The sequence below is a fragment of the Catharus ustulatus genome, chromosome 18 (genome assembly GCF_009819885.2).
Source record: "Catharus ustulatus isolate bCatUst1 chromosome 18, bCatUst1.pri.v2, whole genome shotgun sequence".
Classification (NCBI taxonomy): Eukaryota; Metazoa; Chordata; class Aves; order Passeriformes; family Turdidae; genus Catharus; species Catharus ustulatus.
Window position 1 is genome coordinate 11,513,699 of NC_046238.1, and position 60,948 is coordinate 11,574,646.

At 47.6% G+C, this 60,948-nt stretch overlaps 2 protein-coding genes across 5 annotated transcripts; one reads left to right on the forward strand and one right to left on the reverse strand.

The window, feature by feature from the left end:
• Window positions 1–5,972: 5,972 nt before the first annotated feature.
• GGT1 (gamma-glutamyltransferase 1) lies at window positions 5,973–36,774 on the forward strand. 4 transcript variants are annotated; one of them, XM_033076093.2, is made up of 13 exons: window positions 5,973–6,145; window positions 25,212–25,373; window positions 26,009–26,136; window positions 26,349–26,438; window positions 27,350–27,542; window positions 28,685–28,842; window positions 29,702–29,851; window positions 30,336–30,472; window positions 31,265–31,452; window positions 32,247–32,374; window positions 32,649–32,761; window positions 34,678–34,791; window positions 35,939–36,774. In XM_033076093.2, exons 2-13 carry the CDS (start codon window positions 25,216–25,218, stop codon window positions 36,080–36,082), a joined length of 1,701 nt encoding a protein of 566 aa, XP_032931984.1. In that variant the 5' UTR covers window positions 5,973–6,145; window positions 25,212–25,215; the 3' UTR covers window positions 36,083–36,774. The 4 variants fall into 4 exon arrangements, with proteins under 4 accessions (XP_032931984.1, XP_032931982.1, XP_032931981.1 ...); XM_033076091.2 differs by lacking the exon at window positions 5,973–6,145 and adding an exon at window positions 6,271–6,488; XM_033076090.2 differs by lacking the exon at window positions 5,973–6,145 and adding an exon at window positions 24,250–24,434.
• Window positions 36,775–39,016: 2,242 nt separating this feature from the next.
• GGT5 (gamma-glutamyltransferase 5) lies at window positions 39,017–55,786 on the reverse strand. The gene is made up of 12 exons (XM_033076174.2): window positions 55,478–55,786; window positions 49,130–49,260; window positions 47,511–47,600; window positions 46,301–46,490; window positions 45,845–46,002; window positions 45,274–45,423; window positions 44,746–44,879; window positions 44,145–44,347; window positions 43,594–43,685; window positions 42,723–42,832; window positions 42,276–42,383; window positions 39,017–42,073 (listed from the first exon to the last, which is right to left on the reverse strand). Exons 1-12 carry the CDS (start codon window positions 55,636–55,638, stop codon window positions 41,927–41,929), a joined length of 1,674 nt encoding a protein of 557 aa, XP_032932065.1. The 5' UTR covers window positions 55,639–55,786; the 3' UTR covers window positions 39,017–41,926.
• Window positions 55,787–60,948: the final 5,162 nt, after the last annotated feature.

Here is a 60,948-nt window from a genome sequence, read left to right on the forward strand (position 1 = left end):
TTTTCTTCTGTCTTCACTCAGGGTCAGGATTAAAAGCACAGAGGAGATGAATTTCTCTTGTTTGGGCTTGGTTGCTTATTAAATCTTATCTAAGGAACAGAGAGTTCTGCAGCACTTCTAGCTACCATCTAAAAGAGAGCAAAATTAAGGCGAATGGAGCTAGTTACAAAGTCTTTAAAGCTAAACAGACCAATAGAGAATTAACACCTATATTATTTACACTTTAGACCCAATAATCAAACTCCTGTGACCCGCAGTGCAGCACTGACTGTCCAACCAGAAACTACTGCCTGAAATCATGAAGAAGGAAGAAAACAGAAAGGAGACAACACCCAAAATCCTCCATCTTGTCCTATACCTATTAGTATATTATAAAAACCTCAAATTTAAAAACCCTTCACCATGTGAAATCACACACTTCTGCTTAGCTACACACCTGTGATTTTAACTCCATCACTCAAATTTGGAGCCTTCTCAAAGGTCTCAGGCCTAAAGCAGTGTTCTCCAGGGGGTCAGTGCCAGAAAGCACAGAAAGTTCAAAAATCCCAGGTTTCTGGGATCCAACAACCCCGTTTATGAATGCACACTGGCGGTCATGGTCAGGGATTCCCATGTTGTCATCCCTGCAGGGTCTGTGACCTGTGCAGCACCGGGAGTTTGGGCTCCCATCTGTGGATGGGGAGGTTGTGATTCCTCCCTAACACAGCCAAAGGGGCTTCCTGGAGTGTGCCCTGCCTGATGTGCCCCTGGCCTGTTTGAGCAGAGCCCAGCAGTGCCAGCAGAGCTGGATGGCCGGGCTGGAGGCGCTGCCCTTTCCCCGGCACGGCCGCGCTGTGACCGCAATGCCAATGGCCCTGCCCGCTCACGGCGCTGCTCTCATTTGTATGCTGGTCAAGCTGGCCTCCAATGACAATCCTAATTATGTTTGCCTTGTGTATGATGAAGGTTACATTTCTGACTGATTTTGCTGGGCTGGAAGTGTAATTGATTAATTTAGTGCTTAAGAAGGGAAAGAGGATTAAGGCGGAGGTGAGGCTGTGCTGCCAGACACTTCATTGACTGCCTCACACTTCCACGGCTTCAGCTTTTGTTTGCCTGCAAACCAGCATGTCTGAGCTCCCACACTGTTATTTCTCGTGGCTCTGAGCTCGTTGGCAGATCCCTCCAAGCCAAGCCTCCTGCTGGGAAGGGAGCTGCAGCTCTGGAGAGATACATGCAAAGAGCCAGTGCAGGCTCCAGATTTAACTCCATTGTATCTGGGGGCAAATGCACTTTGGCCATGAGCTATTCATGTGGGAGCTCCATATCCCAAACACCTGGAAGCTCTTGACTGAACAAAGCAGCAGACCTGAGAAGGTCCATCTGTCCGTGACAGTGCAGTTTTGGGGAAGAAATCCTCTTAATGACAACCATTAGGGGGATTTCCTCCTTGAGACTGCCGAGTCCATGGAGATGGGGAGATGCAGGATGAGCACAGCATCAGCTGGGCTGTAGACTTAGGGACTCCCTGCAGCATCAGTGCTGGTGGAAGCAGCTGCATGCAGGCAGGCACTGCTGAGGCTCTGCATTTGATGGAGCAATGGTAGCAATAGCCATGCAACATCCATTAAGTCTTAAACCTTCTGCTTCTTGTAGCTGAGGCTCTCTTTGCAGCCCTGAGGCAGTGATGGGTTTTCAAAAGGGCAAAGTTCTCTTAGGTAATTATGGACACGGGCCTGGTCATTATTGGACAAATTAATCAAGTTCTCACAGAGTCCATAAAAGCAGATTTGGTGGGCTGTTATTAACTACCTGTGGTCTTGTGGTCACAGTGAGATTGGACAGCACTGCTGTGAGCACAGGGAAGGGTAGCAGTCTGCTCCAGCAACACGTGGCATCACCTTGACTTCTCAGCACAGGGGAATTCTGAGCTTCTGCTGCTTTCATGGCCAGTCAATTAGGGAACTGAGATGCATGGGGGATTTCTGTTACCTCCATTCTGGGAGCACACTGCACCCATTTCATTCAGGTTAATTTTATCTTGATTAAATTAAGGTGGGCTGTGAAGATACTGTGAGGTTTGGACTCACAAACTTGCCCTGAGCTGCTGCAGTGGCTGTGGTCCCTGGGAGAAAGGCAGGGCAGGCAGCTCTGAAAGCAGCACCAGAAGTGTTCCTCCCTGCTCTGGGAGAGGTGGGGCTGGCCAGACTCTCCTGTCCTGGTCAGGAAGGGAATCACACACCTGCATTGTGGGGTGGGAGGTGCTGGGAAGCTCTGGCTCTTCTACATTCTGTCCCAGGCTCACACTTCCCCTCTCTTTCCTTCCACCTTTTTCACCTCTCCACTGCCACCTGGACCTGTGTGTGCTTTCCAGACACCTTTTCTGTCCTTCCCAGCCCTCTGCTTTTCCTGGCAGACACACAAGACCCTTGGGAAGCCCTCCAGAGGAAGGAAGGGAGAGTCACTGGGAGCAGCAGGGGGTCTCTCAGGCAGTGCACAAGGTCCCCTTTGTAACACCTTGTGCTTTTGATCAGCTGTAAAGGGGAGCAGTAGAGTTAAAAAAAAATAGCAGAGCAATGCAGTTAATGAAGCAAATGCTGGCAAATGACACTTGCAGGGGCAGCCTGTGGTCCCAAGGGGCTGCTTTTCTGTTCACCTGCCTTTGTTTGGTGCTGTTATGAATGGATTCTTCAATTCGTCCAATTTATGAAACAAAATTTGATTTGGCACCAATGTTAAATTTAGCAGCAATTTTTAATAGCAGCAATTGTTTATAAATTAATACAATCAAAGTATATTAGTTGCATATATTTGAGTATATACAAAATTTGGCAGTGAGTAATTTAGTATAATTCAGGTTTGGTTCAAATCAAGCATAAGCAAAATCGATGGGTACGGAGAGGGCCCTTCCCTCCACATCGAATCATTCAAGGTAAAAATCTCACTTATATACTGTATGTTAATACATATTAATATAGAATCTTCTGGAAAGTTCCTCCTAGTTTCTGTTCCTAAAATCTTCATCAATCTGTTGTGTTGTGCATGCTTCACCAGTAGTTGGGGGGTCTCTCATCCTTTCAGGGGTCTCATTTCTGATGAAGGCTCTGGGTCTTCCTCAGGGTCCCCTGTGCAACCTTGCAGGCAGTGCAAGTGCACTAAGCTTTAGGTTATATTATTAAGTCTATGTTCCCACATCAGGCCTTACTCCAATGCCTGGAATCACCCCAATTTGGCACAATTCAAGGCCAAAACTTTATTTCTAGCTGCTGTTATCAGACCTACATCCTTACTATCCCTACTCCCACCGAACATCTGGAGGATTCTACTTTGTCCCTTTTTTTTTTCCCTTTTTGCTTTGTAAAAATTGAGTAAAATTTTTCTACTGATATAAAGCAACAACATTGCTAATATAATTACAAATTTAGTTAGCACGAATCATATTTATAACAGAGCACAGAGGTGGCTCTTGCCTGTGGATGCTTTCACAAGGCTGATGGGAAAAGGCAGGGGAAGGCCCTGGGACCTCTCCAGGGATTACCATACATTAGACCATTTAAGAAGCCCATCTAAGGCAGGAGAAACATTGGAGGAAAGCTTTGCAAGGACTTAAAATGTACCTTGCCATGGGGATTTCACATTTCCAGCTTTTAAGAAGAAGAAATGTTTGATCTTATGTCCTTCTGGAATCCCTTTTTCTGTATGTGTGTCTCATAAAAAATATTTCTGAAGAGCTGTTAAAAAACCTGGCTTAGAAGCTCCCCAGTTGAAAGCTGTGGGCTGGAATTATGTTTTCATAAAAGAATTAAACCATCCTAAGCCCATGCAGGAGAGGCTGAAGGCAGCACCTGGTGCTGCTAAGCTTCTTTTGGAATTTGAAACCACTAAGTGCACAGATTATACTGGCTCTAAGCATCTTAGCAAGCAGTTCTAAACTGCTGAGAACAACCACAGGCCCTCGGGGGAGCCCATGGAGCAGGCACTGGAGACCTGTGCAGTGTGACCTGAGCAGACAGTGCAGGGAAGTGCTGCTGGCTGGCTGGAGGGGTGCAGGGGAAGCTCAGGGCTCTCCACCCCTGGCTCTGGCAGAGGGAAGCCAGTCCAGCCAGCACATGACACATGAGGAGTCCTGCTGGGGAGGATGGCCTCCCTGACTAAGGCTCTCATGTTCTCCAAAGACCTCTCCCATGGGGAGGCCTGGAAAAGGGACCAACTGTTTTTATTTCTTTTGACTATTTTTTCTACATTTATATTCAAAGATAAAAACACATCTCTTGCCTAAAAAACCTCAAATGTTTGAAGAGTACAAGAAGCAGAACTTGGAGTGGGAATTGAAGCATAAAAGCCTTTTTTGAGCATTTGCTTCTCTGCCCAGGAACCTTTCAGAGCCAAGTTGTTACACACCAGTGACCCAGCATTTAGATTTAGATGGCTGATCAGAAGCAGGTCTCCAAGTCTGTCAGTGTGGAAGGGGCTTCTCTGGCTGTTCTGTACTTCTCAGTCTCTGGACATGGGACTGGAGCAGTCCCCAGGGTCTAGTGTGAGTCCCTCTCTGGATTTTGCCCAGGTCACCAGTGCCACCCACTCCAGCCTTTAAAAGATAAGAGCCAAACTGACTTACAGCCCTGTTTACAGCATGGATAATTTGGATTTTACGGTGCAGGCATCTGAATTATATTTTGCCCCTCACCTACAACACCCTGAGGGATTCCCCGTGTGGGGTTTGACCTAGGTGATCCCTAGCCCCACTGCAGTCTGCAGGGCAGTGCCATGAGCAGACAGACAGGAAAGGGTAGTGCTGCTGGAAAAGCAAACAGGCTTTTCCTTGGACACTTGTCTTTGTCATTAATACCTGGCATCACTGAGCTGCTCAGCACAAAAGCTCTTTTGGGCTCTGCCAGGCTCAGGTTTGGTTTGGATAACATCCATCTGTGTGCCACTTGTGCCCTGTGCACAGAGCTTGCTGCTCACCTCAGTGCCACCCTGCACATGCTGTCCCTCGTGCCCTGCCAGGGATGGAGCTGTTCCAGGCAGGCTGTCAGAGCCTGTGATCTTCAGCAGAGCCATTAACTGTGTTAACCTTTGAAGTAAATTGAATTTCTAATGTCAGAACAGCAGAGGCCAACATACAGACTTCCACCTTCCCATGCTTTTTTTTTTTTTTTGTCACCACAGAGAGCGCTTTGGCTTTTTCTGTGCTTACCACAGCAGCTTGTGTGGCTTAGCCCATGTTTGCCTCATCGCGTCGGGCCACACAGTTCATTGGTAAGGAATTCCATCCACACCTTAAAGAAATTGAGGAAGATGAGGCTGGGAAGGCTCTGGGGTGCAGGTCCTGCCTCAGTGATTGCAGGCAGCAGTGCTGAAAAGGAAGAAAACCAGGAGGAAGAGTGAGCTGCTTTAGGGAAGGTAACTTGTGACAAATGCTTGAAGAGCAGTGAGTAAGAGCTTCCCTCCTCTGCACCATGATCCCACAGGGCAAAGGAAAGGTGCTGGGGTGCCACTCCCCAAAACTGGCCTTAACCCAGAGGGACACTGATGGGGTACCTGGCATTGCTGTCTCTCCACACTCCAGGGATCAGCTACTATTTATTGTCCTGGAGGCTGATGGCCAAGGTGCAGCCTCACAGAGAAACAGGAGAGGATTGCTGCCCTCCTTTTGACGCAGTTTGAGCCACACGTAGGGCTGCTCTGTGAACCAGGAATATTCAGTGAGCCTGGGCTTGGTGAGGAGTGGCAGAGGGCACGGAGGCACGGATGCCACAGCCTTGCAGGCTCCCTGCAGCACGGGCGGTGCCTTGGCTGCACAGGACGGGATGCGAGGGGGTGCAGCAGGGCAGTGGCAGCGGAGACACCCCGTGGAGGGGACACCCCGTGGAGGGGACACCCCGTGGAGGGGACACCCCGTGGAGGGGACACCCCGAGGGAGCGGCATTCCCCACGGCAGCCCCCGGTGCTGCCCGCCCAGCCCGGGCTCCCCCGGAGCCGCCTCCCGTCTGTGCCATCTAGTGCCCAGCACAAGAACTGGGACTGACCCAGCCTCTCACCCACAGGGGAACAGCCCGGCTGCTCTGCAGAAGAGGCTCTCCTCTCCCGGGCCGGGCAGGGATGCGCTGCCAGGACCCCTGAGATGCCGCAGCGCCCGCACGGAAAGCCCCACTTAGCTCAGGTAGGATCGAGCGCGCAGGTGTCCGAGGGCGGATGGAGGGGCTGCCCCTGCCCTGGGGCTGGGCCATTCCTCGCTGCCACAGGCTCCAGGTAGGGACAGGAAGGCTTGGAGCTCTTGGGAATCTTGCCTCTGCTTTTCAGGCATTGTGTTCCTAATGCTCTAATGCTGCACACGTGTTTGAAGGGATGAAAAGCATGACCTCTGCCTGGAATTCTCCTATTTGGACAGATTTCAATGCTATTCCAAGGGAGCGGCGGTTAGCTGTACTTGAGTGAACACCCTAGACTGAAAACACTTCATTTTTCAGTGTGTTGGGCATAATCTTTGTTATGTCATTTCTTAGGTAAGTTCCTTGTACTAAGTTATTAATTTTTTCAAAAGTTTCCATAGCTGTAGCTTGATTTGCCAGCTTTGATTCTTAACTCTGCCTCTGTCCTCTTTATCCTTTTCAAAGGAATACTTTTCCTCTTTACAGACCCAGTTTCATTTATAAGCTTTAAATAAGAGCCAGTGAATCAGGAGCTAACAAATTCTTGCTTTCTTCTTGCTGATTTTTTTTTCACCAGATCTTTGCAGGAGATTTAATGGTGGTGCAGGGAACTTCTAACTTAAGCCCATCAATATGTATCTATTCTTCATATTGGTTTATCACAGCAAGGCATTACATATTTCTGTATATTGAATTTAATTAGATATTTGCCCTGCTTCACAGGGCAAATTTTCCACAACTGAAATATTCCTGATATCTTTTGCTAGCTCCATATGTTAACTTTATGATTTCATTACTGAGCCACAAGAAAATATAATGAACACGCTGCCTCTGGCTTCCATAGGACACCCCTTTCAGCTTTTTTCACAAGAAGTTTTAATCATTCATTCTTCTCTTATAACTTGGATTAAAAATGATCACCTGATAGCTGCTTCCCAGGACATCCTGTTAGTTGGTGACTTTAGGGAGTTAGCAGTAAAACTATTCAAGGAGCAGATGAGCATATCCTTGTTCTTGGGATCACATCCAGTACCTGTGAGCTCTGCTCCTCTTCTCTTGTGAACTTTCTGTGGGTTTGCCTCTCCAGGATGTATTGCATAGGCACATCGTGCTGTTTCTGAAATGTAAAATTTCCTACTGATTTTTTTGCCCTTGGTACTTAAGTAAGGCTGATTGCTTAGGAAGTCCTGGTAGCCTTTTCAAATGTGAAAAGCTAGCAGTGCCCCACAGCATCTGATGGGTAACTGGCTGTAGTGAAAGCCTGGTGGTTTTGGAGCTGGCATGCTTAGAGCTCTCCTGGGTCTGCTATTGATCTTGGCATGTTCCTGCTTTTGAAGGGACTGATCTTTGAAACTAGGCTCCAGGAAATCATTTAAGGATGTGTTTGCATCCTGCTGAGCACTGAAACTGTGAGGATTTCAGTGGGAAGGAAACTCATCTTGAAAGAGACACAGTCTTTATCTGCTTTCCCTAATTAGCGCTGCATCTTCCTGGAGGTGATATTCTCCCCACCATCCCCTTGGCAGCAGGAAAACAGTGCTGGGGTTAAGTTCCCCACTTGCCCAAAGCTTGCCCTGGGAGCTGTTTCTGAGGTGCCTGAGCTCAGGGCAGGTGCTTGCTGTGCTGTCCACACAGCTGTTTGCACACCTGTGGTGGCCCTTCTGCCAAGGCCAAATGTTGCAGAGGCACAGTTGGTTCTCCAGCAGGCTCCCAGCTCCTCACAGGTCTGTGAGCTCTTTTATCTCGGTTCTTTGTCTCTCAGTCTTTGGAACTCAGTTTCTAGGGCTTCACACCTTCCCCTGTGTAAGCCACTCCCAGGTCTGTTGTGTGCCACAGTCAGGCTTTAAAGTGTTTGGGTGCCAGCAAGAGTCCGTTCTGTGGTTTGTTCCCAGAGTTGCTTAATTAACAGGGAAACCCAAAATCTCTGTTTTGCATGAAAGCAAATAGAGGCTTGGACTGGCAGTGTGATTTATTGCAGTCCTTCAGCACCAGAAACAGCAGAAAGCCCCTTCCAGTCCCCACACCTCAGTGCTGTAACCCCAAGACCACAGGTATCCCTTCCCCCAGCCCCTGCAGCAGAGCCAGGGAGGGTGCCCAGCTGTAACTGGGGAGGTTTGGTGCAGGGGCCCCTCCCTGTGCTGAGGAGGTGCTTGGCCTTACCTGCATCATCTTCTCTCGTGGCATGGCAGGGCTGTGTGGGGTGTCAAGGGGGGCAGTGCCTGGGCAGGGCTCAGCTGAGCCTGGCATAGGCAGGGGGTGTGTGACAGCTCTATCCCCAAACGTCCATCCCAGCTTTAATTACACTGACACTGCTGCCTGCGTGTAATTAGCAGCTGAAAAAATCTGAGTGTGATTTTAATAAGCTGAGAGTAATGCAATTTGTCTTTTCTGTAAGAGATGCTTTGCAAATCAAAGCTGTAATTAAAAAGCACATGCAGAGGGCAAACAGCGACTGTGCCATCCATGGGTGTGTGGCTGCTCGGTGTGCAGTGTGTCTGGCACACGGCCTGGCCTGGCACAGGGGTCACCCTTTGGGCCAGTCTTTATCATGGGCTTCCCAAGAGAATGTAAAAACTGCAGCATGTAAAAATGGCAGGATTTCACTCAATTGCAGCTTTTACAAAAGGCTCTTCCCTCTCTTCACAGATCCCCTTTGATATACTGTTGGGTTTTGATAAGAATAAGTCTCCTGGGTGTCCTCCTCCCTATTGCTTTTCATTCCTGTCACTATTGTGTTTTTGTGTTCTCACCCATGAGCCCAAATTAGCTCGAGGCCGGTGGGATCTCGGTGGCAGAGGCCAGCAAGGCAGCCAGGGTGGCATGGGGGGGAGTCAGGAAGCCTTTTCAAGACCAGCCAGCATTTCTGGTAGCCTCAGATCTGAACAGTCAGACCAGGCTCTGGACTCTGCCTCCCTTTCCTGCTCCTTCCTGCTGTCTTTAAAAAAAATCCATATCTATAAAAGGATAATCTCTTTTATCTAGTCTTCTGTCTCTGCACAATTCTGCCCTGCCCTGCTAGAGTTCAAGGTTCATTTCTGGCTGTGGGAGCTCTCACAGGGGAGCTGCCCTGTTAAACCCCAAGGTCTGTTTCCCACAAACCCCCATGACACATCAGACTCACTGCAAATTTTTCCTCTTCTTCAATACTATGGGGCAACTGTGATGGGACAAGATGGGAGACAGAGGCACAAAAGCTGTCAGAAAATGGTTAAACCCACAGCACCCAGGAACAGAGTTGTTGACTGGTGTGGGGAGAATGGGAACATTGCTCCATCCTGTGGGAAGATCTTTTGCCTCTCTCTGCAAGGGAAGGTGAGAGCCTTTCCCACTCTACCTCCCTGCAAAACTCCATTTGTGCTTGATGGCACTGGTTGCTGTGGTTCTCAAAATTTAGGAGGTGTCTGTGTTTGTAGTACCCCTCCTCTCGACCTGTGGGAGCCACCCCAATCTCTGAGAGGGCATTGCCTGTGGTATCCCATGCATTGCATTTCCCCCTGGGAAGGTCAGGGGGTCGAGGGGCTCAGGTCAATAGAGGGGGCTTTAAGCAGCTTTGTGCTGTTCCATGCAGGTGTGACTGGCCCACTCTGCCAGCTGATTGCAGCCCTGGCACATTGGGCAAACAAACCAAGCCTTCCTCAGGGATCAGAAACATGGCAAAAGCATCTGTGGTTCCCACTGGCAGGGGAAACTGGAGCAGGTGTGGGGTCAGCAGATGGGAAGGCACCAGCCTCTGCCCCATCCCAGCCCAGAGAGCCTGTGTGGAAAGGCTGAGCAGCGCCTGTGTGTGGGAGGGAGGGGGAGAGCTGCTGGGGATGAGCTCCTGTGCAGGGCTGTGTATCCCCTGCAGCTTGTGTGCTCCTCCCAAAGCCAAGTGTGGGTTCCCTGAGCTGTGCTGGTACAGTCTCTGCCTCCAGCCCAGCAGCCCCCTCACACTTTCCAGCAAAGGTTCCAAGTGCTTTGGGGCAGAGGTTTGTGATTCTGATCTCTCATAAGCAAATGGTCACTTCTGGTGCCCTCTGCAGCCCCTGAACAAACAAGCCCTGAAGGAGACTGGGACAGGCAGGAGATGAACCAGACAGGGACCCTTTCTCTGATCTGTACTTGAGGTGTGAGTCCTGTTCTCCTGGTAGCATGAGGCATCTCTCAGGGCAGAAGTCTTGGTGTTTGAGCACCCATCCTGTCCTCAGTCCTGGGTTGTGCTCTCCCCAGAGCAGGAGATGCTGCAAGCACCAGACCTGCCAGAGTTCTGCATTCAGATGCAGAGGCCAGTCAAGACAGGCTCCTGTCTCTAGAGCCTTCTTTTGTAGGAATTTGTGACTGCCCTTGAGGACAGGACAGTCACCCAGTGGTTTCATGTGCATGGGCTGGTGGCCCCTGAGCACACTCAGCTGCTTTGCCCTGGAGGGCTGTGAGAGGAGCCTGTCCCATTGCCCATCCCATATGTGGACTATGGCTCGTGGTGTGCAACAAGACTGAACCTGTGCTGTGTGTTTCTCTCCTAAGGACAAAACTGATGGGTTGCAAATGTTCACACAGACATGAACTGTGTTGCCCAAGCCCAGTTGGACTAAATGTAAGCCTGAAGCACTAGGGCAGTAGTGGATCTGCAGTGAGTGACTTCTTTAGAAAGAAAAATTCATTTATTTCCTGAGGCTGTTGTTCTGGGGAGCAAACCCAGAAAGTTGAAATGCTGAGAACCACTGGAATAGAAGAGCTGTAGATCCAGGTTCTCATTTAGGGCGTGAGCTGTCTTGCATGCTGTGCACCTCTCCTGTGTAGTGCAATATGAACTATTTGTATGGCTGCTGAGTACCCTCCTCACCCACCCACAGCACAGAAAGGGGTCCCAGTGTAAAAGTCCATGAAACTTTTGCTTCTGGGTGTTCATCCCCAAGACAGATTTGCTCTCTAAAGCCTGGCAGTGGTGTAGTCAGAATGTACATAGCTTCTGCCCACTCAGTGCAAATTGGAGCTTTAGCCACAGCCTTTTCAGGGACCCAGTGGGATTTTTTCCCTCACAGCCATCAGTGTCTCTTTGCTGGGTTGATTCCCACCACTCTGGGAGCTGAGTGGCTCTGCAGTGCAGGCAGAAGGCACCCCCAGGGCAGGGTAAGCAGGCTGACAAGTGGGGATAACAGATTTGGGGGTGGCTGCACTGCTGCTGTGCCCTGTCCCTCCCTGGGAGGGACAACCTGACCCTGCCATGTCCCATTGAAATCTTGCCTAAGGTAACCCAGGACAGGTTCTGGCTTACCAGGACGTGCTGAATTTTATGCTGAGAGGTTTCATTTGTTGGTCCAAGAGCAGTAGAGCTGATCCTTCAGCAGAAACTGCTGAGAAAGGAACGAGAAGCTGTGGGGCTTCCTGAGAAGCACAGCTCTCACGTGGCTGGGCTGCACACACAGATCTCTGTGGGTCAGTGTTCATCCATGTCCAGAACAGCTTCTGAGCCATCTCCAAGTCCCACTGATTCTTAAGCAGATGGAAAGCGGACCTTGGGTCTTGCTGGGAAAGTCTGTGTTCTTTTGGTTTTAGGGCCCTCTTGCTTAGGTTAGACTTTAACAGTGATTAGTTACACAACAACTTTCTGTAATTATCTGCAAGTTTTCCATTAAGTGGTAAACACTTCGAACTTCCCCCAGCTCCTCTGCTGCTATCTAATCTGCTGTCTTTTTTCACAAGGAAATGCAGGGTGCTACCTTCACGTTTTATTAATTTCCTGTTTACAGTGGAGGAGTGAGGAGCACTGAACACAACATCCCATGGAGCTGTAGGCACAGGGCAGTAGATCAGTGCCAGCCTCTGTCACTTCCAGCTCCTTCTGGATTTACTGCATATATCAGGCATGAGACAGGGAAGAAAGGTGATGTCTAGGAACATGGATAAGGAATCTGGGGGGAAGATTCCTTATTCCAGCCCAGGCACTGACCTGTCTGAAGCCCTGGGCAAGATTGCCTCTGTTATCCTGTCTCTGTAGTGGGGATATGAATGCTTTTATCATGTAAGGCTCCTTGGCCCTGATAGTAGCTTTAAAATGAGGTTTAGTAGTGAATTTTTTTGTAGTGGTGATGATAAGAGTTTGGCAGTGTGAACAGTTTATGCAGTTTGGAGATCTTCCTGTAGGTGCAGCAAGTACTGGAGGTTCATGTTTGGTTGGCAGCTTCACACAGCACCCCTGTGTCTCAGTCTCTTATTTTGAGTATCAGTGGAGAAATGGAGGAAAGGACCTATTGTGACTGTTCTTCCTCTTTGTGCTTACAGTTTGGTTGGAGTTTGTCACCCATCCAGGGTGTTTAGGTTGTCTCCAAACAATCCTGTAAAAATATCCTGTACCTTGAGCAAGTAGGGAGCTTTCCTTGGGATGGACAGGTCTGCTGCAGTTGGGTTTGTACTGAAAAATACCTGTTGGGTGCAGGTTCTTGTTTGAAGAGAATAACAGAACAACTCAATGTTAATTGTTTCTGTTTCATTTCCAATAACTCCAAAGCCAGGTCCCCCCACAAAACAACAGAACAAGAGCGAGCAGTTTATTGAGATTCTGTAATTTGCAGGAGAGTGCAAATACAGTAGAGCAAGTCTTACATCAGTAAGAGAGACCTAGTTTGTCCTGGATCTGAAAAAATCTGTCAGACAGCATTCCTGGCAGTTAAAAGGGATTCTCGGTTGTGTATCTGCTTTCAAGTCACTTGACACTATCAAAGCAGACCCATTCCTCAGGGTAAGAGAGACTCACTGTGATGTGCTCAGGAATGCTCCTTACAGTGCACAGGAATAGCTCCTTTACTTGAGATGGCAGTGTTGTGTGGACAGGGGACATCTCTGACTAGAAAAATAACCTGTGAATGTGTAAAGGCACTGTTGTTCTCCAGTTCAGTTCACTATGCATTGCACAAGCCCTTCTTGCAAGAGTCCTTCCCATATCTCCCTTCCCCACCCAAATCTGAGAATTCCCCTTGGAGGTCTCTGTCAGTATGAGGTTTTGGTTCTTGGAGCTGGTGTGTGAGTTTGGCTGTTGTTGCACGATCCTGTGGATCTTGGTGCAGTTCCTGGTAGAGGACGGTAACTCTGTGAATTCCACTTTGTGAAAGCCTGGACTGGCTCCTTCCTTTTCCAATTGCCTCATCTGAGAGCACACAGAAACCTTTTGATAGACCTGGACTCTGCCTTTATACAGCACTCACAGCTCATTATTTATAACCTTTGAATTAGGCAAACCTTGTCCTAATGCCTGATGTGGCTTTTCATGGTCAAATAAATCCTTCAGTGAGTGATCAACAAAACTGAAATGAAGGAAGTCAAAAATGAATTATTTTCCCTTTGGACATCAGTGGTACATCCTTGAGAGATTTCCTCTCCATTCATGGGGTTCAAGATTTCCTCTGATGGAGAAGGGCAGGATGTGCCTCTCAAGAGCTTCCCAAGTCAGTGTCCAAGACACCACCATTTACGGGAGGCACATTTCTTCTCCTCCACAGAGCTCTCAGCCCCTATGGCCATGGGGCTGGGCAGTGCTCCAGCATCTGCCAGCTTGGAAGAGTGCAGGAATGGGATTTTCTCTGTCAGGATGGGTATGGGGTCACCAGCGCTCTAATGCAGAGGGTGTCCTCCCTGTCAGGACTTGTGCCAGGGGAAACCAGCAACTTGGCAGAGAATTGTCTGATGCATGAAGAAAAGAAACAACCCTGCCAGTACAGAGTCACTCCTGGGACTACCTAACATCAAAGTATTGTCTCCATTCAAGTCTGATCTTTGCTTGCTCCCCACCCTCTGCGCTGTTCCCTTTACCGTGAGAAAGTACGGCGCGGAAAGTGCTGGACCACTCTGTTCTCATCTTGCCCTGTGAGCCAGCAATTCTTCAGGGACAGGGAGGGGGAAGGGTGGCATGCCTTTACTGCTCAAAGATAGGGCTCCATTACATCACCCTCCCCTTCTGACCACTCCCTTATATGAAGCCTTGCTCCTACTGAGCTCTGTGTGACCAGTCTTGTTTTTGGAGTCCGTGCTTCTGGGAACTCTTGAGGAATAAGGGGCAAGAGAACCAGGCAGAAGAGCCTTCTTTTGGTGTCACTGGCTGAAGGTGAACTGCAGCCAGGGAGAGCAGAGCTTTTAAAGTAGTAAGTAAACAGCGTGATTTTATCTTATCATCTCCATATTTGGTTGGATTGGGGTGTGAAATAGGGGAGTTGTTTCTTTCCCTTTATTGCGTACCTTTCCAGCTCATTAATCCTATTTTATTAAAGGGTACCTTCGTTTCACAAGCCTACAGGATCAGGTTTGAAGAGCAAGTGTTTCTCTCTTGCAAGGATTGACAGGACTTGATCTACTGTGTTGCCTTTGGATTGCCTCAGTTGGCAAAAGCAGCAGGGTCTCAGGCCAGGCAAGCTGAGCAGCTGCTGAGAAACCCTTCAGGGCAGTGCTGTGGCTTGACAGGGTCAGCAGCACATGCACTGATGGCTTCAAGAAGGATTGGGGTTTCTGACAGGCTGAGATCAGAGCAAGGAGCTGGAAGTCTAGTGAGTTGGGATCTCAATCCATCACTGGGGAAGACATTTCCCCTCTGCACAGCCCATCCAACCCTTTGAAGGTACTGTCTACCACCCAAGCTGATGCTGCTCTCCACTCCTTTTTGGGTAATAAAAGTCTATGGAAAGGTTGGTGAAGGGTCATTGGCCTGAGGGTCAGTTTGACCCTGGTTTTGCAAGTAGCATAAGTGATGAGAATTGCTGTTAAGAGAAGTGCTGTTTTGGCAAGCTGAGACAGGAAAGGCTCCCAAAATGACCAGAGAGGTCAGAGCTACACAAATATAGGAAGGCATGGGGTGCTAAAGATGAGAAATTCTTACTTCAGTCAATGTCCCTCTGGCAGGTGGTGCTCATCAGAGGAATCAAGGTCTAAGAAGTAGGCTGAAATCCATAGATCTTGGATCCCTCTTTTTTCCATGTCATTCTGTGCTTGCTGAAAAATGTAAGTCCTGTTGGTGTGGCAGGTTTTTTTCCTGGTGTGTAGGGGAAAGGCCAGGAGGCAGGTGCAGAACCAGAAAAGCTGCAGGGGCAATGGGAAGATGCTGATGAGTGATCCAGAAGCAGGGTTGAAGGTCAATGCTGTGGGAGAGAACAGAGTTCCTGATGCAGAGCAGGCAGAGCAGTGAGTAGAGCACAGGTCAGGGGATCATTCATGTATGTGGAAACTGGCCTGTGAAGGAGAAAGAAAAATTCTGGAATAAATTAAGCAGTCCACATTTAAGTCTTTGTAAAAAAAAAAAATCTGTTGCAAAGAACTATCAAGGGCATCTATATTTGTGTGAAAATGAGCAGATTCTACCCAGGAAAATTACTATTTAGACACATGAAGGACCAGAACAGCGCCTGGGAGACCCTCTGCTCATTACAGAACAAAAAGAATGGCCCTCTCCTGTGTTTGTTTAGAAAACAAAGACCTGCTCCTGCTCGTGGTTGGATCCCCTCTAACCTGTCAGAGGTGGGCTGTGCAGGACCAGGGCTTTTCCTCTGGAGGTGCCAGTCCTGGGCTGCATTTCCTGATCCAGGCATCCACAGCACACAGGAGTGAGATAGGAGAGGCAAAGCCATTCAAAGCAGCTCTACAGTCATGAAGGCATTGACCTACCTGTAGAGTCTTGGTTTAGCTAAACCAGGTGAATTTGAGCAGGTATCTACAAATAATTTTCAGGTGGAAAAATCTCTTTTCCAGCCTCAGCTTAGGTCTGTGAAACCTCTTCAGTGAATGCAGTCTTGAGTTCATTTATCAGACCTGGAATCCAGGGTTTTTGGTGGCCTCACCCACCCATCCAGATGCTCTATAACTATAAAATACACAGTTATCTGTTGTGGCAGGTATAGCATTATGTAAAACTTACATTAAAATTACATAAACCCTTCTGCAGAGCACCAAGAAAGTCCAAACTTCATCTGTGATCTGAGAGCTTCAATGTGCATGTGCAGGACAGATCCAAGTGCAGCAGTCAGATGAGATTGGGGAAAACCTGTGGCCTTGAGAGACAGAGCATAGTTCATTTTTTGCCCTTCAGCTTCCCCTTTTCCTGTTCTTTCACCTTTTTTTTGTCCTCCTATCTTAATTAATTAATTTTGTCCCACTTCATTTCCACTCCTCTGTTTTTCTCTTCACCATTTTAGGTTTTTTCCTTTCCCTGTGTCATTCTCTGTTCTTTCCCCTATCTCCTTTTATTTGGGGATGGTGAGGTTGAGAGGAAGCTGTGTGGGACTGTGTTGCTGAGCTCATTGCTGGCTGCTGGGGGAAAGGCAGCTCTGTCAGCTGCAAGAACACAATCCCTTTGGTGGCCTGGCAGAAAGGCTTTGCAAAGATTAAAGGGCTTTATAAAGCTGCTAGATAAATGGTACAGATTGATGTAGGTTTTGGAAACTGCAGAGCTTGACATAAAATTAATGAGTAAGATTGAGTTGAGATAGCAGAGAGATAAAATTGAGGAAAAAGGATAAAAGAAGGCAGAACTTTGGACAGAGGACAGGCACCCTTTTCTGGAAGGGAGGAGCAGAAGGGCTGCTTCTGCAACAGCAACCAACAACCTCCAAGCACTGAGGAGACCCAGCAGTTCACACAGCACTGTCCCAGCAATGCAGCTGCCTCTGGGCTTAGAAGGATATAACCAGAGCTGCTTAACCAGTGTGGCTGGCAAGAAAGGGTTAATAAACCTCCCTGTTTATCAGTTATCTTTCACTTTCTTACCTTTGTCCCAGGGAAAATTGTGCACCTGTGGGTGATTATGGGAAAACAGATCCATAAAATGAAAGCATCTGGGATTAGTGGGTGGCTTCATTTCAGCAGGTGAGTTACAGTGAAAGCAGCTCTCACTGGAGGGGAAGGAGGTGCTTTGGCTGTGGACAAACATCTACTTGTTTAATTTCAGCTCTGTAAGACAACTTCTGTGTCTCTGCTCTCAGTCAACTGGACCTCTTGCATACTAGGCATCTTTTCCATTCCTAAAGTGCCTTTTCTCTAAGAGTCTCCCCTGGTGACTTTTCCAGGGCTTTTTCAGCAGTGCTCTCTTTTTTGAATCATTGTTTCTTAGGTCCTGTTTAGCCTAAATTGGAATTGTCTGCCACCCATATAGCTGGTACTTAGCTTCCACTGGTTTTGCTCATTGTGAAAGAGTAAAGAAAGAAGTCAAAAAGGGAACTATTATTTAGTAGGAAGAAGCCTCACAAGCTTATTAACAGCTCTGTGTTAGTGGACACTCGAGATGCTCTTTTTGGTGCTTGTGTTCAGGTAGTATTGGATTGCAACACTGGTTTGTTAGAGGAGAAAGACTTCCTCATGGGAAAAATAGCTAACCTGCAACAAGAGGTAAACCTTAGCTACAAAGTCTTGTAATAGCATCTATTCCAATAATGCATTGGGAAATGGAGGCCATGGGTTGCTTGTTCTGCCATAAAAAGTAGGAGTCTAAACAGTAGCTGTGGTCTGTGCTCTGTGAGTCATTGCTGGGGTTGCTTCATGAAATTTCTATAGAAAAAATCAACAAGGGTGGGGGGAAGAAACAAAAAGAAAAACTCCCCAGAAGTGCCTCAGGTTGCCTGATGCTTTTCAGTGTCTGCAAGTTTCATGACAAGAGGTATGAAGGCATTGCTTCATATTCTGAAAGATGCACTCCTGGGTTGCTCAAGTTTCAATGTAATAGCACTTACTAATTTTTGGGGAATGCTAAAGGTGGCCATGCCATGAATATTACAGATGAAAGGAGGTAGCAAGTCCTTCAGATTTTTTTTCTTTATTTATAATGGGTTGAGAAGAGCAAGTCAGCAATGTACCTGCATAAAACATGGCATTACTGCTTGAGCTGTGGCTTTGCAGTTTGAAACATGTAAGGCTGAATTCTAACAGGGCTGTCTATTATATTAGTGCCTAGACAGAGATACTTGATAGTTGCCAAATATTACGTGCAGCTGAAATAAGGTAGCTGTGCCTAGCACTACCTGTTCACAGCAGTGTTCACCCTTTGGAACTGCAAGCACTGACTTCAGGTTTCATAACTTTCTCTGACCCCATCTTCAACTCTACTTATGCATAAGTGAAAGAGTAACTTGCTGAGGAGCATCCAACCTGTTCCAGCTCTGGGCTGGTGAGAACATGGCACTGCATTGTCCTTGAAGAAGGACAGAATTTCCTTTGCTTTGTTGGGTCACTGATGTAAACCCAGCCTTTTAGCAGTGGGGGTGAAATACTACAGTGGGATAAATAGGATTTAGAACTGGGGCTTTCTTACAGCCTTTCCATTTCACCTTGCATCCTCTGAGACAAATATGACAGAGAGACTCTCTTCTGACCTAGACCCACTTCAGGGACATAGCAACTCTAGAATGATGAAAATATTAAGACTAAAACCTGGTACCATCATGCCTACAGGGTCAGTAAATTAAGAAAAGGGTTCTGCTCAGTAGACTGCATCTTAAATTCCCCTCTCAATATTAAAGGTGTGACAGACTGAAAGTGCAGGTTGATTTGTTTGGGGCAGAGACCAGATACCTTTCCACACTTTCTGGTTTTTCAAGAGGATAGCTGTGTGCTCCTGTCATGATCTTTTCCGTGGAACATCATGGGTCTCACATCAATAGATCAGACACAGTGAGAGGGGTGTGTGTTAACAGCTGAATGTGGCCTGGGCTCTGAATGTGCAGTTCAGACTGGCTGGTAGGAATAGCAGATACATCAAATCCTTCTGAGCCTACAGAGTATTTTCTGTGCCAGTACCTACTTTTCAGAAAGCTTCTGTTTTTTGCTGAAGACCTTTTGGACAATAGCAATATAACTGAAGGGGCCTGTGCTCTTCATACAGTGTCTTGAGTATTTGAAAGTCATCTTTGGAAGATGGGCACAGGCTATGTTCCTTCCAAATACCTCAGGGCTGAAATGCTCATGTTTTAATAGTTCTGATTTTTCCACATGGAAATGTTAAACAGAACTCCATGTTGTGGCTATTATAGAAAAGAAGATGTATTTTTAGGCAGAGAAAATGTCACCCTAAAGCTTTTTATCTTGGAACTAGGCCAAACTTTGTTAATGAGTCAGTGTAATACAGCTACTGTCCTTCTGCAGCAAGTGGAGATCTGGTGTACCAAAGGTTGGAGTGGGGCAGAGGGGCTGGGCTGGTTTGGAGCATTAAGGCATTAACTGAGGCATTAACCTTTGACTGATCCCTGCAAACAGAGTTAGCATCTAGGGTGCTGCCTGGCATCCAGGCAGACTTTGCTTCATCCTGTGTTTGCAGAGTGCCTTCTGGCTGAAAGTCAGGCTGAAGACATGTGGGCTCAGATCCTCACTGTGCCCAAGTTTGAGGCAAGCTGTGATTTGTTACGTTCTGGATGGCATTCAGCATTTCTGGATGGGCATTCAGCTTGTGTTCAAAGAAGGGGCTGGGATTTTTCTGGCAAGCCATGGATGGAAACAGTGGCTTGAGCTTTAATAGCTGAGTCCAAGGAGAGTTTGTGCAGCTGCTTACTTAGTCTGGGTTCTGCTGGGTCCTGTGCTACACTTAACAGCAGGTGAGCTGCAACCTTGGAGCTGCAACTGTGCTTCCAGACTTGGCACAAGCAGACATGGAGGACTACTGCTTAAAATCCTCAGTGAGGTTTAGTGATGGAGGGCAGGCTTCTTCATCCCTGCCTTCCTGCTCTGCCATCCTGCCTGCCAGAGGGTGCTGCTGTGGGAGCAGGCCAGGCAGAACAGGCATTGCATCTTGTCATTGCACTGGAGCATTAACCTGAGGTGAGCCTGGTGGCAGTTTTGGGTGGTGTGGCTGGGGTTGCTGAGGGCAGGTGTGTGAGCTGCCCAGGTGCCCTGGCACTGCCACCCATACTTGGCACACAGGTTATTCCCACCTGGCAGTGTCTGGGTTTAAGCTGAAGGGACAGACACAAAATCCAGACTCTTTGTGAGCATGAGGGTTTAGGCAAGAGTGGTGTGAGGATACCTGGTCATGTGGAGGCACCATGTATTTAGAACCACAGAACTATTTAGGTTGGAAAACACCTTTAAGATCATTGGGTCCAACCCCTAACCCAGCACTGCCAAATCACATTAAACCATATCCCCAAGTGCCATATCTGCGTGTTTTTTAAATCCCTCCAGAGGTGGTTAGTCCACTTACTTTCTGGGGCAGCCAGACCACCATTTCAGTGAAGAAATTTTCCCTAACATCCAATCTAAATCTTCCCTGGTGCAAATTGAGTCTACAGTATTTGCTCAATCAGAACTTCAGAGCTAGCAATGAGGTGAGGAAAAATATTTGTACCACATAATAACCAAATGCAGAAACACAGAATGGTTCTGCTGTTGATAAACCATCTTCCTGGATCCTAAAATATGCATTTTAAGAGGTGTGGGTTCTTGACTCTTCACCTAGTCAATGATTACTTGTGCATTCCTCTGGTACTGTGAATTCAAACATAATTAGTTTCAATGGGTTCATCTCTGTGAGCAGAGCAGTACAAATACCCAAACACGAGTTTTGGAGAGCTTTTAAGGGAGAGTAAGTGATTACTGCTACTGCTACAAGGATGTTTTCCCTCTAGAAAAGGATTCACTTCCTAAGAAAGGACATTCAGAGGAGGTCAGTGCACACAGGTCTGTGCAGAAGGACAGGACCAACTTGCAAATACTCTTGAGAGGTAAGGGAGAAACAGGAATTGCCTTCATTGAGCCATTCCCCTCTACCTGAAAATGCTGTGTGGGATTTCTTACTCAACAGAAGGTGTGAAAATGTGACTATTTTAGTAAGCATGAGAACTTGCCAAAAGGGAATGATAGACCTGACTAACCAGTCTCAATGAGTTCAGGTCTAATAAACAGCTTCTCATTTAATGGCAAAAGAGCACCTGAAAACACCTTTTGCAACAGTTGGGAGAACTGGGCTATTTTGATGAAGCATTTTGACTTTAAATTGGGAGTGACTGTAACAATGATGTTTTTAATGGGTTTATAAAACTTCAATAACTTGTGTTTTTGAGATTGAGTTTGCCAGTTGTGGGTTTTTGGGAGGCTCTCAACTAGGAAACACTGTGAAAACCATGTGAAATAGGCAGTTATCTATTTATTCCACCTTTCTGCTTTTTTTTTTTTTTCCCCACTGCATAGTTTATGCTGAAGTATCTTAAAAAATTATTGGATTTGATGCTAAAATTTCTGTAGGGAGACATGAGGGATTTTTGAGGAAAAAGTTGCTTCAAGAAGAAATTACTGTCTCTTTCTCAGTGAACTCAGAGCTTGATCTACATTGATTAGAACACTATATGCAATTAGGCTTCAGAAAAGCCTGTGCCTGTGGAGGCGTCACAAACTGTGCTCACAAGAGCTCTCTTTGAGTCACAAGAACTCTCCTTGAGCAGCACCTGAGGCCCAGCTGAGCAGCCCCTTCATTCACAGACAGTTCTCAGCTCTTTTCAGTGTTGATTATCTCAGCAATAAGCAGGGACCAGTGATCCCCACTGAGGCCTTTCCCTGCAAACTGATGTGTATCCACGAGTCTCCAGTGCTGGGGTTAACCAAGAGGGGGGTGCTGGACAGGAACCAGCACGGAGGCACCATCTGGGAGGAAGGCTTTTAACTGAGCTCAATGGAATGGATGTGTTTGTCCTCCTGCTTCAGGTGGGAGCAGTGCCCACATCTGAATTTGGAAGCCTTCATGGCTTGGATGAATCTCTGCTGTAGTTCCCTTATCACTGGTGGAGCTGAAGCTATGTAAAACTTCAATTAAATATTCCATGATGGAACTTCATTGTCTGTCATGTGAGACAGAGAGCATGGCCTGTGCCCTGTGACAAGAGTCCAGATGTCCAAACTATCCTTGCATTTCTTGTGCTGCCTGAGGAAAGTAAGGGAGGATATCTCACAGCTGATAGCCCAGTAGTGGCTGCTGGGCTGTGAGTGGGGGCACAGGGAACTCTCAGGGGAGGATGCTGAGCCATGAAGCTCTTGCAGGATGGGTTAAAGCAGAAACCTGTTGGGTTAAAGTTTTAGGTGTTGCCAGTGGATGCTTTGTTTACTGCTTCATTTGGGAACAAAGCAGTGCCTGATCATGCCTGCAGTCCTTTGTCATCCTCTGGTATCCCGCTGTTCTCTCCACTGCTTTTTGGCTGGTACATCTCCTTCTCCTCTTCCAGTTCTCCTGGCACTTTCCCTGATCATGGCAGATTCCTCATCTCCACAGAATGCCCCAGCCTTCTTGGCAGAGATGTCAGACCCTGCGTCTCTTGCCTGATACTAAATAGCAGCCCCCTGCTGCACTGGGGTACTTTTAATTCAAACCCAGTGTCATGTTTAAATAAGGTTGTGCATGTTGTGGCACATCTGTGGACAGCTCAGTGGGGCTGCTTGTACAAGCCTAACTCTGCTACTTGCTGGTCCTTCCCCTCACCTAATGTAAATTAAGACAACCAGGCCACTTTTTAAATTCCATTTAAGACTGGCTGGTGGACCTTTATAACAGAGAGAAATAATTGTATTGCTTTTAATTGCTTTAAAGCCCCCCTCTCTCCTGAAGACTTTTTTTCTGCTGCCAAAGCACTCTGTGACTGAAGCCAGGCTTCCAAACAGCTGGATTTGGCAGAGATGTGGAGGTTAAAGCCAGCCTCAGCAGACAGTGGATGGGGAGCCTGCTCAGGTGGTGGCTTGCAGCTGCTGCTCCACTCCCAATGAGAAATCATAATGGAGACTCAACTCAGAGTTCAAACAGACCATTGGTCAAAAAACTCAGCTGTTTGTGCAGTGTGCCTGCCCAGGGCACAGGGAGTATGGAGAGGTGGGTTAGCAGTGGGTATCTGCAGGCTCCTGATCCTTCTCCTGGTTTCTGTCCATCAAACCAAATGCACAGTTGGCTCTGCTGTGCTGCAGTTGGGAAGGCAGTGAGAGCTGTGCTTCCCTCTAGGGTCAGGCGTGGGATGGACTAAGGAGCTTATGGGAGCTGAGCTGGCAGCAGAGGTGGAGAGGATTATCCTCAGCTGGGTTTGCTCCCTGCTCATTGCTGGGGAAGAGAAAGCTGCAGGTCTGGAGCTCATACATCTGGTGCTTCCTGGGCAGGATCAGTCTGACAGATTGCACAGATACACCTTCATTAAGAGCATTCACTTGAGTGCAGAGGCACAGGCTGGTGCCACTGTATAGCACAGTATTGCTGCATGGCTGCCTGTGCATGTTGCTGCCCAGTGGTGCATGTCTTATCCTCATGGCTGGCAGGCCAGGAGCTGTGCCTGAGTCATATAAAGTTGGCTGGAGGGCCCTTTCCAAGGTCTGTGCACTCAGCAGGCAGCAGGACACAGCATGGAGCTCTTTGGGTCTAAGGAATGCTCACAGGTGTGATCCCATTCCAGAGAGGAGGTGAGAGCAGAGGCAGTGCCTGAAATTTTCCCTTCTCTCCTGCTGTCAGAGCAACTTGCCTGATGGGGCAGTAAAGCCCTGCAGGGCCCAGCAGAGAGACAGCAGCTGTGGGAAAGAAGAGCTGCAGAGCCCCAGTCAGGAGCCCATGGGTTAACTCGGCACTACGGGGCTTGAGCCAGCCCAGGCTTGAAGGACAGCCCAGCACAGAGCAGCCTTCACACCAAACAAAGTACCTTCTGCCGAGCTGGGGCACAGATAAAAGATCCCATGGCATTTCTTGTGAAGCTTGGAGGAGACTGCCAGTGCTGAAGCTGAAATCTCTCTGCCAACAAACAAAACTGTCTTTAAACTCTGAGGCTGTGTGTGAGCTATTGTTGGGGACATAATGGCTTCTCTGTTTCCCTGCACAGTCATTGCTCTGCAAACACACCACTGGTCTCTTTTAAAAGTAGTTGAGTGTAAATTAGGTTCTAGAACCTGGAAAGAGGTTTCATCCATTTACTTTTACAAACCTCAGTTGACATTTGTTTACAGAGCAGCATGTACAGTAAATTTACAGCTGCTTTACCTGGATGGAGATGGGCATCTTTGGTGTTCAGACTGAGACTCACAGGTACAAGACTTGGATAGCAAATGTGTATCTCCTGATTTAAGCCAGGAGTTGAGGCTGGGGGGCGCTGCTTGCTAATCATCCCCCTGTGAGAACAGTTTTGGTTTGGCTGGCCTGGCCTGTTTTCCCTAGTTAGCTCAGTGCTGGCACACTCACTGCTGCCTTATCCTGAGTGTGGGCTGCTGCAGGGCACTGAGTGCTGCTCTGGCTGCTGGACTTCCCTCTGCCTTGGGCTGCTGGGCATCCACAGTGGGGTTGGTGCATCTGTTCTTCACCACAGTTCCATGGACTGGCTTTTCTCTGAGGATGGGAGATGCTTTGGTAAGGTAAAGAACACCTTGGCTATTGTGCTGAAGTTGTGGTAAAAATGCAGAGCTGCAGTACAAAGGGGGAAGATGGTCTCTGAAGGCAATATGATTAATTTAGGTCTATTTTGCTGGAACAGTCTCATAGTGGAAAAGAAAATGGGTCAGAAAGTAGCTGTTGAAGCTGTATTTGCTGAATTGCCTCTCCCACCAAGGTGGCAGTGACTCCATCCACTCAATAGCTCTCTGCTCATCTCCATGTGTGCCCAGAGAGCTCCTTGGCCTTCTGTGCTCACTCTCACATGAGCTGTAGCCCTGTGCAGCCCCAGAGCACTGAGTGCAGGACAGGAACACTGGGCTCTGGCCATAGAAGTGCCTGCCTCATCAGGAAGGTGCTCTGGCCAAGGGCCCCAGGCAGGAATGGGTGCTGTGCTCACACTGGCTGTGCCAGGTAGCTTTATCCAAGGTTGCTACCTAAGGACCCAGATGTGTTTTGCACTGGTCCTTGGCAACCTTCCAGACAGAGACTCCTCCACAGACATGGCATTTCAAAGCAGATTACTTGAAGTTAAATTTTTAAAAATTTTTAAATTTTTTTTTGTCCTGAAGATGATGTCAGCCATGACTAACAGGAATTGTGTTCTGCTCCTTGGATTTCTCATCTCGCCTATGCATCTGGAGGTTTTTCAGTATGTGATGTTTCCTGCCTGCTGTAGGCAGCTTCTGACCCGGGTGATAGTTGCTGCTTTGAGGATATGAAAGGAGCAGCAGGGCTGACAATCCTGAATCTCTCCACAGGAAGATGAAGGCACGCTTTTTGGTGGTGACCCTGGTGACCGTGGTGCTGCTGGGGCTGGTGCTGTTCCTGGGGCTGTTCTTCGGGCTGCGCTCAGGGGACGCACACACGTACAGGAGGGCGGCCGTGGCCACCGACGCGGGGCCGTGCTCCATCATTGGCAGGTACCCTCATTGTGCCCTGTGTCACAGCTCTGCATGAGACACAGCTGCTGCTTCCCCGTGCTCAGGTGCAATCCTTGCAGTTGCCCAGCATGGATAGTCAATCCCTAATCTCCCTGCAGAAGGAGGAGATCCTAATAACCCCCAGGCTTTTACAATACTTGACCAGCTTTACTGCACTTGCTCACAGACAACATAGCAAGCAAAGATTCTTTGGATCCATGAGCAATGAGAACAAAAGTTTTCTTTCTAGCTCCTTAAAAAAAACATTTATTGAGATATGCTCCAGTTCTAGTCTCAAGTGCTGCAGATTTAAGGCTCCTCAGAAAACTGTCATTTCTTATGACAGTGTAGTGAATGTGTGTGGAATTTCTGTCCCCACATGTACTCTGTCACATCTCATTGTTTTGGACAGTGTTTTGGATGTGTCTCTAATGAGGGCTGATCTGGTGTGCACATTGAACACTGAGGTTCTGTTCTCTCTGGTGACAGAAGCTCAAAACTTCCTGAGGAACACATAGGTGGTGTGTGGACAAATGTGCCTCAGAGAATCTGTCATAGCTGCTCTGATGTGGTACATGCACTGCTGACAGGGAGCTGAGACATTGTCACATGTCACCTTCCCTTCTGCTGCACAGGGACATCCTCAAACGAGGAGGATCAGCGGTGGATGCTGCCATTGCAGCCCTGCTTTGTGTGGGACTCATGAATGCTCACAGCATGGGCATTGGAGGGGGCCTCTTCTTCACCATCTACAGCAGCTCAGGTAAGGGACAGGGCTGGAACAGCTGGAGAACTATCTCGGGCAGATGATTTATCCTACCTGAGAGAAGGTAAACAACTGGTGCTCACAGCCTCTGGGGGAATGTCCTCAAAATAATTGCCAAGAAATTGGCTCATGTTGATCAGAGTCCTTCAGCAGAGACCATGCCTATGTGCTGAGTCCAGAGCTAAACATCATTTTCCTTGCTCTTAAAGGAAAAGTGGAAATCATTAATGCAAGAGAAGTGGCTCCAAGAGGAGCAACGGAGAACATGTTTGGGAATGACACACAGCTGTCTCTGAAAGGTATGGCAAAGGCTGTTTCACTGCTTTGTTGGACCAGCATTCACTGCTACCAGCATGTCTACATTCTGAACATTTCTTATGGTTAAGTTCTTGCCTACGTGCAGGATTTCTCATCTGGAAATATCCTGGAAATATCTTGCACAATTTGCAAACTCTGGCCTGATAAAGAAGCTAAAAACAATGCCCTTTAAAGTAGCTAGGGACCCCATAACTTTCTGCTTTTCACTTCATGAAAAAGCAGGTGAATGCAAAGCACTGAGTATGACCTGTTCCACATGTGCCATTTTTCCTTTCCACCTCTTTCAATAAATCTTAGTGTGGATCACCTTGGGTTTTGTCAGTTCAGGTGTCCTCCCTAAATTACTTGTTGTGGTGGCCAGCTAATGGCTTGGGGCCTCCAGAGAATTTTCCTTTCAGGAAAGGATTTTCTAATAAGAAATAGAAAGAAATACCAACTAGTTCTCTTCACTCTTCTAAGCAAAAAGGAACAGCACCTTGGAGGGGTTTGAGCAGTGTGCTGAACTTCTGGGAGGTGCAAGTGAAAACAGGATTGAAGCAAACTACTGCGTGACTGTGTGATGTGGAATCAATCTGTTCCACTTGTAGTTACAATGCTGCAACAACGTTTTTGGCTTAAGTAGGTCACAGTCTGTGTCCTCTCACTGTGATAGCTTCTGTGTTCTGAGCAGCTTTGCTCTGGTGCAGAGCCTACTGAGGGGAAATGACCCTCAAACTGGAGTTACAGCAAGAGGACAGAGGGGTTTCAGCAGTTTGGAATACGTAGGCACAAATGTAGGACCAAATTATTCTGTTAATCTGTCAATTCCCAGAGATGCCTGCCCTATCTCCTGCTCCATCAAGCACTTTCTTTTCTTGCTGTGGAAAACTTACACATGCCTTTTCTGCTCCAGGAGGACTGTCAATTGCTGTTCCAGGAGAAATCCGTGGCTATGAGCTGGCTCACAAACGTCATGGCAAACTGCCATGGAAAGACCTGTTTATGCCCAGTGTCAAGCTGGCAAGAGAAGGATTCCCTGTTGGGAAAGGCCTTGCTGCAGCCATCAAGTCAAAAGAGGAGGCAATCGAAAGCAATCCCTTGCTGTGGTAGGTAGAGCAGTTGCTGTTCTATGCAGAGAAATTTGGGGTGGCTGCATCCAATCTGCAGAGTGCCTGTGTTTGAGTACTTCAGTGCTCGTGAGGAGTGTGCCTCCCCTGCAGTAACCACACTCACTGTGCCTGCTGGTGTCACTGCTGACACCTAAAGGTGCAAAATCATGGGGAATGTTCAGTCCTGACATTTAAAGGGAGAGAAATTCTACTCCTGAGGTCAATTTGTCTGAGCAAAGGTGGAATTAGAGCACGTGCTGGGATTAGTGTGCCCAATAGCAATGTGTTTTCTGAGTCTCCAGCTTTTCCTCGTGCTGTAAGTGCACCAAGCTGATCTTGCCTGCATTTGGAGTAATTGCAGTCTCCTTGAACATCTCATCTGCTGTCAGGCAGTGGGAATTTGGATTATCCCTTACTCTACAATCAGCCTTCCTCAAGCAGTGCCTCTGACCATCCAGTTGTGGCAAAGACTTGGAGCTTGAAGGGTTTTAAATACTCCTCCACTTCTTAGAGACAAACCCTTAGTGTTTATGTCCAGCCCTGCTGGAGATCATGCTTAATTCTCTCTTTTCCTTAAAATCTCTGGCAGCTGCAGGTTTGTTTCCTATCCAATTGGTAATGCACACCCTGGCCTGTCTCCTGTCCTTCCATCTGGCAGGTCCACAGCAGCACAAACATGATCCATCATGAGGGAGCTAGAGAGGGAACAGTCTACCTTAAAGTAATCTAATGAACAGGGGCTGAAACACTTCTGGATTTAGTGGAAGCTTTGAACTTCATAGCTTAATAGACTGTGCTCTGAACTGAACTGAACTGCTGAGTCAAGGACTGTGGCCCCTCCCGTGCATCCTGAGGTCCTTGTTGGCCCCTCAGGTGGACAGGGAGGTTGGTGCTATGGTGAAAATCCCTGCTGCAGGCTCCACTGAGCAAACTGAGCATGTGGAATTGCAGGTCAGAAAACACTATGCAATTTTATGTCCCAGTGCCAAGATATGAGGACCCGTGGGCCATGGCTCAGGCAGCTTCTCTTCTCTCCAAGAGGCATCCAGCATGAACGCTCGTGCTGGTTCAGCTGCCACAGATACACAAAGTTCTGAACTTGTCTCAGACCTGATCTTCTCAATCTCCTTTCTCTTTAGTGAAGTGTTCTGCAAAGGAGGGAAAATTCTGCAAGAGGGTGAAACCATCAAGATGCCCAAACTAGCCAACACCTATGAGACTATAGCCACAGAAGGAGCAGATGCCTTTTACACAGGAAGCCTGGCAAAGCAGATCATTGCTGACATCAGCAGCGCAGGTGAGAACCAGGACATCTGTCCCAAGCAGCAGGAGTGACCACACTGCCCAGAGCCCAGGGAGGAGCCAGTGACCTGCAGAGGCCTTGGGAGAGGTCAACCCTGAAATGCTGAGATCTGTGACAACAGGACACCCAAAACAAGCACTTTAACAGATGTGCTTGAAACTCAGAAATGGGGAGTGTTTACTGTGCATTTCTGTAGCACAGAGGCTCCCAAGTCTGTGCAGCTCTGCTGTAACTGGGTAGATACAGGCTGTTCACAGAGCTTGAGTCCAATGAGTTTGTCCCTAAAACGCTGCAAACGTGCTGCTCCTGTGAACTCTGAGCTGTTTGATCTCTTGGTGCCACTAGATGGTGGCAGTATCCTATCCTCACCAGCCGGCACTGGCTAACTTGGTGAACTTCCTGAGAGTAATTTACTGGCTTTATTTGTGGTGGATAATTACTTACTGTCTTCCCCCTTCAGATAAGAAAGGTGATGGGACACTCAAATTATTTTACCTGTGGGGTGCCACAATACATCTGCACCCAAAACTGCAACTTCCTCCTGTAAACAGAATTTTTAAGGACATTTTGTAGACTGACACTGCTGGTGTCCTTTGTAAAAAAAAAGATGGATCACCAGAGTTTTGGCTGCTGTAAATAAGCCCAACTTTGTGCTTAGACTATTTGAGCCTCAGATGGATCGATCAAGGGGTAAATCTCATGGGCACACATCTTTTCTTTCTTTACCTTGTTACTTTTTGGATTTGTCCACATTCCCTCCACTCCTTGCTGTGATTCAGGGTGATGGAGTATGACCTCCTCTTCTCACCAGAGATCATATAAGCCCACATCTTTAGTTTCCTTCTCTTTGCAGGGGGAATTGTCACATTGGAAGACCTGCGGGACTACAATGCCACAGTGATCGAGGACCCCATGCAGATCAAACTCGGGGAGTTCACCCTCTACACACCCAGTGCCCCCCTAAGTGGCCCAGTTCTGGCCCTCATTTTCAACATATTGAAAGGTGAGAGTGCCACAGAGCAGCAGGAGCTGGGAGAGCTCCAAAGAAATCACCTTTCTTGGGGGAGCAAGGCCTCCCTGACAGCCCTCCAGCAGGAGAGAAGTCTGAGAGCCCAGTAGAGATCAGAGATGCAGAAACATTCCTCTTCTGCTGTCAACTCAGGGATGTTGCCTTCCTACCTGAAATACAGGTGCAAGAGGAAAAATATTTTCCTGCTAGGGGAGCTTCCCTGATACTTGCATGGATGGAACCTAACATGTACTTGGGGCTTCTTTGGAAAACACCTCTGCAAGTACAAATTCCACTGATGACTCCCACAGTGCTCAAAACGACCAGAGCTCCTGAGTTCTCCATGTGGAGATCAGGAGAGTCCAGTGGCTGCATCTCTGTAGAGACTGGGCTTCAAGACTATACATTTGACACAGGTGCATTAGCAATTCATTGACCCTGTGCTTTGTGTCCACACTTGTTTGTCCTCTGTTGCCAGGATATAATTTCTCTGCTGCCAGCATCAAAACCACGGAGGAGAAAGGTCTGACCTACCACCGCATCGTGGAGGCCTTTCGCTTTGCCTATGCCAAGAGGACTTTGCTGGGAGACCCAAAATTTGTCAACATTACAGAGGTACCTGGAAAAAACCTTTTCTTTCTGCAACAACAAAGCTGACTGGAACATGGCTTAAAGTTTCTGGGTGCTCTGAGCCACCTGCTGTTGGCAGGCACTGAAACAGCCCTGAGTCAAAAAGTGATGTCCTGTGTGGCTCAAGGCTGAGCTGTGAGGGCTATAAATGGAGGCAACCTTTCTGCTGTAAGGAAAAGCAAACTCCTCAATTCATCAGGAGAGATGGAGTACATTTAGGTCTAACCCTGCCTGTGTTTGTAGTGTTTGAAGCTTTATTCACTGTATTCCAATCATCCTTGTGGCTCTCTAACCAGAGTCCTGCCTGTAGTAAAATGGAGAAAGAGATGGGAAGGAGTGAGACTGCTTGTCCCAGCTTTACACCTTGTGCTTTACTTCTGTGCCTGCAAACACAGCAGACTCTGAGCCCAGCTTGATGAACATAAATTTTCAATTTACAGAGCTCTGGTCAGACTTTGCCTTGTGCTCTCAATCCAATCCCATTCCTCTTGTCCCTGAATGAAGTGTAGCCCTGCTTCCCTCGCAGCATTCCATAGCACTGCAATAATGGATGCTGATTAACTTCTACACAAAGGGGTGACTGTAACAGCTGCTCCCATGATAGCTTAAAATGATCTTTTGGTACAATGTCCATCTTCCAAGATGGAAGGCCCCTGGGGGAAAACTGTAGCCTCACTGCTGGGATTTGGCTGTTCTGTGGTCTGAAGTATTGGGTATCAGCCTCACAACTACATGTCTCTAAGTCTGCTGAGTAACTGCACTGGATTTCTCTGACAGGCAATCAGAAACATGACATCTGAGTTCTTTGCGGATGGTCTCCGGAGGAAAATCACAGACAACACCTCCCATCCAGTTGACTACTATGAGCCCGTGTATTACACTGGAGACAATGCCGGTACATCCCACATCTCCATTGTGGCTGATGATGGCAGTGCTGTGTCCGCCACCAGCACCATCAACCAATAGTATGAGCTCAGACATTCCTTCCCTGTAGGCCTTTGCCATCTTCCTAGTGCTGGTTCTGGGGTTGGTATCAAACACCACTGAGCTGTCACCTCTGGGGCGGGGCAGGGGTCAGCAGTGCTGCTGAGGGGCACTTCTGCTGAGCTTGCAGGTCAGTGCTCAACACTGAGGCCTCGTGCTGGTGTCAGAGGACATGATGTGTCCTCTCTCATGCTGAGTTCCACCACAACACTCACGCATCTGGATCTTCTCATAGGCAGAGCTATTGCTGCTGGTTCTGATATCCCAGGCTTTTGGAAGGAATTTGAGCTAATACAGCTGGCCTGGAAGTGCAGTGTTTGGCTGTGAGTGCTGTCAGAAGGAGCTGATATGGCCTGGAGCCAGGGCATGAACTTATTTTTATCCATAGAAAATGTCTCCAGCTTGACACATCTAAGCAAACCCCCAGTCATTCCCAAATGTGCCAACCTCTGAGCTGTGCTGCCTGTGAATGGAGAGCAGTACTGCCCACCTGGAAGGGACAGTAGTTGTACTGAGGTGCTGTGCTGGTTTTCCCCATGGGATCCTCTCAGAGGAGCTGTAGGAAGGGCTCTGTGCTGCCTTTCCTCTGTGTAGCTGTGTACTCACGGTATTAACTGCTTCCTTCCCCCTAGGGGTGACAGAAAGTCCTTTACAATGGGAGGGAGTGGAGCGTTACTCCAATCAAATCCCAGGTTTCACACTGCAGTAAATTCAGTGAAGCTCTGCCTAGATTTGCTGTGGTTTTGACCTGACTTTGACTATTTGTTTTCTCCAGCTTTGGCTCTGATGTACGATCCAGCGTGAGCGGAATCATATTTAATGATGAAATGGATGACTTCAGCTCACCTTACATAATCAATGGATTTGGGCTCCCTCCTTCTCCAGCAAATTTCATAGCTCCAGGTAGCTGTAAATGACCTTCCTGACTCAGTCTTTTGGCTGCATTGTGCATGCTCACACTGCAGCATCTGTGCCATGGGTCAGGTCTGGGACCTGCAGAGGACAGGGGTGGGAGAGAGTCAAGAGATGAGTGCAGGGCATGGTGGGATCCCTCAGCAGGAGCTGAGTCAGGAAGGCGGACACTGAGGCTCTGGGTTTAGACATGGAGCAATAGCTGGAAGTCTGTGAGCTGCAGGTAGAAAGCTGAGCCTCTGTGTTGTGCCTATGTGCCCAACAGGTAAACAGCCAATGTCCTCTATGTGCCCCTCCATTTTGGTGGATAAAATGAAAAAGGTGAAGATGGTGGTCGGTGCTTCTGGAGGAACAAAAATAACTACAGCAACAGCACTGGTACGTGATGGTGTGGGCAAATGCAGGGCAACACGAGGCAAAATGGGAGAGGCAGCATTTGGGGGGATGCCTATCTGCACCTGTGACAGGATCATGGCTGTGGCCCTCTGCTGAGGGCCAGGGGCTTCAAAAGGAGGTGCCTGCCTGGCATTCTGAGGGCCAGACCTCCCAACACCAACTCCTGCCAGGGCTACAAAAGGTCTGCTGTTAAATTGCCTCCTTTAGTGACTCCAGTGCCTCCTTTAGGGACATCTTCTCTGGCAAGTTGTTCTTACTGCTTGCACAAGACTGGGTTCTGTTCTCTGGATCTCCATGAGCCTATTTAGTTTAGAGTTGTTCCCATCCAACATCCCAAACTTTGGATGAGAGTCACACAGAGAAGCTAAATAAGAACTCTGCTCAGGCACAGTGTCAGGCCTGATAGGCAGAGCCTCTGTGAGCTGCTGTGGCAGCCACTCAAACCACCCCAGAGTGACTGCAGCAGTGACTGTCCCCTGTGCTAGCAGCACCAGGCTGGATCTGGCTCTCTGGCTGAGGTAGAGGAGAAGTCTGTAAAAACCACTACAAGCTTCCACTACCACTTCCTAAGCCCTGAACTCAGAGTGTTCTCACTTCCCAGCAGCTCCAGCCTGCAGTTCAATCCTGTAGAGGTGAGCCAAGCCTGAGGGAGCTGGTGGTACAATAGCAGGAAGCTGTGGGTGTGTTTGTTGAGGTGACTGTTGTGTGCTTAGTTACAGCAGCATAAATCCAGCCACCATGGCTTAGGGATCTGGTCTTTTTGCTGTGTTAATTTTAGTCATCCATGGTTTCTTTGTGTTCTTCTCCTAAGCATATACAAGCTGCAATGTACCTGTGTTTTGCTTAGCCAAGAGAAGAACCGCTGAAAGCCATGTAAACCAGAAATGGTGCCTTTAGTGTGCTCATCCTTGAGGCACCTCTGCCTGTGTGGCTCCAAGGGTTAGACTTCTTTGAAGACAAGTACAGTAGTTTCACGAATACAAACCGCACGGATTATAAGCCGCACCCCCGGTGCCTCGACAATGTTGCTGTCTTTGTCAATAGATAAGCCGCACCCCGAATATTAGCCGCACTTTCGTTCGTCGCGAGAATCCGTGCGCAGCTTTCACAAATTGGCCAATTAGTAACAGGATCGCGGCATAGCGGGCTTTACTGGCTCGGGGCGGGGCCAGGAAGGCTCGGCCCGCTCATGGTTGCCGACGGGGCCGGGTGGCCCAGCTCAGCGCCACGGCTCGGCGGGGCTGGCCGGGTGGTGCTGCCGCCGCCGCCGGGCTCGCTGGCCCCCCTCTCCCGTCAGCACCGCCCCGCTGCCGCGTTCGCTCGCCCCGCTGCCGCTTTCGCTCGCCGAGCGCCGCTTTCGCGAGCGCCGCTTTCGCTCGCCCCGCTGGCAGGGCTGCCGCCGCCGCCACCAGGCTCGCCGGCCGCCCCCTCCCGTCTGCACCGCTGCCGCGTTTCCTCGCCCTGGCCGGCACTGCAGGCCCCCGCACCGCCGGGCTCCCCCACGCTGCTGGCCCCGATTCTGCTGGGCTTCCCCCGCTGCCAGGCAGCCCCACCCGCCGGCCTTCCTGCTTCTGCCATGCTCCCCTGCACTGCTAGCCCCAGTTCTCCCGGGCTCCCCCGCCCTGCTGGCTCAGGCTCTGCCGCCCGCCCCCCACACTGCTGGCCCCGCCTCTGCCAGGCTTTCCCACCTCTGCCGGGGCCGGCCAGGCTCCAGCTTGGCTTGGGGCTGCCGCGGGCTCTCACTTCCGTGTTGGCAGCTTTTAGAATTTTGTTAATGTATTAGCCGCCCCGGAATATTGGCCGCACTTGCGGGTTTCCACCAAAATTTTGGTCAAATTGGTGCGGCTTGTATTCGTGAAATTACTGTAATTAACATTAAGGCTTTTTGCTTCTCCCAGACAATCATGAATTCCATCTGGTTTGGTTATGATGTGAAGAAGGCGGTGGAGGAGCCCAGAATTCACGATCAGCTGTTTCCCAATATCACGGAACTTGAGCTGCAAATAGAGGAGGTTGGTCTCAGCTACACATGGACTTGTATGGGCTGGGTTCCTAGTGCTGGGAAAGCAAGCATTGTGGAAAATCATCAGGTTTGGCCAAATGTTCCCAGGTGAGCAGTAATAAAGCTGGTACAGGTCTAGTGCTGGGTCACAATAAGCTGTTCAAAGTGTACCTTTAGTCACACAGGTATGTTGCCAGTGCTTGAAGAGTGACTTATATCTGAAACTGAGCATCTGCTTACAGTGATGCTTGGCACAAAGGACTTGCAAAACAGCAACCACGTCAGGGCCCAGACCATCCAGCAGTCTAAATCCAGCCAGGCTCAGGGAACTCTTGTCCTCTTGTGTAACCTCATGATGAATCTGGAAGGCCTGATCCAGGGCTAGCAAGGGTGGATGCCTAGAGGGACCTGGAAACACACTTGAAAATATATCCACAGTAGAGATGTCAGCACAGTACTGTCAGTCAGAGAGCTGATGGAAAGGTCTGCCTTCTCTCCAGACCACTCACCTGAGCTGGAAGCTTCCTTCACCCTGAGAAACTGCATGTGCCAGAGGCCTGAGACAGGCACAGGCTTTGTACATATTTCATACCTCTCATCTGCCTTTGTACATATCTCATCTCTCTGTTGCCTCTGTATTTGGGAAAACAGTCCTACATAATGGAGTTTTCTTATCAAACTCTGCAGAAGTTCCTCTGTTAATAAGCTTCTTGTGAAGGTAACAGCTGAGGTATCTGCCAGCACTGGGGAGGATGCCCTGCTCTTTACAAGTCCTGTGTTTTCTACCACTACCAAACAGGATCCCTCAGTCCTGGCTGTTAATGTGTGAATATCTGTGACCAAGAATAGTATTGGTAACCCACACTGAGCACCACAAATATCAAAGCTTCTGAATCCCACTTCTTCCAAAGTAGGGCATCCCAGAAAGCAAAGGGAAGAGGAGGAACAACATTGTAGATTTAGCCCTACCTAACAGGCCCTGGACACCTGGGTGGTTGTGGGGGATGCAGGTCACAGCCTGCAGCTTGTGCTGTGCTGACCCAGCTGTGCATTGCAGGGCGTAGAGCAGCAGCTGAAGCAGAGGAGGCACGGTGCAAATCACACCTGCAGCAGGTGCAGTTTGTGCTGTGCTGTGCTGACCCAGCTGTGCATTGCAGGGCATAGAGCAGCAGCTGAAGCAGAGGAGGCACGACACGGCGCGGGTGAGCGGCGGCGCGGTGGTCCAGGCCATCCTCAGGACAGAGCGCGGATGGGCTGCAGCCTCCGACTCACGGAAAGGGGGCTTCCCTGCAGGCTACTGACCTGGCTCAGCTCCTTCTTCCAGTGGTCTAGTGACACCAAGGTGTGTTTGGGGGGAAGAGCCTTTAGATCTGCAACTCAGGGACTTCTCACAGGAAAGAGAACACATTTACCTGTGATTCTGTTGATGGAACTGGGACAGTTCTCTACAGCCATGACCGAAGTGCCTCATGCCACAGCCGTCTGCTAAGACAGGCATGTCCACCAGGACGTGCAGTACTTACTTGAAGAGTCTGTTCTGCCTTGAAGAGTTTGTTCCCTGCCTCCTCTCCATCCCATGAAGACAGATTGGGTGCCCAGTTTCTGCAGAAGGTCCAGCTCACTCAAGCTGCAGGAAGCGTTTCCCCTGCATGGTGTCAGCTACCAGGAATGTCCCTGTCACTGCTAGAGAAGATATTTGTTTCCTGTTGAGTAGGTGGGAGTTACAGGACTCTGGGGCTGGGTTTTCTAAGTTACAAACTAATAGGTCTGTGCCATAGCAGGAAGCCCAGCTCTAGACTGGGGTAAGCCAAACTCACCACTCTGTTAACAAAACATGTTTCTGCATTTCACCCAGTTGATTTTTGGAGATGAGTGGGGGGAAATGGGGAAATGGCTTCAAACTTTTTTATATTTCTGTTGAGAAGGTCTAAAGGGAAGATGCTACCTGTAAAACTCTGAGCACAACTAAAATAAATAAATACGGAGTCACACATTTTCCTCTCCTGCACAGTTGCTGCGAAAAGGGATGGTGAGAGTCTGTGTGAAAGAAGCTCTTCTGAGATTTTTGTCTTCACTGCTTTGATGAAGTCATGAGTAAAAAATAATAGTTATGTATCCAAAACAAGCTTGTTTTTCTCCACTTTGCTTTTTATCACATCATACTGCAGGCGTGAAATATCAGAGTTTGGGGAAATGAAACTTCTAAAAAAGGGTACCCTGCAGCTACTCTTGTTTAAAGGTAAGTTACTGTTAACCAGACTGTTAAAGGCCTCTCAGAAATCCCTGTCTGATATGGAGCAGCTGAGAGTGTTTGTACCTGCACGAGGGGGTTTGGTGTTCACCCACCTCACATCACATAAACTTAGCCCAAGATCAAAACCAAGTGATGCAGGATGTTGTCACACTCTGGTGATGTTTTTGAAATCCTTGATTCACAAGTGGCAGTAAGTTAACTCATCTATTTGGCTCATTGAAACTTCCTCTCTGTAAGAACCTTAAAATACAGAAGAGAAAATGAAAGGCTGAAGTTTTAGGCATCATGCAACCTTTTTCCTGGAAGTGTCTGGAACTGAGAAGAGCTCAGTTTCACAGAATTAAGTGACAGCCAGATGATGCTTAAACCAGAGTCATGACTTTGACATACATGAATGGCTTTTACCAAATGTGCCCCAGGTGTGCTCTGGCTCCTTTTACTGAGCTCTTACTGCTGGTGCTGCATTAGGTGCAGCAAAGGCAGTGATTGTAAATGACCTCTTGTCACCATGTTCCCTCTTGTTCCCTCAAGAGACCAGTTTGGAGCCAAGTCTGCTAAACTGAGACTTTCACTTTTCCACTTCTTGTAATTCCACTACTGGTGTTCCTCAATGTCAGGCTGCCTTTGGAATTGGGACTAGCTGAGTTCATTCTTGGCTAGGTGTGACCTGGGCAATAAGGAAATTACTGCACAGCAAAATAAGGTTATTGGACTTTTACAGACACTACAGTTCATCCAGAATTGGAAGGGAACTGATTTATGGGAAATGCCTGTTGAATAATCCTGGTTTCTGATACAGATCTGAGTGGCTGCTGCTGGGCTGCTTCTAACAGTTTGTGGTGCAGCAGTTGTTCTTATGTTCCTGAATTTCTTCTTGCTAGTCAGAAAATTCCCCTATTATTTATAACCTTGTTAAAAAGCTTCCCCTGTGGAAAGCTTAAAACATTCCTAGTTGCAACTGTTCTTATGTAAGTACATTTGAATTCTTGATGCTGCAGAAGTTGATTTGTTTGGTTGTTTTTTAACAGTATCACTGCAGAGGAATGATTTGTTAAACTGGGCTACAGCTTGCATTTACATCCTATGTTTTTTAAAAAAAGCTATGGATATTCTGCAAGCTGTAATGATCTGCATCTCATTTGGACATATCTGTACATGGAGCAGGCACTTCTGCTGCCTGCTTGGATACCATGTCCCACTACTCACCCTGTGCTGGGGCTGTGCATCAGCAGCCAGATGTCAGCCAGTGGTTCCTGCTGCAAAATCTCCAACTGCACCCTCCAGGCTGCTCAGCTTATGGGATGTTACAGCTGCAATGCAATGTTTTCCGAGTAGGTTGGAAGGGAATGGCTTTAAACTGAAAGAGAGTACATTTAGGTTACATATTAAGATGATGATGTTGACTGTGACAGCAGTGAGGCCCTGGCAGAGGTTACCCAGAGAAACTGTAGCTGCCCCATGCTTGGAAATGTTCAAGGATGGGTTGGATGGCACTTGGAGCAACTGGATCTAGTGCTTGGATCTGCTCCTGACAGGAGGGTCAGAACAAGATGGTCTCTGAGGTCCCTCATCATTCCATGTCCCACCTTTGGAATGCAAGGCTCTGCTCCTGGGTGCACACAGGGTATCAGTGTGGGCTGCCTGCTCTGGTGCAGGGCAGGGAGAGCAGGACACATTCCATGGCTGATTCCAGCTGATATGAAAGGAAGCTGTACCATTAAAAGGCAATTCAGATCATTAGCTGGAGGGTTTCACCTCTTGCAGTCTGACATGAGCACAATTTTCTTTTGGCAACCATCCAGCCTCTGCAAGGGTACAAAACTCAGCTGTGAGAGACAAGTGGCAGGAACTGCATCATTCCTCATCTTCTCCAGCAGCATGAGGCTCCAGAATGAACAACTGTTACTGCTGGAATCACCTGCATGGAGTCCTCTGTGCTTGTGTGGTGGGATAGGCAACAGATTTAGAGAAGAAATTCCCAGACAGGTTTAAAAACACTTTATTAAAAGTATAATTTAAAGATTTCATTAGAAAATAAAGCAGCTTCTGTACAATGATGCTTTAGAAGTCCATATAAATTGATTTCAGTACAAAAATAATGCTCTCTTGTTGGGAGGAGCAGGAATGTGGAGACCAAACTGAGAGGCTCTTGACCCAAGCAGATTTCAGCAGCACTGAGGATATGGCAGGGTAAGAGCAGAGATGCCAAAGCAGGTACAATCTCAGCTTCACCAGGTATCCTGCTAGGAAGGACTGCAGGCCTGGAAGTCTCTGTGGCACTGAGAGATCTGCATTCCCATTCCCTTCTGTCTTGCAATTTAAATCTGTGATGGTTTTTAAACTTCACTGGCTCACTTGCAAAGTTAATAGCAAAGCAGTTAAACTGCAGTGAGTACTGGACTAAAGATAATATTCCTGTGTCCTAGTGGTGGGAAGTAGCTGTGAGGAAAGGTGATAGGCTGGAGTGCTTCACCCTAAGGTGTGTCAGAAGCAGAGGTATTGGAAGACTTAGTTACTTGGTGACTTGAGTTTTCTGTAATGAAACATGATAGAGAGGGACCAGAGCACTGCTGAAGGTGGCCCTGAAGCCCAACAGAGAAGCCAGGAGTGCTCCTCCTGTCTCCAGCCAGTGCCACTCTCAGTTGCTGATCGTAAACTCGGCTCTGTGGGGTTAGCTGGAAATAGCTACAGATCTTGCCAGAGCCAGCATCCAGTCTGGTCTGTGCTGCAGATGGTGTCTGGCTCCTGTCAGTGCTTCCCCTGCACAGCTGTGTCGGGTGCTATTTCTGACACCAGAGCTGATGCACCCAGGAACTGCTAGCTGGGCAAGGGAGTTAATCAAGGTAGAAAACTTCAGCAAATTACATAGATTTTCTTTCTCTGGTAGTCATAGTCAATGTAAGCCCTTCCAAGTGAACACAAAAAGCGCCCCTCATCAGCTTTTGGGGCTGTTTCCTTTCCCATTCACCAGCACTGTGATGCTGCTCACAGGATGCCAGGCCACTTCCACGGTGTGCGTGAGCAGCTCTGATGGAGAAACCAGCAGTTCTTCCTGAACTGGGGAACTCAAGATGAATTCCACTTGGACAAGGAGGGAGCGGGGCAGTGCGTGGAGGTGGCTCCATCCATGAGAAATTTGATTTCCAGCTGCATGATTAAGTGCTGGTAAATCAGCAATCACTCACTGGAACAGCAGGGGCCAGTGCTACAATCCTTGGCGTACAACTTCTGAAAGGAAACCACGTCTGGCTCTGCTCAGCTTCACTCGGACCATCACTAAACTGCAAGTGAAGGCTGAGATTTCAGTAGATTGATGGCTTTATTGGACAGGCGTTGTGGGTAAAAACATTGGCTTCAAATCTAGCTGGCCTTGTTTTAATTTATGCTTTTTAACAGTGTGTGCTTGTTATGATATTTACAGAGGGATTCTATTTGTTGGAGAACTAGGAGTCCCATGGGCTCTGTGTGTGAGGGGGAGGGCTCTGCTAGTGCCTGGCTCTGGTTTCTTTCTTTCAGACACACACACAACACTGTGCCCATGGGGCAGTCAGGCTCAGAAGCTTCCAGAAAATAGAATTTTTGAGGATTCTGGGAATTTGACCCTGCATATTTGAAGAGCTTTGGGGGTTTTGTGGGTTTTAAGTTTTACTTTCCTAAATGTTTTATTCTCTTGGCCATTTTGAGCAGGGCAAAATTATGGATTAACTGCAAAAGACCTTTTGCATCCAGGTACAAATTCCAGGACATTTTGCGTTCATGTCTCTTCTAAATTTTCTCTTTCTGTGATAGTTCTTCGAGTCCTACAATGCACTCCTTGTGGTCTGAAGAGAGCACTAGAGACAAGCTGTGGTAAACAGGGATTTGGAGCATGTAGGATATGGGAGAATTCTGCTAATGCCCAATAGTGCTGCTTCACTTCTCAGCAGTCCTCGTGTTTACCTGGCCAGGCTGAGCTCAGGGCTACAAATGACATCTCCTGATCACATATACTTTGCAATTTGAAGAAAGTTCTAACGTTTCCAAAAACAACATTTCTGCTGCCTTCCTGACCTGCCTTCCCAAAGACTGATGTACCAGTGTTGAGGAGGGAGAACTGGCACAGCCTGGGACCCATCTCACCACAGGGAGAGGAGAGGCACCTCCAGGGAAGCCTGAAGCCAGTTTGTCCCAGGAGCAGGGAAATCACATGCCCCCATGGGAGGCTATTCTCAGAGTCACTGTGTGCAGGGCTGGGGAAATGTTGGTGCACTTGCCCTGAGCCTGTGGGGTCCTTTGTACCCCCAAGGCTGAGAGCAGCAGGCAGGGCAGCACCTGTGCCATATCTGCCATCCTGGGGAAAAGCTGGGCTTCTTTGGATGAGGAAACAGAAGGAGAGTGTGGAATTTTGATCTCTTCCCTTTCCAAATCCATGCTCTAAGTCTGAATGCTTCAGATTTTAAAATCCTGATCCTATAGATGCCTTTTCATAGCTAAAATAGTTGTGTATTTCACATTGCTGAGCCCCAGCAATAAGCTCATTGTGGAGCAGCGTGAAAGAAACCAAGACTCCATCAGGAATGGAGGATACAGCTGGGCTATTTCACAGTGTTCTCAGTGGGGTTTGGACCAATTTTCCTTCCACACTTTGTATTCTCTCATTCTGAGTAACTGATGTGCTCAATATGTTCTCTGTGTATCACATAAGTAATGAAAGGTGTAGCTCTAAACAAGGTTGGCTGACCTCTCCTTGTATTGCCTGAGGGTGACCTGCAGTCTACTGGAATTAGATGTAACCACAGTCTGTGCCCATGCTCCAGGAGAGATCCTGATGGGAACAGGAAATTATGGGCACGTCCAAGCAAAGCATGTTCTGAATCTCCTGTGGCTTTGTGAATAGTGATGGCATTTCACACTAATATCCAGCCGATTTCCCCAGCTTCCTTTTATCAGAGTAAGCAGAGATGCATTTTCCTTCCTTGGAAATTCCCTGTACAACATTCATTACAAGTGCATCTTTCTTTTCTTTATGTCCTCTTCCCAGCAGGCCAGTCTTAACCTCCTGTGTGGGGAGAGAAGAAGAAATGAAGTGAATGGGGCAGGGGCCTGAGATCTTAACATTGCCAGGTGTGAAACTGTAGGATGTGTGTGGGGAGGTTGGTTGAGAAAGTGAGGTTTAAACAAGAAGGAGGTGAGTGAGAGGCAAAATACAGATTATCCAGGGGAGTTACAGAAGCAATCTGCTTCCCACAAAGACCACTCACCTTGCTGAAAGACTCCTCAAATAGGACACTGTCACCCCGGGTGTGCATGACAGGAGCTGAAATGGCGTGTTCCAAGTCATAGCCAAACCACAGCTTGTTTATAATCCCCTGCAATAAAACAAATCCCATACTGCCCAAGTGACATAAAACCTGGGCTGTCCAAGCCAGGCTACACTGAGCCAGACCCACAGTCCTACCAGCCTGGTGTCCTGCTTTTGTGGTGACCAACACCAGATGCTTGGGGCAAGTAAAAGAATAGGATGAGCATGTAATACTTCCCAGAATGCTTTCTCTGGCCTACAGCCTGCAGCCTTTAGTGACCACTAAATTGCAAATTAAAAAAAAACACCAAGAGTCGAGATCTGAGGAGAGCTGAGTAGGCACTGATCATGGCTAGAAATCTGGGAGGGCTGAAAGAACTGACAATCTGCTGTGGGTTTCACTTACCATGGTGGTAGCACTGATAATCCAGCCCCCCCCAGCTCCTCCAATCACCAGCATGTCTCCTGACTTGGAGATGAGGATGGAAGGCACCATTGCTGAGGTAGGCTTTTCTCCTAGAGCAGAAGCAGAGATATTCTTTCCATGTGGCTCTGAACAGAGTAGGAGGGACGCAGGTTCTACCTTGCCTTTCTTTTGTCTCCCACAGTAAAACAAGCTGTTGCTCCTTCCTCAAGATGCTCAAGACTTCCAGAAAAATTTCCTTGTACTGAAAGCCTGACTCCCAAGAAACTGGGACCTTTATGGCACAAGCTAAACAAGCTTCTCTTGATGCAGGACAGGGCATCTTACAAGTATTCAGGACTTGCTGCAGCTCATCCAACCAGATGAGGAACCCTTAGCAGAAATCCTGCCATGGCAGCACTGGTGTCCTCTCCCAGCAGGCTGAGGGGGATGCAGCAGGGACAACTTGTGGCACAGAGCCATGTCTGCACCAACACTGGTGTGGCACAGAGCTCGGTGCAAGCCTGTAGCAGCTCTACACTCAAATCATAGACAAGCCTAAAATATCAGCAGGCTTGTCTTAGCAGTAGTTTCTTCACTTCTTCCCTCCCCTTGCCATCAGTCAGTGATCAGCTTCAGCATTTTTTTAACCTCTAATTTCTCTGGTTAGAAACCAAAAACTCCCGTGTAGGTGAGTAAACACAGATACACTACAGGGTTTTATCCTCCTTTAGTCTGAAATAAACTTGCTCTCATCCAGATTTAAGAAAGGAAAGAGTACCAGTAAGTTTACAGGTTGTCCCTGCCCACTTGTACACAGCCTGTGTATCCATCCCCTGGGCCTGTGCTTTATTCTGAGGATAAGGATGCTCACCTGCTTTAATGCTTCTGTTTGCTATGCAGAAATCAGCAAGTTCATTATTTAAAATGATCCCAGTTCTGCGAGAATACACAAAGGAACCAAACCTGCAGGGAGGAAAGATGAAGCCTTTTATTGCCCAGGGTTCTCCAGTTGTGGATGACATTAACTGCACATGGATGACATTAACTGCACATGGCACCCTGTGAGTAACGTCTGTCTCCTCCCAGCCTGCAAGTGTCCCAGTGAGGGTGTCCAAAAGGAATTTGTGCTGCTGCTGGTGACAGAGATAAGTTCCTTGTCACTGGTGCCTGTGGGGATTTGCTCAACCCACAGAAGTTCAGCAGGAGCTTCAGCAAGCTCTTGCATCTTGCTGAATTATGATGGCCCTTGGAGTTGCTGCTCACGGATCTTTGCTGTCACATGAAAAAGGCACTCACAGCTCAGAACTGCCTAAACCAGTGAAAGCCAAGGGTGTTGCATTTGTGGTAGCCAGCCCTTGCAGCTCCCCTGTGATCCTGGCAAGTGGCCTGTGTGACTGTGTTACCAAGGCCTGGGCTACTCACGGGTAGTTGATGGTGCTGGTGGCAGACACGGCGCTGCTGTCTGCAGCCAGCACAGAGATGTGGCTCGTGCCCATACTTCTGTATTTGTCATTGTAGAGGGACTCCATCAGGCTATAGTGGCTGATTGAGTGGTTACCATGATTGTCTATCTTCTTCCTCACAAACTCAGCGAACTGGTCAGACAACAGGGTCCCCAGAGGCACCTGCAAGCACAGCAAGGACTCTGAGCTGGTCACCAAAGCACAGGCATGTCTTTGGGCACGGGGGGGCTTCAGGAATTGAGCCCCAATAGTCAGAGCTTGGGAGACTGGAGTGGCAGCATTCCCAGGCCACTTTCATCCCAGAAAATGGACCAAGCTTAGCACTGAGGCACCTCAGCACTGGCAGAAGCATATGCACATCCTTTGCCAGGCAAATGAGTGCCAGTCTACAGCTGAAGCTGCAGAGTAAACAGCCTGATCCTGCCTCTGCCTTGGCCAACTCAGCAGCATTGCTCTTCAGTAGCAGCTCTAATTATTTTCCTGCCTTCCAGGCTGCAAAAAGGAGCATGTCAGAGCATTGCTCTGTGCTGTAGCACTGTACCAACACGCCATGAGCTCACCTGAGCTTCAGAGAAGGCTGGGTCTCTCATGTGGGGTCTTAGCATGTTGCCAAACTTCAGGGCCTCTGCAATGTAGTGATAGGTTTGTACCTTCTCCTCAGGTGTTGCCAGTGATCCACTATGGAATTTATATTCTATGAAGTAGGATGAAATTATTTTGTTAACAGACAATGTTTTTTCAAGAAGTGAAAAAAAAAGTTGAAAGGCACTTTCTCTTCCTACCCCAGTTCTTACCAGGTTTCCCCTATGCTTTAGTAGCATGTGGATGCAGAAGCCACCAAGTACTAATTTCTACTGTGACTTCAATTTCTTTTGAAGCATTGGGAAGGTCGTGCATCCTTTGGCCTTTGCAGCAGCTATGGTGATGCTGACCCACTGTACAAGTTCATCCTGCTGCATAGCATGGCCACACTGCTGCTTTGGGCACCATTCTGGCTCAAAAACTCAATATCTGCCCAATGCATTTTATCACTCTGGAGCAACACTCTCTGAAAACCTCTTGCTGACCTTTTTCCATTAGGAATTTACCTTCCAATACCTTGAGGATGAACATGAGCACTGCGCCTCCCATGGGTGGTCCTGGAGCAAATACCTTGGTGTGGTTGTTCAGGGTGATGTTCAGAGCTGAGGATACCTCTGCTTTGTATGCTCGAAGGTCCTCCAGTGTGAGATTGGACCCTTCAACAGAGACCCAGGAGCTGCCATTAGCACAGCAATTTGTACTGGTGCTGTGGGCTGCCTACATCAGAGCCTTGGTAAAGCTTGTGAAGAGCCATCCCCGTACAACCCAAATTCCTTCCAACCAGCACAGCACTGCCATCACACCTCCTCATGTGCTGCCAAGCCCCAGCAAGTCACAAAGCCTGAAGGAGTCAGAGGGGCCAGTGCATGAGCACTGTGGGCAAAGAGCAGTGGGTGGTCTCAGCCCTGCTTCTGGGCCTGAGTTGCAGGAACAGGGAAAGGTGGCCTCTTACCATGTCAGGTACCACCTTAAGTGACCAGCAAATGCCATGTGTTGGCTTTCCCCTGCTACAGGCTCTGGTGAGCCAATGGCTGGGAGCAGGCCTGTGTATCAGGACTAGCTGTAGCTGTTACCTACCAGCCTCTCTGATGTCCTGCACCAGGGTCCTTCCTATCTCTCCCTCATAAAACGCTGCAGCTCCCTGTTCTGCCACAGTTTGCAGTGTTTGTTTCAGCGCTTGCCACTGGAAGGTCTCGCCTTGCCTCAGAAACCTTTGACCATCACACAGCAGTGGGCTGTTAAAGAAGAACATTCATCAGTTTTACAGAGTGAGCTCGTTCTTGCCCAGGACGGATGATCTCTTTTCCCTACAAGAGCTGATCTGGATTATGTATGTTGTGTACTTTCCAAGGCAGTGCTACACTGCAGCTTCTTTTAAAACCCCTCTTCTGTGATTCTCTCCCACTCCATAGCAAATATTCCCTGAGCACAAACCACAGCAGCAGCCTGTAATCCATGTCAGCATGTCAGAGAAAGGGTCTGAAGCTGAGGGAACAGTGGCCCTCACACTCCAGTTTCATTCATGGGTCTTACCACAGCCTTTCCCCTGGACGAGAGAAGAGTGGGTGATGGAGGATTCTGTGCAGAACTGGGGAAATGGTAAGTGGCTCTGAAAGAAGCTTGATGGTTGGTTCAAACAGGGCTTTCCAGGGTAAGCGGCCGTGTCGCTTATGGGCTTCCTCATAGCCACGGAGTTCTCCAGGCACGCCAATCCAGCGGGCATCTGAGGAGCAGGACAGCACTGTCACACCCAGTAAGTCACTGGCTTGGGGCTTCCACCTCTCTGAAAGCTCTCTGATCAAAATCTGAATCAGTAGAGGCAACCAAGGCTACTAAAAGCAGGTTTGGTTTGTTTATTACCTTTTCCTGTTTGTGTATTTCCCTGTCACTGAACAGCAGGGGTACAGAGAGGCTGGAGCCAGGCCTGAGGTGTGCTGAAAGTGTAACAGGCAGCAAGCACATGCTGCAGCAAGGGAGGTGGCAGCTGGACACTGCAGAAATGGCACTCATGGGGGCCTGGTCAAACACCAGAACAAGGGAAACAGTGAAATTCTCCATTCCTGGAGAAATTAAAAAATGTGACAGGACAAGACCCTAAGCAGTCTGAGCAACATCTGACATCACCCTGCTTCGAGCAGACCTCCAGTTCTCCCCTCCAGCCAGAGTTGCTCCTGATTCCTTTTCAGGCACTTCCAAGGATAAGAAGATCTGCAGAATCTAGAACATACCCCAAAAGATAACCTCTTAGAGAAGGAGGATGAATACAGCAAGAAATGTGGAAAGATCCAAGATGTGCTGCTAAAGCAAGAGTGCCTGAGCCCAGCAACTCAACCCCTGATGTGCCAGCATGCTTCCCAATTTGTGGACATGGCCAAGCACATGAGATTGATTTCTTTTGTTTCCAGAAAGCTATTGATCTTATTTTGCTCTGTAAGAACTTCTGGGGAATGAGAGTTTTGGGAAATCCAGTCCTGAACTGCAGACTTCCTATGGAGAGAAGTTACATTGGGATTTCTCCTCTTGCTAGATCCCCACTGTCTTGCTGGTCAGGTTGCCAATGTTATTACCAAACAGGAATTTTTATGGACCTAGTATTTTTAGTTATTTTTGCAAAAGGCAATCCAGGTAGAGTGTGTTAAACTAAATAGAACTCCAGATCAAGTCAGTGAGGTGCTCAGTTCCCCACCCTGAGCTCTGTGCACACCAGGAGGGCACACAGCTGTGGCCCAGGCTGTGTCCTTACCTAAATGCGAACCATTATTGCAGCCAGACAATAAATTATCAGGAAACACTCGTGGGACTGTCTCACGGGCGTTGATCACCTCGACTGCTCCTAGAAAGAAGAAGAGGGAAATGCATCATGTTGTTTTCCTGAAGCAGGTGAACATCACACTTCAGTCAGCTGCACCACTGCACGTGTTGCTGGCCCAGAGCTGAGCTGGAGTCTTCTGCTAGATGTGCCAAGTGCACCTGCAGGGTCAGGTGTCACCACAACTTGTCCTTGACTCCTGTGCTTTTATTTAGGGCAAACCAAGCACTGCCTACCCAAAGGTACTGAAAGTACAGGGAGATGGCCAGGACTTGTGACCAGCCAGCAAAGGCTCCCCCCAGGGTTCATGGGCTGGGAAATGCTGCCTCACATCTGAAGGTTCCTGCACTTCTTCTACAGATGGGACATGTCAGAAACCAGCCTCATGATCCTGGGAGGGCCATTTTCCAAATGATGATGAGGCAAGTCCATCATATTTAAAGCCCTCTATGTATCAGGGAGCTTGAAAGCACAAAACCAAACCCAAACCCAAATCCCCACGTGCATACACTCATGTTTCAGGTCTGGCCTATCATTTTGCCTCCTTCTCTGCCTTGTATTTATCTGTCCCTATCACAGTCCACAGAGGCAGCTGTGCTGCAGGAGCCCACAGTGCTCCCTGGTGTCCCAAGTGCCTGAGCTGTGCACAGCTCTGTGCAGCAGCATAACTCAGGTAGCAGAGGAGGATTGTTGCCAGGAAACATAGTTCCATGGCTCTGCCAAAAGGAAAAAGAAGAAAAATATAGGTGTTCTGCCAAATTAAGCTCTTGCATAAGATACACCCAAACATTTCCAGATTTGTGGCTCTGAGAAACTACTTGGCAGGAGTTTTAAAACTATGATACTGTTACAGTGCTCATTGTTGATATTACTATTAGATATATAAGCTCTGGGGAGTTTTGGAAGCCAAGACTTAAAAACTCCCACATTAAAAACATAAAAGCAAGAAAACAACAATAGAGTTTAAGCCAAACACAGAAAGATTCCCCAGCAGACACTGAACACTGCTAGGTTTAGATTTCTGAAGTGGAGATGCATCTCCTGGGACAGGAAATCTCAATGCAGCTTTGGGGAGTCACACCAGAACTGGTGACAGCAGTGTGTGTGTGACACAGCCCCAGTGTCAGCAGGCACTGCCAGAGCTGCTGGAGCAGCACAAGCCCCTGAAGTGCCATCCCAAGGACTCAGCTGATGCACTGCCAGCACATGCCACATTCCCTCCTGCCTGCTTCATTCAGCCACTCACACCTGGCTGCAGTCAGCTGTGTGACTTTGAAATGTGCTTTGGGATTGCTTTGGAGGGGGAAGGAGAGGCAAACTCACTTTATTTTATATCAAAGCTCTTTCCTCCACACACACATTCTTGATGTGAAAAGACAATCACAGCTCCCTGGGGTGGATGCTTCGGATCACGAGCACAAGTGTAGTTTGTGATGTAGCTTTTATATTAGAAATATTGCTCTGAGAGAACAGGAAGGATTCAGATTTCTCCACAGCAGCTGTGTGTCTGCAGAGAGACAAGGCACCATGGAGAAGCCAGGGCAGGCCCATACCTGTGCTGGCATTATAGATGGTGAATACAACCCCACCACCCAGGCCTGAGCTCTGAGGGTTCATCACTGAAGTGCAGATCAAACCAGCAATGGCAGCATCCACAGCTGTGCCTCCACTTTTCAGGATGTTCCTGTGGTGGGAAGGGAAGAAAAAAGACATTGTTACAATCCAGGAATATCAGAACAGAGCAACCACATGAAAATGCCTCCTTGGGGCCCCTGCAACTTGAGGAGAGCAGCTGGAGAAATGCAGTGGCAGCAGTGTGGGATGTGAGGGCACAGAGGGGCACCTTCCTCTGCTGGAAGGAGAAGGAACAATTAGAAGGAAAGAAAGGAGAGTACTCAGGAGGAAAGAGCAGCCAGGGCCAGACCTGTGAGGCTGGACTTCCTCTGGGCAAAGAGTTATGGGACAGAGAGAACTGCAGCTTCTCACAAATGCTGTGGACTAAAAGGGACAGCAAGGAGTCCTGAGACATGGAGAAGGATGCTCTGAGCACAGAAGAGGGCTTTCCACATACTAGGAACCAAGTAACTGATCTCTAACTTCCCAAATGCCATTCCTAATAAAGGCATATGCTGGTCAACTGGACAGAAGCACTAAAGGGGGAACACTGGGTCCACATGAAGCAAACTCCCCAGTCAAGGTGTCAATTCGCTTCATTGTCCCCACAGTGTGACTTTCTGGGCTCATTAGCACAAAAATGCCCCACCCTGCTCCCTGTATTCCCAAAGACAAAACCAACAAAGAAACCAAGGCAGAGCTACATACAAGAACACACAGGCATTAATGCAGCCTCTTGCTGCTGGGAGTTCTGTTTCTCAACTAATGCTTCCCTCAAGAACATCTGAAAAACATCTTTTCCTTGCAGTGGAGATGGGGTGGCATTTCCTGCCAGTAGCCAGCACTGGTGTTTGCTAGAAAGGTTCCTAATTGTTTTATTGGGTTATTGCTCAGATAAGGCAAAGCCAGAGGGAAAACTGGAATAGTTCATTAATTGCAATGCAACTGCTCCCAGAGTTTACATGGGAACACAGAGCACACGCAGACTGGTGTTTATTTTACATCCACTGATACGGCTGGGACCTGCTGGGTCCGGGAACAGGATGCTGCCAGTTGGCAGCTGATTGTGGCTTTCCTTTGTTTCCCTAAGTGCCTCGGATATGCTGCCTGTAAGGAAATAACATGTGGACAAGTGGGAAGAAAAGAAACAGTAGGGAACATCAGGCCTTCTGTTCGGGGTCTGCATGGCTTTTGGCCTCCTAGGAGTTCCCTGGCTGTAGCTCTGAACAAGGAGACTGAGGTTTAGGCTTGCCCAAGCAGCCCCTTGCAGCAGGGAAGGGACTCGCCACACCAATGTCCCTGGGAGGTGTTTTTCTGAAAGGGAGCTGTTAATTGCTGAACACAAAAAGGAAAAACACGAGGGCTTCTTAAAAACCTGGGTCACCTCTGCAGAAAACCCAGACAGCGTTTTAGAAAGTTGGGAAATGAGGGAAGGACAGCTACACTGACCTGGGACAGTGCTCCTCAGAGCCCCTGGATTACTGGCTGTGAGGCAACACGACAAAGCCTGGTGACAAGGAAAGAACCACGTGGTTCTGGCGGTGAAAAACAGCTTTTAAAGGAAGCTTGGAGATGGTATAGTGCACATTTCAATGCAATGCATAAAGACCTTAACGTGGAACATCAAGCACATTTGCCAAAGTCTGAAAAGCACCAGATTCTCACCCAAATTCACAGCACATTCACACTGGCCTCCAGCCTTGACACCTTTCCCTCCAGCCTCTCCAGAAACTGAAACTCCACAGAAGATACACTGAGCTGGCTCTTGGTGTGTCACATGTAGCTCTTGTGTGGTCAGGCCTTCCAGTCAGAGACCTTCCACTTCCCTGGAAGTGATTCCTGGGGAATTTAGGGCCATTACATATAGCAAAACTGCATCTGGATTTATGTCCCTGGCTCCATTTAGATCTCTGCTGCAATGAGCTCAATTATAATGTAAAATCCTTAATCAAAGTGTGGCACCTTACCATGTCTCTCTAGAGATTGCAGTGGTGCAGCTGACAAGATCTGATAACAATGTTTTGTTCCATATCCTTCCTGCCATTCAGTTCCAGTGTTAGGGTTTAGCCATTAATGGTGATTCCTTATAACAAGGAGCAGAAGAGGGTGTTAACGACCAAGTCCCAATCCAGCAGCAGCAAACGGGGACTTTTCCACCCTGGAAGGGGCCATGGTGGCACTTTGTTCCCAGCAAAGATGGGCTGTGCTGGACTGCAGACCAAGCCCACTATTCTGCCCTAGCATAGAGGGAGCCCTGAAGCCCCTTTAAACACACTGGAAGTGCTAACGTATTCAATCGTATTGACTTATTTTTTCTGCTAGAGAAGGCTGAGGACTGGGAGACCACCCAATATACAGCAGCTGCCTCCTTAGGATTTATGCAGAGCAAAAGCAACAACTGCTTCTGTAAAAAAGAGCCAGTTACCAAATTTAAAACGTGCAAGAAGGAAACCAAATCCTTTGGGATGTAAACATACTACAGAAATCTGCTGGGCCATCACTGAAAAGGATTTTTGCATCAGATTCTCTGGCTGCAACTGAGCTTCCCAGGGCTGCAGTCGTTTTCTGACTGTTAAAGTCTCACCATTCTCACCCTCCCCACTGCCCTGTTCCCCTGGGGGGTGTTGATTGCAAAGAAGGCCAGTTCCCAGGGTTTATGCTGGGCTACACTGGAGAAATGGGATCAGAGATGGTGGCTGGGCCAGGACAGGTCAGCTCGTCTTGCTGCAGTGAATCCCATCACAGGAAATGAGCATTTTTCCTAAATCTGTCCCTGACGTTATGCTGGCTCTTGCTTCTATCGTTTGAGGAACAAAGGAATGCAGAGCAGTGGGTGACAGAGCTCAAAGAACACACTTGTGAGGGAATATAGAGCTCTTTGCATGCTTGATGAATAGAGCCTCTTCCAAGGGGAAATAAGTGGCTTGGAGTTTGAGGTGAAGTTTGAGTACCTTTTGCTGTCACAGGACAATCATCTCCTGTCTCTTCAGGGTTCTTGACATGAGGACAAGTTAGTGAGGTTGTTTGTGGCACCAAATCCACATCCTTGGGTAAAAGCTGCTCTGATTCTTCTTTTAGCCTCCCACCCATTTTCATCAAAGTGTTTCACTTCATTCAGGGATAAGTTTTCTCCCAGGCAGGGTCTTAGTCTGGACCAGAGAGCTGTACAAGGTTCCTTTCACCCCCAATTTCCAGCAGAAAAAATGCAGCAAGAGAGCCAGCCCTGAGAGCTGGGCACTGATGGCTAAGGGGAGGTTTAGCTCAGGACCTGCCAACGTGGATGGTGACAGGCTGAAGGCTCACTGAGACTGCTCACTTTCTGCAGGGACCCAAAGAGTTGCATAAAAATTTCAGAAATCCAGAGTACATGAACACAATCTCCAGAGCTGGAAGACACACGGGCCTTGAGTGTTTTCCCCAGCCCCAACTATCTCACTCTTTGAAATAAAAGATTGCTCCTTGAGCAAGTTTAGTTCACTTATTCTCAGTAAGTTCAACTGACAATTCTATTAGGAACACACAAAGACTCCCAAATGGAAGAATCTTAAACCAACAGAGTATCATGTATTGCCCTAGGAATTTAATTGCTGAAAACTCACAGAGCATGTGGTTTGAGTTTATCTTTAAAATAAACAAGATTTTTTAATTAAAGAACAAAATCTGTAAGAGATTAGGAGCTGCTTTTAGATTCCAAGGCTTTAGGCACCAGACCAGTTTTCTGAGCATCCCCTGCAAGGACTCCTGTGAGGTGGGAGGGATTTGCAGGATGAAAGGAGTGGGGAACAGCCTGGGGTCAGAGCAGGAGAGAGGGTCTGCAAGGTCAGTGAGGAAGAGCAGGGGCAAACCAGCCCTGCAGTGTGTCACTAGGGACTGGCATCTAGGGCTGCTCAGCTTTGCCCTGTCTCACCTCGTTGCTGAAGGAAAGCAGCACATGAACTGCCAGCTCACAGGTGGGGACAGTGGGGCCTAAGCCAGAGACTGCTCTCTGGAACTAGATTTTGTTGCTACTGCTGTGACAAAATTCTTACGGATCTTAAAATCTTATTCAGCAAAGATGAGGCAGGAAGCAGCTGTATCCTTATCCTCTCATGGTGCTCTGCCGGGGACCTTGAGGCAGCCTTGAGGAAGGCCTCACCCTGCAGAGTCACACAGGAGGTCTCAGAGCAGAGCAGATGGCTCTGAAAGGCTGAGCCCCTGGCCAGAGCCCCTCTGCTGTGGCATCCTTGCAGTGTCACTGCCATGTGAGACTCCCTCACCAGTGAAAGAACACCATTTTCTTACCTCACAGTCTGCTCTGAGAACTAATCTAGAGGTGACCATCATGTGCTAAGAGTTGAGAGCTTAAAAAGTGGCATACAGGTATAACAGCACAGAAATGTCTGGGAGAAAATTAACAAGATCACATGCAGTACAGAACATGCAATAAGCTTCCTGGAGAGAAAAATGAAGCCACCACTGTGGGTCAGTGGGATGGAGAAAGAAATATGGCAACAACAAGGAAAAGAGCAAATATTATACAAAGCTTCTGATCCCAAGCTCTCTTGCAGAGGAACATTTTTATAAACAAATTTACTTTTATTATAATCTTTTACAAGAACATGCACAGAAGCAGTTGGGAGAACAACACAGGAGTTTGTCTCATTGCAAGTCTAAGGACAGCATGAAATAAGCACAAAGATTTCCAAGAATGGCTGGAGACAAAGGATACTGGGTAAAATAAACAGCAGCAGTCATGCAGCAGGGGAGTAAAGCTGACCAGGAGGCAGAAGGTGAGCAATGTAGAGCCCAGTCAAAGGAGGAGAATAACCATGGCTAGGGACGTCCCAGAGGTTTGGCTGGGCTGGAGGAGAGAGAAGGAACTGATGTGCAGATACCAGGATGGGCAAAAAGGGGAAATGTGATGGGAAGGTGGAGTAAGGGCAGGATTTTGGGGGGATCATTGGCAGACAATTTGTAGGAAATTTAAGTTGGTCCATTGGACTGGAGGGACAGCACAGACCTGCCAGCAAGTGTGCTGGAGGTGCAGATGCAGCAATGGTGGGGGCTGAGGAAACCTGGGGAGTTTCCTGCTGAGAGAAGGGAAGGAAACAAGTGAGAGCCCAGCAGCAGTAGCCAACTAGATAAAGCTGCTCAGTTGTCCACTAATCACAGACTCCTGTGGCTCTCACTTCAACATCTTCCAGCCAATTATACACTACATCAAGTTAAAATTTACAGTACCTGCAAAAACAAATGCAGTGGTTTTCCCCAGCAGATTCTTTGGGCAATCCAATTATGTATTTTCCTTTTGTCCCATTAATAGTTATTTTAAAAATACTTCTGCTTTCTGAAGAACTAACATGTGGCTTCACATAAAAAACCCTATCTCACTGTTTGACATATGTGCAGCCACAGTCTATTTTCTCCAGCTACTCACAAATGCTGTGCCAGCACATCATTGCCAGAATCAGGGGTGAGACATGGCAAAGTGTGGTGTTATGGCACCAGGTCTCATTTCACACCCCAGCCACAAAGCAGAGCACACAGCTCCAGTGTCCATCACTGGAGCATCCAGCACCCCATGTAAACGTCCATCCTTCTGCTTTCATGGATACAGGCATTTAATACTTGAAGGAACAGTAAAATAATGACATGGGAGTCAAAATGTTTGAGAGACAAGTTTTACATAAACTGAAGGTGTACAACCTGGGCATTCAGAGAATTTTTTTAACTAACATCTTTCTTTCCAAGTGATGTAAATATGTCCTTTGCACTTCTATTGTCTTGACTGAATTTCAATTAAATCTGCTCTTTGCTTTTTTCTCCAAAGCAGACACACTTGCTGCAGGCTTCAGACCACAAACACACCCCCAAAATGTAGGGATGCCAGCCCCCTTTTCCCTGCCTTCCCTTCCTTGTCTCTGTTGAAGCCTGGCTGCAGCTCTCTGCAAGCTCCTCTAACTTCTTGATTTATTGGAAGTCACTTATCCGACGGATCTACCACGCCATAAAAAGTAAATTCCTTCCTTCCCCACTTAAAACCAGCATTGTACTCTTGTATACTACAAATATTTATACCTTCCAAAAGGCCAATAGTTTGCACAGCTGCAAATATTTGAGATGCTATAATGCAAGTAAGCATCAGGCACGGAGCAGAGGCTCCCGGCTGGCGTCACTCCGGGAGCAGCCCCGGAGCGGGGACAGGGCAGAAGCGCGGCTCAGCCCGGGGTTAGTGCTTGTCCCGTGTTAGCCCGAGCCACGACACACCCGCCAAGGGAGCCCAGGAGCCGAGAGCTCCGTGCACCTACCGGCCCACCAGGGAGCACGTCTCGGTGTCGGCAGCCACGGCACCGTGCAGGTACTGCTGGGGAGCGCACCTGGGCTGCCTCAGGATGACCACGAGGGTCACCGCCACTGCCAGCACGGCCAGGCTCAGCAGCACCAGGCAGCACACCTTCCCCGTGGACATGGCTATTCCCGCGGCTCCGAGCAGCTGGAGGCTCGCAGGGCTCTCGGGGAGGCGCCTGCCTGCTGGGGAAGTGGATTTATCCCGGCAGTTTTGGGAGGGAGGTCCCACCGCAGTGGGCTCTGCCCCCAGCCATTACATCCTTGCTGACACTAAAAGCTAAAAAGCGAACGCTGTACTCTTTCTTTCCTACTTAGGTGTGAGGGGCTTTTCACTCTTTTATAAACTTTTCTTGCAGATCCGCAATCCGCCTTTTTTTGTGTGTCTCTGATGAAAACATTTAACACATTCACTCCTGGAGCACTTCAAAGAGAAATTTCCACACTGCTGCTGGACATCTCGCAGCCTCTCTGGCTTCCCATTCTTGACACACAAATTACCTATCAATCAATGGGGAAAGTACCTGAGTCCTACACTGCAAACTTGGGTGTTCTATTCCTATAAAACTACTCAAAGAAGTAAAATCTGAACACATTGTACAAAGCTAGAACCTTCATACTCACTCTTAGTTTACCTGATAGTTTATTATAATCTTATTTACTTTTTTCCATATGTACATTTTGCCAGTGTCCACAGCATACATTTTCTGTAAATGAGCGCAAGAGAACTGGAATAAAGCAGCACTTTGCAAACACTGGTGCCCAGAGCACCAAGAGCTCAGGGGTCCAGCCTGTACATGATTACTGGGACAGACCAATCCCTTACAGAGCAGTGATGAGCAGCAGGAATTGCTACCCAGTGCTGCTCACCCCAGCTGGACCTTGAACACCTCTTCATTCCACAGTTCTCCTTGCATTTGAGAAGTTAAAGATAGGGCTCCCCATCTGCCTGCTGTCATTCTAAAAGATGTTACCCGTGATCCTTTCCCTGCTAGATTTGTGAGAAGGGGAATTCACTGTACAAATTCACACATGGATTTCAAAGCAGATTTTGAACTTCTTCCACTGAACTTTATCTTATAACTAAGCAATACTATTTCACATGTCATATCTCAAGAGATGTATTTGATAGGCTAAAACGTCTTAGCTGTGGTTGTATCTTCAAGAAAAATGCATGGTTTTATCCAAGGTAATAATTTCTTGGTCTCCACACCTCAGTCTCACCTGGCAAATATACTTGGCATGTGTTAACAAGCCTCCTCAGCTCTAATGTGACTCTTCACTCCATTGCAAAACACTGCTGGTTTTGTAGAATTTCTCAATGCCTACATGACATTGATATTTCATTTTTGACAAATTACATTCATAGAATCATCATCCTGCTGTTTCTGGGAAAGCTCTTCCCTTTAAACTCACAGCAGGGCTGACCACTCAGTACCAGTAAGACAAGTAGATTTTGCCTATTCACTTTCATCAAATGCTGTGGAGAATTCAACTGTAGCCTCTCCAATTTCTCCCAGTTTCCAGATTTGGGTTTTAGCTCAGCACATCAAACCTCTGCATCTGGAAAAATTATCATTGTGCAGTCAAGGAGGAGAGCTGGAGAGGCAAGAAAGGTAAAAGAGAGTGTCATCTCCCAGAACAAGGGAGATGCCAAGGATGGCCTGGGAAGGCCAAGACCTATGATTATATTATATGATGAAGGCCAAGTTATGATTATCCCAACTAGCAGCTGCCTCTCACAGGAAAACCCATTCATCTTTTCAATATGGAAATGAAGACTGAGCCTCTTTGTCTCTTTCACCGCGTAACCTTTACAGTCTTGGTGCAACATTCAACTCTGACCATATGAGCCTACAAACTCTGCACTGACCCTCCCATGTCAGAAGCTGCTTAGCAGTTCACATGCTGGGATTCAGGACTTTGACCTCTATTTTTCTGGTTTTGTTTGTTTGTCAAAACTTTCACATTTGCCATCATTGTCTGGGAGCACAGTTTGCCTTGGCAGAAATCTCCATATACAGCCCTTCACTCTCTGGTCTTCTGCTGTCAGCATGAAGGGCTTTGTATGCTGCTTGAAAGGGGACTCAGGTATTTAAAACCCTTACAGACCAAGATAAACTCAGGGAAATTTTAACTAGAATTCTAATTATTAACAGAATCACTATTCATTAGCTTATAAAAAGGCAGAGTATCTTTAAATTGTCCTTTACATTGTTGGGGTTCTGCTACATCTTTGTCCAAATCAACAGTCAAGAGATCAAATTTGAATATTGTATAATATTTGAAGTACAGGCATTGTTAAGGTTGATGTGCAGACCACAGGTGCCTTTTGGAGGGTAAGAAATTATCAAAGGGTGTAAGTCCTCAGATTTCTTTCTCAATTTCCCTCTCAGGTTATTACAGAGCTGTTGAAGAGTCTCAGTCATTGGGCTGAGTTGGTGGGGAGAGTACAGGAAATCATCTGCTGATCAAAGGGACCAGGGCAGGCTTTGGAGGCACCAGGAGTTTCTCTTTCAGCCTTACTGGAGACTTCATGCACCTTTCTTTAGTCTGTTGCACTAAGCCAATGAAATTTTACCTCAAGTTCCAACATGTCTTGACACACACAGCTACCATCTGAAGTTGCTGCTACTCTGACAGTAAGGCTGGTTTTTCATGATGGGTGCATCAGCCATGTTTGAGGAGAAGAAAGCTGGCTGCTAGTTGAAAGACACCCCTCATAACCAGCCTTGGGAGCCTGGAGGTGAGGAGACAATCCCAAAGAGCCCCAGCATGTACACAATGTGTAAAGAATGCTTTTCATTTGGTAGAATAAACCTGGAGATTCAAATCAAGGAGCCACCTTTGGAGAAGATGGAGACCTCTGTGTTGAAGCATGATTCATGACAGTCCAGGGCCAGACTAAGAAAAACAAGGTTGCAGCTTTGTGTGCAGCAAAAGAGTAGGTTTGTGGTGTGAATGACATTTCAAGCCTTGTGTTTTACCTCCTTTTCTTTAGGGCTGCTTTCCGTTGATTGAGGGGAAGTAAAGAACAGACAGAAAGTCAGATATTAGTACTCAACAAAGAAAATCTAAGATATTGACATTCAGTTTATCACTCTTCATCTCATCTTTTAAAAACAGAAATTAAAAGATCCCTAGATGCACACCAAACTCATGAGCCATTCTCACACTAATCTCCAAAATAATCTCATTTGCCTTGGTCTCTATGCTGTCCAAATTATTTTGCAACATACTCAGGAGGATGCCTTTTTCTGCTGGTGTTTGTTTGCAGAGCATTGTCTACGATCACTGAGCTCTTACTGTAATAAAAAAGTGCATTTTACATTTCCCAGCTTTAAATTAGGTTATAACTGTTGGACAAGAGTCGAGGAAAGATTCCAAGATCAAGGAACCAAAAGCCAAATTGGAGGAATTTCATACACCGTTTGTCCCCTCCTTCAGTCATGTTTATTTATAAACCATCAGTATCAATTAACTCTATATGATAATCAAATAAGCCAATAATAGGCAACATTCAGGGAATTTATTGTCCAGATTTTCTATGGGACATGGCTAAGTTCCACAGTTGGTGCTCATGATCCTCAGTGCTCAGTCCATTTGTCTTCAGAAACTGCTACACACTAAACTTTGCACATTGTTTTCCTTTGCACACAAACAAGTTTACTTTATTGAGGGTCATGGGTCTGCTCCCACAAAAATCAAGTCTTGGGCATCTGGAAAAACAAATACTTGGAATCAGGAAATTCTGGTACTCAATAATTTCTCATTCATATTTCCCTTCCCTCTGTTATTCCTCAGAATTCAGGATGAAAGTTAAACCCATAAACTGCCCTGATTCAGGAAAATCAAACTCTTCTTTTGTTATGGAAATCAGAAAAGGGAAGTATGCTCCTAATTTACTCATAGGTTTATGCTTTGCTGAGATTAACATTAAAGTACCTTCTGAATCAAGGGGGTTTTTGGTTTTCCTTTTAATTTGAAAGCATGCCAGGGAATAACTCTCACACTTCTAGTTGAGAAACTTGGCAGTACTTCATCTCAAATCATGAAAACACACTTCTGGCTCCAACTTTAATGGCTAAGCAGATTCATCCAACAAAGCCTTGAGGGACTGGGGGTGATCACAATCATTCCATGTTTTAGAAGAACAGCAGCAGGGGTGACTGATGACTGGAGAGGACAAACCCACATCTTGAGGACAGCAAGTATCAACAGCCCAATACTAACCTAGCACTATTTTCCCCAACCAAACTGTCCTTCAGTTTCCCACTTAAAGAATTTCTCTTTGTGGGATGTGAGCATGAGCAAAGGGAAACCACTTGAATGGGACAGACACAGGACACACACCATTTCTCACAGCACTGAAAGCCTAAAGGGACCCACAGAATCTCAGGGTCTCTATCTTTGTGTATTTTTCGAGGATAAAGACAGAGCCCATGCCTCCTTCTTCCTTTCCTGCTGGTTACAAAGTAGTGCCTGTTGGAAATGCTCTGTGGAACCCAAACCAGAACAATTTCTATTCCACAGTGACATTGACCTGCTGAAAGTCAACTTTTGCACAGCTCTGCTTAGTGGGACACATGGCAAAACCACAGCCCAAGGGAAACTCTTCTCCATTTACTTTATTCCATCAGGATATCCAGGCACAGTTTACTGCAAACATCAGCACTTTATTCTTTCTGTAACACTGCAGCTATGCTCAATATTAGATTAACAGTGAAACCTTCTGGTTCAGTCCTTAACCCTTGAGTGCCCTTCTGGACCAAATCCAGCAGTTTTCTTAAAGACTAAACCTCATTAGTACAATTACTATAACAGCTGAAAGTATTGGCAGGAGAAAACAAAAAGGAGCTTTGTGTGCATCCAAAGACACCAACAGCAAACTCTGCCTGAACTCTGTATTGTCTAAAATAGGTTGGAGTATTACATCAGTGACCCCAAGGGATATCTGTGGAGGGTTTTAACCCACATGGAAGCACTAAACTAATTGAAAATACTAAATATAATGTATTTAAAGTGTGTGTGTACCTATAGGTAACTACTTACACAGCTGCTATCATATGCTTTGTATGACCTCAGTGAGTACTGGTTTGCTGCCATGCTCATTCAAGAGCTGCCTCAATCAGTTTGTTCACTGAGTCCTGTGCAGGCTGGAGGTCCCTTGGTCTCCCCAGAGCCCAGCACAGGGCAACACAAATCACTCTGAACACAGGAGGAAGCTGAGGAGTGATTTTGCCAGGGATCTTCACAGAGAGAAGTAATATACTCAAATCCTGAACTCTTTAATGCCAAAAACCCTAGAAAGATGTTCAGAAACAGAAGTGCTGTTGAAATGTGATTTGGAAGTCAAAAAGGGAATCAATGAGGATGAAAATGCAACACCAGCAAATCTTTGGCTTGGACTAAATTAAGGGGAATGGCTGACAAG

Excerpts from the sequence above, each read along its gene's own strand:
- GGT5 (XM_033076174.2), bottom strand. The coding sequence starts at position 55,638 with ATGTCCACGGGGAAGGTGTGCTGCCTGGTGCTGCTGAGCCTGGCCGTG. Across the intron at positions 46,491-47,510 it reads CAATAATGGTTCGCATTTAG|ATGCCCGCTGGATTGGCGTG; the intron begins GTAAGGACACAG and ends CCTGCTCCTCAG. Across the intron at positions 43,686-44,144 it reads ACCAGCACCATCAACTACCC|GTTTGGTTCCTTTGTGTATT; the intron begins GTGAGTAGCCCA and ends TCCTCCCTGCAG.
- GGT1 (XM_033076090.2), top strand. The coding sequence starts at position 24,415 with ATGGGAGATGCTTTGGTAAG. Across the intron at positions 28,843-29,701 it reads TGCTGACATCAGCAGCGCAG|GGGGAATTGTCACATTGGAA; the intron begins GTGAGAACCAGG and ends TTCTCTTTGCAG. Across the intron at positions 32,375-32,648 it reads AGCAAATTTCATAGCTCCAG|GTAAACAGCCAATGTCCTCT; the intron begins GTAGCTGTAAAT and ends TGTGCCCAACAG.